Source organism: Nicotiana attenuata, unplaced genomic scaffold (assembly GCF_001879085.1).
Source record: "Nicotiana attenuata strain UT unplaced genomic scaffold, NIATTr2, whole genome shotgun sequence".
NCBI classification, from domain to species: Eukaryota; Viridiplantae; Streptophyta; class Magnoliopsida; order Solanales; family Solanaceae; genus Nicotiana; species Nicotiana attenuata.
Window position 1 is genome coordinate 107,797 of NW_017672278.1, and position 52,438 is coordinate 160,234.

General features: G+C 38.5%; 2 protein-coding genes across 2 annotated transcripts; both read left to right on the top strand.

The window, feature by feature from the left end:
• Window positions 1-20,993: 20,993 nt before the first annotated feature.
• Window positions 20,994-21,533, top strand: LOC109212584. The gene has a single exon (XM_019376235.1). The coding sequence runs from the start codon at window positions 20,994-20,996 to the stop codon at window positions 21,531-21,533; it is 540 nt and encodes a 179-aa protein (XP_019231780.1).
• A 506-nt stretch (window positions 21,534-22,039) lies between these two features.
• Window positions 22,040-25,945, top strand: LOC109212587 (serine/threonine-protein kinase Aurora-3-like). The gene is made up of 6 exons (XM_019376239.1): window positions 22,040-22,291; window positions 22,408-22,650; window positions 23,820-23,915; window positions 25,190-25,404; window positions 25,479-25,551; window positions 25,653-25,945. The coding sequence occupies exons 1-6, from the start codon at window positions 22,142-22,144 to the stop codon at window positions 25,752-25,754; spliced, it is 879 nt and encodes a 292-aa protein (XP_019231784.1). The 5' UTR covers window positions 22,040-22,141; the 3' UTR covers window positions 25,755-25,945.
• Window positions 25,946-52,438: the final 26,493 nt, after the last annotated feature.

The following is a 52,438-nucleotide window of genomic DNA, read 5'->3' on the forward strand; positions in this document are numbered from 1 at the left end:
GTGTCATGCATAGGTATAGGTGTACATAACATCATCAAGCCTCTGAGGGCATTCCATCATATCATCTCGGCCATTGTGGGCAAAATTATCAACATATACCAACTGATCAAGTAGTGGTGCGTAAGTAACGTCGTAGCCTTTACATATATATATATATATATATATATATATATATATATATATATATATATATATATATATTTCGGTATGTCACAAGATCAATATGTCTTCGATTAATATCATGAAATAAACTTTATCAACTTACGTATTTTCTGAGACCCATGAACAGAAGATGAAATAATAAGATACATGGGAATCAAGATCATAGGCACCTCTAATACTTCTATGAATAGAGTTATTTATGGAAGTTGTGCATTTGCTTGTTTCCTTTGTATCGTATGGATCATACCAAATAGAAATAAGGGATAACCTTAACATACCTGATTTAATTCTCTTGAGAATGATTACACCGTACTCCCTTAATATTGCAAAATCTCATGTTAATTTGAATTGTTGAAGGCTTGGGCGTTGCTTATATAATGTATAAATATGCAGATGCATATTAGAGAAATGATTTAACGTTACTTTTTTGTAAGGAAAGCTTGCTGAACTCTTTCTTAAGAGATGTAGGAAATGATTTTGATTTTTGAGATGTTATTCTTAACTTTAGGCGGGCCCCACATTGCAAGCTTAGTGTCACTTTAAGATGTGACACCTTTCCACCTTCATTAAAAGTCATTAGAGAAATTAGGAAGGCTTGCCACATTGGGGTATTTAAGTATTATCCTAAGTTAATTAATTAATTACCCACTAATTTAATTAATTTGTTAATTTCCCCATTAACCAATAATCTACATAATTAAGAATTATCTCAAATTACTTAAAATACTACTCACTTTTAATACATTTTACGTACCCTATCGTGGTCATGGGGTACCTGGTATACACTAGTCCATAAATACCGTGTATTATGGCTCGGATCTTATTATATCCCAAATCGACAACTTTCAACGAAACTTATTTTCTTTAATTCGTATACCCTTTATCTTTTATGGCACTTACTTATCGCTTGTTATAAATAGCATAAATACATTAACCTCAATATAATCTCTTCCCCGAGTCTACGTCGATTAACTGAAGACAAAACTTTAACGTACGAAAACACGAGAAGTAACATACATGCTATAGATACTTGCAGTAGATAATATACACAAAATTGGACATTTTAGCTCATTCCTATTTTGCTTTACATGGCATGTCTTTATATACCCACTTGCTTTCACTTCAAAAATTCACACTAAAATTATTAGAGAAAATTGCTTCTTCTTTTGCTTTGTATTTCCTTCTTCTAGTGCTTGTTGCAAATATTTTCTACTTCCAAACCTCTTTGTGTGGCGACGCTGCTGACCAGGCATTGATAATGGGTATATGTAGACAAGTGGAAGATTCTACATTCCGCTTAAATACTTTCAAACAAAATATACCAACTCATCCATATACTCCTACTGTAGTAACGCAAGTTGCTATTAGCCAATCATTACAACATGCTAGCAACAATCGTAACTTTATAGAGACATCAAAAGCAAGTTCCAAAGACAAAGACATCCAAAACTTGTTTGCTATTTGTGATAGTGGCTATGGATTCTTGATTACTAAGCTCCAAAGCGCTACTCAATCATTACCGAAAAGAGATTTTAATGCCTTAGAAAATTCACTTTCCAAGTGTCCCAAATTTGTGAATGACTGTCGGAGTGCATTTGGTGGCAAGACCACACCTGAATTATTAGATAGGAGTAGGAAACAACTAGATCTTGTACTAATGGCAAATATTGCTGAAGGTCTTATTCAGAAATAAATCCTTTAAGTGATTATTATAAACATATTTAAATGCAGAAACTGATCTTGCATTCCTATTTCTCAAGTGACTACATCATGTCTAAGTTTGTCATTTTTATTTTGGCTTTGGCATTTCGGATTATGATAAGTACGATCCAAACTTGCATATGTTTTTTCACTAAGCTATTGTGTACGTTTTGTAATTCATTTTTAATTTGCTAATGCATTCTAAATGTTTGATTGTAGACTTACAACGAAAGTATGATGAAAAAAATCCTAAGATGAAAACAATGTTTTGGGAGGAAGCTCAAAAGACCCGAATTGGTATTCATTTTCTTCCGGATGTGAAGTGCATCGTGTGTGTGTATATATATATATATATATATATATATATATATATATGTATGTATGTGGTAGGAACTCCATAAGCTACAATTGAGGCCGCACNTGAGTCGAACAGGTTTCTTTATTGTTCTTTTTGGCTTGCTGGTTGCTATTGATTCGAGTTGTTGTTGAGGTTCTTGAGTTGGAATCTCCCCCTCTATTGGCTCTGCTTCCAGAGGAAAATCTTCTGTTCTTTCCTCGTTTTCTCCCTGTGTTGCGATAATTAATTTTCCCTCAAACTCCACTTGCTTTGAAGCACCATCAGTTTGTTTGGCATCTTCAACTGTCAGCTTATCTATTATGGCATATTCATATAAGGTAATATCTCTGCTGAATATAATTTTTCTCGTCTCTGGACACCAAAAGAGGTATCCTTTGACTCCAGAAGTAATCCCCATAAATATAGCTTTCTTTGCTCTCGGATCCAATTTTGACTCTTTCACATTATAGTATGCAATTGAGCCAAATACGTGCAAAAAATTATAATTTTCAGCAGGTTTTCCATACCATTTTTTAAATGGTGTCTTGCCTCTAATTGCAGCAGATGGTAGACGATTAATGAGGTGGCATGCATATGTTGTTGCCTCAGCCCAAAATTCTTTGCCCAAGCCAGCATTGGACAACATACAAAGAACCTTCTCCAGTAAAGTCTGGTTCATGCGTTCTTCCACTTCATTCTGTTGTGGTGTATTTCTGACGGTGAAATGTCTCAAAATGCCATTATCTTCACAAATATTATTGTAAAGATCATTTTTGTATTCTTCACCGTTATCTGTGCGGAGACACTTTATCTTTCTGCCTGTTTGAGTCTCTATCATCGCCTTCCATTTGAGAAAAATTCCCAGTACCTCATCTTTGATTTTCATAGTATACACCCACACTCTCCGGTAAAAGTAATCAAAGGTTACAAAATAGTGTTTCCCACCTAATGAAGGTCTTTTGAAAGCACCTCAAACATCAAAGTGACATAATCCAAAATACCTTTAGTATTATGATAGCTGTTCTAAATTTAACCCTTGTCTGTTTCTCCTTGACACAATGCTACAAAACTACAAATTACAAGTCTTTACTCCTTTTAACAACCCTTGATCTGATAATTTTCAAGGATTTTCCTCCAGCATGTCCCAAGCGCATGTGCTATAGCTTGGTTGTTTCTGCCTCTTTGTCATCACTGTATGTCACTGTTGTTGTCCCAATAACTGTACTACCGAGATAATGGTACATGTTATTATTTCATCGAATTCCCTTCATTACCACTAGTGCACTAGAGCATAGTCTTATTATCCCATTTTCTGCAACGACTTTGAACCCCTTTGACTCTAGGGCTCCTACAGAAATGAGATTCTTCTTCAATTCTGGTACGTATCGAACATCTGTTAATGTTCAGATCAATCCATCTAGGTTCCTTAATGTCGCGCCCCTTTTTCTCGCGAAATCGGGCTTCGACGTGTACAACTTTTTTAAGGAAGGGTTTTAAAAAAGAGAGTTGCCACATAACGATTTTTAAGGTGCGTTAGGGCACCTATTTTGTAGATAACTCTATTTAACCAGTTTGCGTCACCAAAGATCAGGTAAGGGATCGAAATTACCTCGAAGAGAAGGTGTTAGGCACTCTTCGAGGTCCACAACTGTGTGTCCCGACTGAACTCAATTATATGAATCAGTCTATGTGATTAAAGATGAGGAAACAAAGGGATCTGGGGAGTTCATTATTAAAAACAAATAATCGATAAAAGACAAGGTGGGAGTCCTAAATTTTTTAGCCTAAAGGATCACGCAGTGCAACATAAATAATACTTCGTAACTCCCTCATGATGAGGTGTTACTCATATTATTCAGCGGGCATAGACTATCATCTCCGGCTACCCGATTACTATCTTTAGGTTGTTACTGAAAGGCGCTCTAATTCAATTCTAAATCGTATCCTATATGTGCACTACCCATCTCATACTTATAGTCCAGGAGGCGCTTAGACCTCTATTTTTGGGGTGGTTCTAGACTTAACTTAGGTTGCTCAAAATGATAAAACTAGGCGACATACAAAAAAATAAGTTGGACTTTCACGTAAAAGCAAATAAGGGCTCAAGTTAGCCTCCACACTTAGGCAGCAAATGCATGCAACAATTAGGCGTTTGACAGTTTCAACAGTTAAGGTTGTTAGGTCCTATTGTCATGATCTCTAGGTGATTCTGGATTTTAATCATACTGGCAGTTATGCAGAGTAATTCCTAAGTGACTGTATAGTTGTCCACTGATTATAAGTATAAGCGGTTAAACCTATCGGCATGTTATCTAGATGATTTACTCAGTGTCAGGCAGTGACAAGCAACATGAGATATTCAGGATTACTCAGTTGTTCCTATAGGCATGCTTTCTAAGGGCGCTCAATGAGGCAATGTTTTAAAGCCTAATTTTAGTGCGTAATACAGATGGTGATCACCCTATAGACATGATTCCTACCCTTGATGATTAAAATTGATTTTAGTTACTATAGACATGCATACTAAATGGGCAAGTATGACACTAGCATATCAATCGATTAAGAACCCTATAGGCATGATTTCGAAAGAGGCAAATTTGAATATACTGCAATGCAAATTGAAATTTGGTTATTTTATTTCCTATAGGCATGGTGTTTAATCATGTAAAGCAAAGTAGGCAGGATATTCATATTTGAGCAAAAGTAAACCCCTATAGGCATGTTATCTAACATACAATAGCAGAATGTGCTTTAATAAATAAACACCTATAGGCATGTTATCTAACACAATAGCAGAAAGAGCAAAGTAAACACCTATAGGCAGGATTTCTACCCATTTTCATGCAATCATTACAATAAACTCATTTTCCCCATTTCACTATTGCCCCAATTGTTATTACAATTAATTATTACAGACCATAATCAAATGAATGAATTACAAAGTATATAAACTATAGGAAGCCTATAGCAGGCCCAAATACACCTGGACAAACCAGGCCTTCAACTCACAGCATCTCCAAAGCCCATGTACATAGGTACAACATGACCAGTGGTGAGTGATTCACCCATATCTCAGAACTCAAATCTCTAGTGTGTTAGAGTTCCCAAGGGCTTCAAGAACCCAGGATAGTGCTCACACTAGAGAAGAATGATCAGAACAGTTCAAGGAAGACTAAAGACCCAAATCCTAGTGTGTCAGAGTCCACAAGGGTCTCACATGGAGCCCGAGCAGTGATCACACTAGAAAGGTCAAGGACAGATCCTAAATAGTCTTGGCTTTCAGCCGGCTAGAATGAGGATTCAGAATAACATAGGTAACAAGTAAAAGGGAGTGAGCAATGGTTAAGGGACAAAACTTGAAAAGAGGTACTTAGTTTCAGGAAAGCAGACATAGCAAAGCTAAAAAACATAGGACAATTGACCACAGGGTCAACAAGTCCATCACTTAGCCAAACATACATAGACAGGATCACTTTGAAAGAGTTAGGGAGAAACCAATTTGTAGGATTTACACAGTCACACAGGTGCATAATACCAAACAGGTTAAAGCCTAAAGGTCTAATTTATGCTAAGTATACCCCCAGTATCAAAAGAAAGTCATGCTAACCACTCAGGAAACAAAACAGCATTTAGACATGTTATGAAAAACACAAATTTGATAACTACCCTAGAGTCAAATAATTATTGAAGGAATATGGAATCAAATGAGCCAAAGACATGCTGAAAGACAGGTTATCAGGGAAGCAAGTCACAAATTGTTAAAAATGTGCAGCAGCCATTTGCAGGAACACAAAGTGGAGTAGGAAAATAAGCTTAGGTTGATCAGTGAATGTAGACATTCAAGTATTGACCAATAGACTAATATGAACTCAAAAGATTCAAATGCAAGTGAAACTAACAAAGTTGCGTACGAGAGCAATCCAGAAATGCATTAGCTAAACAAACTTAAGAGGGTTTAGATTATTCAAGTAGGTGTGAACAATCTCAGAACTAGCAACATGAGGTGAAACTTAAAATACTAAAGAGACTTTAAAACGAGTGCAAAGTTAACAAAGTCACATATAAGAATAAACCAGAAACATATAAGGCTATGAACTTCAAAAATGAGAACACATGCATATCATAACCACATAAGAACGAAATTGCCAGGGTTCAGTAACTCACCAGTTAAACGATAACAAGTTAGTAGCAAGAACCCAGAATTTCTGGCCTTGGCTTTCAGCCAGCGAAGAACCAGAGTAAAGAACAAGATAATGAAAGAAACACAAAACAAAGCCCTAGATTTTAGTGATTATTGCGATTCAGCTCCCTTCTAAAGGGGAATGGGGAGGGGTTTATATAGCAGTGAACTAGAACACACAAATATGGCAAAGTACTAGAAAGGAAAGCGCGTAACAGTTAATAAGGAAAGAAAAAGTTAAAACCCTAATTTAGGTAAACATCTAAGATCGGCAAAAAATAACAAGTAAGGAGATGCACATAGACATATAAACAGAGATTTTAACAAAGTAACTAAAGAATCGAACAGAATTGGTTTGATTTCGATAAATCCAAATCCCAAATTTAGGGTAAGTAAAAATTAGTCATAAATTAACGAAGAGAGTTATAATAGGATGCACAGGGACATATGGATGGGAACATTAAAGGAAAAATAATTAAAGAATCGAGAACCATATTAGATCTAGAAAGATCTGAACCCTAGTTTTAGGGTAAGTAGAAAATCGCGAAAAATCTAAGAGATTCATACCAAAAAGCAACGGAAATGAACATAGATGGAAAGAGGTCAAAGATTTGAACCAGATTTGGTTCAAAATTAAAGAGATCTGCTTGCCATGTGTTGGCCCAAGAACAGGTGAAGTTTTGAAGACTGACAAAAGAACTCAGACATGGACCAGGTCCATCTTGTGAAACACAATCATGATCGACCCAAACATGTGAGATGCACATGAAGGAGATAAATCTAACTTATCAAAAGTAATATCTCCTGATCTGATCGAAAAGGTTGCATACTGGATAAGGAGAGAAAGACTCCTTACATGAAGAGAACACAGTTTAAGAAGAGGATAGTGTTAGAGTATGAGATCAACTAGAACTCTTCTACGATAGAAGAGTAGAATCTGTATCCTAGTTAATCTCTAACTACTAACGCATTAAATATCAGTGTTGTTCTCTTTTACAGGTAATGCACATAAGCAGAAGTTAAACTTAAATTGAGAGCAAAAGAGCAAGGCGATTTTGCAAGCAATTTATGTGTGATTCAAGCGCGCAATCCTGAAACTACTTGAACAAGATAGAAGAACCAGTTCGAAGTGTCTATCTTTTATTCTAGTTCAATTGTAGTAGGTGATTTTACATTGTACCTTTCAGCTTTTATAGAAGCAATTGTATTAGGTACTTAGAGTGTTCAAGTTAGAGTTAACTTGAAGTTGTCGCAGCAGTTGAGGCTGTGTGCCACAACGGGATTAGAGTTAATCCTTAGGTTTACAAAGAGTTTTGTAAATGCTGTTTTGGCTCAATGATTTTAGTGGAAGTTTGGGAAAATCCTACTGAGTAGTAGGTCGTGGTTTTTTCACCTTTTGAGCCAGGTGTTTTCCACGTAAAAATCTCTGTGTTTTTATTTTCTTTACTTCTTATTCCGCAAACAGTAGTAGTTGGAACACATAGAAGAACCAGGTCCTTCTATAGTTCAGTTAAGCGAAAATTGGGTACCACACAAATCACCCCCCCCCCCTCTTGTATGGTTTATAAGTATAAAATATCATTGGTATCAGAGCAGGTTATCCCTTAAGAGGCTAACACCTTAGGAACAGATCAAGATGAGTGCACCACCTGGAAACTGAGAAGGGCAATCCACTACTAGGCCTCCACTCTTTAATGGTCAGTACTATTCTTGGTGGAAGAACATGATGAGAGANCAAGGTGAGGAACTGGACACTGTCCCAATGTTTTGAAAACTAAGGATTTCACCTCAAATATGGGTAAATGAGATAATTTGACTTTATTATGAAATTACATCCAAAATTGCAGCTAATTGTGGCATATGGGAAAAGAATGTCAAGGACAAGAAATGGCTTATGTGTGGACTAGGTCCAGACGAGTACAGCAGAATTCAAAGGTGCACCACTGCTAAGGAGATACGGGACACTTTAGAAGTGGCTCATGAAGGAACTCCTCAAGTAAAGAGATCAAGAGGAACACTGCTATACTCTCAATATAAAAATTTCACCATGAAGGAAGGAGAAACTATCCAGGAGATGTACACAAGGTTCACAATACAAACAAATGAACTTAAATCTCTTGGGAGAATTATCCGTAAAGAAGACAAGGTTGAGAAAATTTTGACAAGGGTCTTACCAGTAACGTGGGAAAGCAAAATCACTGCTATTCAGGAATCAAAGAACATTGCTACTCTCAAGTTGGATGAACTGATTGGAAATCTCACTGCCTATGAATTGAGAAGGCAAACTATGAAAATGGATGCACCCAAGAAGGAAAGGAGTCTGGCTCTCAGAATAGCCGAAGGTGAAGATTTAGAGGATGATGAAGTGGCCATGATCACAAGGGATTTCAAAAAGTACCTGATGAGAGGAAAGGGTTCTTCAAGAGGTACAACCTTCAACAAACCAAGAGCTCCTGAGAAACAGACCCACGAGGGTTGCTCCAAATGTGGCAAGACTGATCACATGATCAAGAACTGTCCCCAGTGGGAAATTGAATGGAAGAAGGAAAGGGTTGAACGAAGGAACAGAAAGAAGGAACAGGTTCAACCAAGAAGGAACAAAGGATCAACCAAGGCTATGGTTGCCTCTTGGGGGAGACATCAGATGAAGATTCAGAAGATGAAGCTGGAGATGAACAAGCACTTATGGCCATCGGAGAATCAGATGATGAACAAGAGGTAAGTGTGACTTATCTCAAAGACAAGATTAAACTTCTGTCTAAAGAAAGGTTATCTGAACTATTGCTAGACTTCATCGATGAGTTTGAGATAATTAACAATGAGAAGGAACAGCTATCTAGGGAGTGTGTGATCTTAAAAGCCAAGTGCAAAAACCTAGAATCTAGGGCTAATGAGAGTGACATTAAAAATGTTGAGTTGAAGAACCAGGTTCTTGAACTTGACACCAGTGTCTTAGAACTTAGGTCTGAAAATTTAAAACTAAAACTAGGAACATGTAAGAAGAAAGTTGATCACACACATCTCACCTTAGAAGAAAAACTAGGAAAGATGAAGGATGAGGTCTACAAAAAGGATGAACAGATAAGAATCTTAAAGGAAGATCTAGGGAAGGTAAAGCATGAACTAGACAGAACTTGCAAATGGAATAAGGCTTCTGATGCACTATCCTGGCTACATGAACACCACAGTAGCAACAAGAGAGGACTTGGCTATGGGACCCAAGCACCTAAGTGGGACCCTAAAAGCAAGTACATCACTCTCCCTGAAAACAAAATCTGCACACACTGTGGCAAGACTGGTCATTACAAAAATGAATGTAATGCAAAAGAAAAGGCCAGTCAAAAGAACAAAACCTTTGTTCAAGAGAAAAATAGGCTGCCTGGGTGGGCCAAAAGGAATTTAATTTACCACTTTGCCTATAGAAAGGGACCCAAACTAGTTTGGGTTCCTAAGACTAACCCCTGATTTCTTTTTGCAGTCCCAAGTGAAGGGAAGTAGCCAAATATGGTACATGGATAGTGGCTGCTCAAAACATATGACTGGAAGCAAGAACTAGTTCCTTTCACTTGAGGACTTAAAAGGAGGTAATGTCTCCTTTGGAAATGGGAAGAAAGGTAAAATTATTGGGGTTGGAAAGGTAGGTAAGACAGACTCACATTCCATTGAGAATGTCTACTTGATAGATGTCTTGAAATATAGCCTAATAAGTGTATCACAACTATGTGACAGAGGTAACCTTGTAGCATTTACCTCTACCAAATGCTTTGTGATTAATCTTACCACTGACAAGATTATTTTGCAGGGAAAAAGAGTTAACAATATTTACATTGTAGATTTGTCCACTCTTTCTAAAAATGAACTCACTTGCTTGAGTGTGTTGGACAATGATCCCCTCATGTGGCACAAAAAACTTGGTCATGCAAGTCTGAATCAACTCAACAAATTAGTCTCCAAGGACCTGGTGATAGGGTTACCTAACATCAAGTTCAAGGAAGACAAAGTTTGTGAGGCCTGTGCAAGGGGGAAGCAAGTAAGATCATCCTTTAAAAGCAAGAAAATGGTAAGCACAACCAGGACGATAGAACTGGTTCATATGGATCTCTGTGGTCCAATGAGAACATTGAGCAGAGGTGGTAAGAAATATGTGATGGTACTTGTTGATGATTATTCTAGGTTTACCTGGGTACTGTTTTTAACATCTAAGGATGAAGCATTTGACATGTTTACTGCCTTTGTTAGAAAAACTCAGAAACAACTAGGTAATCAACTTGCATCAATCAGGTCTGATTATGGAACTGAATTTGAAAATGCTAAGTTTGCTGAATTTTGTGATGAGCATGGTATAGATCATAATTTTTCTGCCCCTAGGACTCCTCAACAAAATGGAGTAGTTGAAAGAAAGAATAGGACTCTTGAAGATATGACTTGGACTATGCTTCTATCTTGTAAACTGCCCCATTGCTTCTGGGCAGAGGCTGTAAATACTGCATGTTATATCATTAATAGATGCATGACTAGACCTCTTGTAGAGAAGACTCCCTATGAGTTACTTAAAGGGAGAAAACCAACTATATCCCATCTTAGGGCATTTGGATGCAAGTGCTTTGTGCACAATAATGGAAAGGACTCCCTAGGTAAGTTTGATCCCAGAAGTGATGAGGGAGTATTCTTGGGATATTCTTCACATAGCAAGGCTTATAAAGTGTTCAATAAAAGAACTTTGTGTGTAGAAGAAAGTGTGCATGTAGTTTTTGATGAAACTAACATTCTTTCTGAGAGACAGGAACATGAAGATGAAGCTATTGGGCTAGTAAAAGATTTGAGTGAAGTCTCAGCTCAAGCTAAAGTTGCACCAAAAGAAGGAACGGGTTCTTCCATCCAGGGCAACCTGACAGGGGGAACTAAACAAAGAGGAACTGAAACCAATCCCCTAAAGGAACCTGTTCATGATCCTGTTCCTCAGCAACAGAACATGGGAGAAATATTAAGCATAAATCAGTTGGTTGTGAAACCTCACAAGTATCAAAGTTCTCATCCCATTGAGAACATAATCACTGATCCAACCTCTGGAGTTAAAACTAGATCACAATTAAAGAATCTGTGTGCTTTTGATGTTATCCTATCTCTTATTGAACCTAAACATGTTATTGAGGCTTTGCAGGATGCTGATTGGGTAAATGCAATGCAAGATAAACTCAATCAGTTTGAGAGGAGTCAAGTTTGGCACCTAGTTCCAAGACCCAAGGACAGATCAGTAATTGGCACTAAATGGGTCTTCAGAAACAAGCTTGATGAAAATGGAACAGTTACAAGGAACAAGGCAAGACTGGTGGTCCAGGGTTATAGCCAAGAGGAGGGTATAGACTATGATGAGACCTTTGCTCCAGTTGCAAGACTGGAGGCAATAAGACTCCTTATAGCCTTTGTAGCACACATGGAATTCACTCTTCATCAGATGGATGTCAAAAGTGCCTTCCTGAATGGCTATCGAAAAGAAGAAGTGTTTGTTAAACAACCTCCAGAGTTTGAGAGCAAGGAATGTCCTGAACACGTGTACAAATTAGACAAGTCTCTCTATGGTCTCAAGCAGGCTCCTAGAGCATGGTATGAACGATTGTCCAAATTCCTGCTAGAACATGGCTACAAAAGAGGTAAGATTGACAATACTCTATTCCTGAGGGAAAAAGGTAAGGATCTTCTTGTGGTACAAATATATGTTGATGACATAATTTTTGGGGCAACCATTGACAAACTAAGTAAAGATTTTGCCAAATTAATGGGGAGTGAGTTTGAAATGAGTATGATGGGTGAGCTTAACTTTTTCTTAGGCTTACAGATCAAATAAAACCCAAATGAAACCATGATCCATCAGCAGAAATATGCAAAAGAGTTGATCAAAAAGTTTAAATGAATGAATCAAAGGAAATAGACACCCCCATTGCAACTGCCACTAAATTAGACATAGATGAACCTATTTCATCTGTTGATCATAAGTTGTATAGGGGTATGATTGGTTCACTTTTGTATCTTACTGCCAGCAGACCTGATATAGTTTTCAGTGTAGGGCTTTGTGCTCATTTTTAGGCTAATCCAAAGGAATCTCACTTGACTGCTGTCAAAAGGATACTGAGATATTTGAAAGGCACTACTGATCTATGTCTTTGGTACCCTAAAGGTAGTAATTTCAATCTAGTAGGGTATGATGATGCTGCTTATGCAGGTTTCCTTGTGGATAAGAAGAGCACCTCAGGTATGGCTCATTTTCTTGGTTCATGTCTTGTATTATGGGCCACTAAAAAGCAGAATTCAGTGGCCTTATCCACTGCTGAGGCTGAATATGTTGCTGCTGCCTCTTGTTGTGCTCAACTGCTATGGATCAAACAACAGCTGATAGATTTTGGCATTAAAGTTGGATGCATTCCTATATTTTGTGATAACACTAGTTTTATAAGCATGACAAAGAACCATGTTCATCATAAGAGGACTAAGTAGAGAAAACATTGAAAGGAACATGTTGGAATTAGGGATGATTAAAATCACCTAATAGGACCAGCTCAGAATGCACAATGAAAAAAAAAATTGAAAAAAAAAATTGGCTAGGAAATCTGAACTTGTGTAGATATCTAGATTAATTTTTACTCAGTTTCATACTGTAATTAGTATACTCCTGTGACCTGTGTTAATATGACTCACTGATCTCTCACAAAATTTTCTCTATTATGCTAAATTGAGGCATGGTCAAGAGAATTCTAAATGAAGAACCCGGTTCATCAGTGTTGGTTCATCTGAATGGTAAAGTATGTTTTCTATACTCTGCACAATTAGAAATATAAATATTTAAATCATGAGCAGAAGTCCTACAACTGTTCAAACTCCTTAGAAAATTTTGTCCGTTGGTTTTGAACCAGTTCCGTCCGCATTAGAACTCTAAACCACAAAATTTGCCTAAAATCGAGGGAAGCCTAACCATTCATTCAAACCTGAAATTTCAGGTTGATTAGACCTCCAATTGACCACTGTAAAGCTGCCGTTATACATTAAATGTGTATTTCTCTTTAAATACGCATCATTACATCCTGCCATCTTCATAATACTAAACCGTCAAAAACTCTTCTTCACTTTCAATTGCTCTCCTCTCCAAAGTTCTAACTCACAAATTCTCTCAAGAAATCAGCGATAATGACCAACCCACAAGACAACCTGGAACTCCTCCACAGCCCACTCCCTCTGATTCAACTACCCCTCTTCTACCTAGCACAACTCCCAAACCCAGGCTGAGAAAGGTAAAAATGCGTGCTCGAAAAACAGTAGCTTCTGGGGCTCTTTAAATTGAATGAGAAATTAAAGGCAAGCCAGGTCCAAGAATCTGAGTCTAACTCTGATTCTGATTCGTACAAGTCTGCTAGTGAGGGGGAAGGACCTGGGTCATCTAACTCTAAGAAGGCTCAAGAATCCCATTCTAAGGTAAGTTCTTCCTTGATTAAGAATTTAGAACCTAGGTTTATTCTGGTTGGGCCTATCAGGGATGTGGAATTACCTGAGGTAAGAAGGAGTGGAGGTAAAAAGAAATCTGAAAAAGAAAAAGAGAGAGAGGGTGACTGTGGTGAAGAGAGGGGAAAAGGGAAAGGAGTGGTTGATCATTCACCCACTGCTGATTTGTCTGTACCTGCTATTTGTGGGGCGGTACAAGAAAATGTTGAAGAAAGTGGCAAGAAGTCAGGGGGAAGTGGTTCTGGTGAAGCTGCTGAAGGGTTAGTTAATCTAAGTTCACAGGGAGATGAACCTGGTTCATCAGTTGAAGAGACCCTAGCAGACCTGTTGAAAAAAGTTAGGTGCCAGCTACGATCCAAAGAAAAGGAGATCATCCATACCAAAAGCCCCCAGTGCTCCTAAACCTTCCAAGAAAAGAAAGGCTTCCTTCCCAACACCTACTGAAACCCTTTTGCCACAGGGAAGAGCCATAAGAAGCAGGATGAAACAGAGTGAGGTTGATCTACAAAAGGCCTTAGCTGAAAGTAATAAGAAAAGGATGAATAAAGGAAAAGGGAAGGTTGAAGAGTCCTCAGAAGCTGTTGAAGTTGAGGAGATGGAACTGGTCCATCAGGAGGAAATTACACCAGTGGAGGTTCAGACCCCCAAGCCCAAAAAGCCCAAGACTTCTTCCAAGAAGTCTTCCTCAGCATCTGAGGCTGCTGAACCTTCATTAGCCAAGAGGACAAGGTCTACAGTGAAAAGTAAATAAGTTCGAATCTCTGAAGATGAGGAATGGAGTGGTGAAGAAGAAAACGAGTCTGATGGTGAACAAGACAAGCTTGCCAAGTTTGGAAGAAGGAAAATTTTAAAGGGTAGATTGCTGAAAGATTTGGTGGAACCAAGAATGGTTCATTTGGTTGACACCTTAGCTGCTCAGGGCTGGAAGGACATGGTCCTTCAGATGGATGGGAGATTGGCCAGAAATGATATTATTGAATTCATGGCAAATGCTGAAGTCAAAGAGGGCAGGGTTACTAGCAAAGTCAAAGAAGTTCAAGTGACATTTGATGTAGAGAAACTGGGAGAAATTCTAGACATCCCTGCTGAGGGATATGATGATTACACCAGACAGAGATGGCCAAGTCAGGATTCTCTTCCTTTTGCCCTTGAAATCACAAGGAGATTCTGTGATGTTGAAGAAGTGAATGAGGCCAAGTTTGTGCAGAAAAGTGAAATGAAGCCACAGCACAAAGTCATTTTTGAGTTTGTCAACAAGTGCCTACTGCCCAGGCAGGAGAGAAGGCATATTGCAAATTATATGGACTTAGTTCTGATGGAGTGCCTTGAAAGTGGAACGCAAATTAACTGGCTTGCATTCATCATCAAGCTACTAGACAGGGTTATCAATGCTTCTAAAGCTCATGCTACCCCCTATGGCTTTATTCTAACTATAGTTCTGGATAGGTGCAATGTGCCTCTGAAGAAATGGGAAATGGCCTCAAGCAAGGATTACTTTGGCATTAACACTCTGCTTGCTTGTGACTACTTAGTCGATGCCATCCCAAATGAACCTGGTTCATCCAAGAAGACTCCTATCAACAGTAAAGTCAGGGCTCTTGTTCAGGAAAGTGAAGCCAAGGATGCTGAGATAGCTAGGCTAAAGGCTCGTGTGGCAGAGGTGAAATCTGAGAGGGATGCTCTCAAGACTGAGCTTGCTAAGGAAAAGGAGAAGAATGATGGAATTCTTCACAATATGCTGAATCTTCTCCAAGCCCAAAACCAACCCTCTAGCTCCCCCAAGCCTTAGGAATTCTAGCCTTTATCTCCTGAACCTGTCTAGTACCTTCAGTGACCCGGATTAGGGATTTTTCTTTCTTTTTGCTCATGCTTTGAATACTTCTGTTTTCTGGTTGTGGATTGTGGCAGCAACATATCTTCTATCAATGATATCTACTGTCTTTTGCTCTTGATTAATGCTAATCTTTCCTTGGTAGTTTAAATATGTTTGCTTGATTACTGATGATTAATCCATGATTGCACTTGCAGTTGCCCCAGTGGCCATGAGTACTTATTAAAATCTGGGACTCACACTTTGTATGCAACTTTTCGATGATGCCAAAAGGGGGAAGAATTGTGCTTTACATATTCTGAATAAGTGATATTTATAACCTAATTAACCTGGTCCTTGATGATAAGGAATTTTCTAAAAACTTTGTATTGGCGGTTAAGCTGAGTTCTTACAAAATCCAAGTAAGTAAAAAGCACAGAGTTTGTCATCATCAAAAAAGGGGAATTTGTTGGCCCAAGAACAAGTGAAGTTTTGAAGACTGACAAAAGAACTCAGACATGGACCAGGTCCATCTTGTGAAACACAGTCATGATCGACCCAAACATGTGAGATGCACGTAAAGGAGATAAATGTAACTTATCAGAAGTAATATCTCCTGATCTGATCGAAAAGGTTGCATACTGGATAAGGAGAGAAAGACTCCTTACATGAAGAGAACACAGTTTAAGAAGAGGATAGTGTTAGAGTATGAGATCAACTAGAACTCTTCATCGATAGAAGAGTAGAATCTGTATCCTAGTTAATCTCTAACTACTAACCCATTAAATATCAGTGTTGTTCTCTTTTACAGGTAATGCACATAAGCAGAAGTTAAACTTAAATTGAGAGCAAAAGAGCAAGGCGATTTTGCAAGCAATTTATGTGTGATTCAAGCGTGCAATCCTGAAGCTACTTGAACAAGATAGAAGAACCAGTTCCAAGTGTCTATCTTTTATTCTAGTTCAATTGTAGTAGGTGATTTTACATTGTACCTTTCAGCTTTTATAGAAGCAATTTTATTAGGTACTTAGAGTGTTCAAGTTAGAGTTAACTTGAAGTTGTCGCAGCAGTTGAGGCTGTGTGCCACAACGGGATTAGAGTTAATCCTTAGGTTTACAAAGAGTTTTGTAAATGCTGTTTTGGCTCAGTAATTTTAGTGAAAGTTTGGAAAAATCCTACTGAGTAGTAGGTCGTGGTTTTTTCACCTTTTGAGCCAGGTGTTTTCCACGTAAAAATCTCTGTGTTTTTATTTTCTTTACTTCTCATTCCGCAAACAGTAGTAGTTGGAACACATAGAAGAACCAGGTCCTTCTATAGTTTAGTTAAACGAAAAATTGGGTACCACACAAATTACCCCCCCCCCCCTTCTTGTGTGGTATTGAAGTATAAAACATCACTATGTTAAGCAAGCAATTATGTAACACCATAAGCGAGTAACCAGGAGTGAGAGGGGGTCAACAAGGTAAGGGAATCATCAATTGATTCCATTTTAGGTTGGAATCGAAGGGGGTAACAGGTGACGGCGCAAGGGTTATAGAGCATTCAGGGGCGGCGGATAAGAGACAATGTCTCTAGGGTTTAGGGGGTCGGGTTATAAGAGAAGAGGGGTTGGGGTTGTGAGTCGTTGATCATTTTGATCAACGACTGTGATTTAAGGGGTCTGGGTCGGTTTGGACAGGTAGGATTGGGTCTAGGAGTTATTAGGCTGGGGTTTGGGTAGTTTAGGTCCAAAAAAATGGGTAAAATTTGGGCTATTATTTAAATACCCAACATTTAGCAAGAAATAATTTATAAAATAATTAAAAAATGGAAATCATTATTTGTGCACTAAAATGATTAAAATTAATAACTTAACATTAAAAAAATATAAAAAGTCATTTTTTGCATAAATAATGTAATTATACATTAATATGGGCTGTTATTGCAAAGATGTGTAATTTAGCCTTGAAAAATGCAAATGTAATTATAAAAATGTACTGAAAAATATTTAAATATTATGTGGGTATAAATGATAATTTAGATGATTAAATCATCATAAAAATAAATTGAAGGATAATTATTGAATATTTATATAATAAAAATACAAGAATAAATTGGTTTAAAGCCTTTAAAATTATAAAAAATTGTAAGAATATTTATTTATGCTTATAAATCAAATGATGATGCATATACACTATTTTGAAAGTATATGTATATATACTTAAAATATGAGGAACAATTGGGTATCAACACTTAATGGGATTGAACCAATACCATATGCAGTAAGAGGATTGTTATTTGCGGTGTAAATAACTCCACATTCTCCTTCTTGAAAATTGACGAACCAGTCCCGGTTGGGACACATATGATACCTACAAGCGGAATCCAGCAACCATATGTCACATGGTTTGAATGGATCAGTTGTAACTAGTGAGAAATCAGAGTCGTCACGATCATCTACATTTGAATCCATGACAGCCTTCCCATTGTTAGGTTTGGCCTTGTTTTTCAACTTTGGACAGTCTTTCTTCCAGTGCCCCTTTTCTTGGCAAAAGGCGCATTCGTCTTTTTTGGGTCTAAATCTTGACTTGGATCTTCCTTTCTTCGTTCTCATATGATTTTGAGAACGACCTCTCACGACCAATGCTTCTCCTTCTCCACTCTTTTGTTTTTCTCTCTTTCTTTGTTCATAGTTGTACAAGGCAGAACAAACTTCTTTGAGAGATACTTCATCATTCCCATGAAGTAGAGTAGTTTCGAGGTGCTCGTACTCATCGAGAAGTGAACTTTATAACATTAAGGCTATATCTCCATCACTAAATGTCACGTCCATATTCTGCAAATCTGTCGCCAACTTATTGAAGCTAGTGATATGATCATTCATTGTAGTACCAGGAACATATGTGAAGCGTAATAGTCTTTTTTCATGTAAAGTTTAGTTTGACTGTTTTTCTTTAAGAATTTATCCTCCAATGCATTCCACAATTTACTTGCAGAAGTTTCTTTTGTGTATGGATACTTCTGTTCTCTTGCGAGGTAAGATCGAATGGTACCACAAGCAACACGGTTGATAATCTTCCAATCTCCTTCTCCGATATTATCTGGTTTCTTTTCTTCTGTGGCAATATCTAGCCCTTGTTGAAAAAGGACATCAAGAACCTCAGCTTGCCACATCCCGAAATGTACTGACCCGTCAAAAATCTCAACTGCAAATTTAGCATTTGACATAATTCTTGTCATAAGCGAAGATGCCAAAGACGTATTACTGACACCCGATGTGGACACTTCATTTTTATTATCTCCCATTTTTGCTATAGATACTATTTATTTGCTGACACTACAGAACACCAAAGTAATTCTTTTCTGATGTGGAAGTTCAGACCATGCTGCAACCAAAGAGCATACTAAGATAGAACCTTGGCTCTGGTACCAATTATTGCGGAAGCCGAATATATAGAGAGTGATTAAATCACAACTACTATATCTAAAGGTAGTTAATAAATAGTAAATGAGACAATAATAAAAGGAACACCAGAAATTAATGAGGTTCAGCAAAATTTGATTTTTGCCTAGTCCTCGGAGACAATCAACTCAAATTTTATTTCACTCCAAAAATACAAGTGAAATACTACAAGAGAGAAAGAAGATTCAAATGCCTTAGGAGATAAGAAGTCAAGTGAGAGATGTTTTCAAATGGACAAAACCCTTGCTATTTATAGAAGGGAATGCCTTAATAATGTCATGCATGACATCATATTAAGTATGATCATGCAATGTAAATGCATGAAAAATACATCTACCAATTTCTTCCAAAAAAAGGCTTCAAATGTTCATACTAGTTCACATTAATCTTGTCAAATTCAACAAATAGTATATTATATTTTTTTTAGTATTTTAAAGTCCCACTTTAACTATATAGTTACTTTATGTGAGTCAAGTAGATAATTAGTTGACTCAATTTTTATGTATCTGATCTCATTACCTTGCACGATACATCTGAATCATTAAAAATGATATACTGATATATCAAACTGAATACCAATACTGATGCATGTAAAATAAAAAATAAGTATATTAAAAACTTTAAAGCCGAACACTGTTAAAAATTAAAATGGACAGCGCAATTAGGATTCCAATAGGAACTTTTAGATTTGCAGTGCATATATGAATATAATCGAAAATAAAATAAAATATTATAAATTGAAAGAAATAATAAAGGGAAAATTTTGCATAGTGGGGCGGGTGGATGCGGGTGTTGATGCGGGGCGGGTATTGATGCGGGTGAGAATGCTATATGCGGGATGGGGTTTGAAACTTTGTGGGTTAAGGCAAAACTCGTCGCGGCCTGCCCCGCCCCATCCCGCCCCTAGGGCCGACTCTAATGCACAAGCCATTAAAGCAAGTGCCTTAGGCCCCAATTTTTGAGGGCCCCATATTTCAGTAATAGTTATAATTGCAGGAATTTGATGTATGGGGATTGTTATACAAATAGTCAGTCAGATTCAATGTTTACCTTTTCTAGCTAATATACATAGATTATACATTGACAATACACAATTTTATATATATATATATATATATATATATATATATATATATATATATATATATATTATACATCCACCAGCTAATTTTTATTTAAGAGTATAAGTGGGTGGCGATTTGGGTTAATTTTTCTTTCTTTTTCTTTAAAAATATATTGAATTAAGATAGAAATTATAGAAAAAGGCCTCATATTCATATTTGGCTTTAGGCCACAAAATATATCGAGCCGCCCCATCGTCATATCTGTGCATAATGCGCTTTCTTACAATTATATGATAAAGTATATTGGGATTATAGCAAGTACGATTCAAACATGCATATATCTTTTCATGTAAAACTATCTGCATACGTTTTTTCGTAAATATACTGCTAAGTTGATGCATATTGGAGTAAATATTTATCTAATACAATATTTGCACATGAAAATATTACATTAACTGAAGTTCATTTAATTACATTCACATAGTAATTGAAACAGGGTGATAAGAAAATCTAACACATCTTCCATAGCACTAGGTGAAAAATATTAAAGTAACTACTATATATCAACTTAGCATCAACATTATGATCTAATATTGCAGATTGCACCTTTTAGTTAATTTATTTATAACTGTGATGCAAGGAAGGAAAAAAATTAACATCTTTCCATACATGCTGTAGATACTTGCAGTAGATGATTTATATAAAATTGGACATTTTAGCTCATTCCTATTTTACTTTACATGGCATGCCTTTATATGCCCACTTGTTTTCACTTCAAAAATTCACATTGAAATTATTTAGAGAAAATGGCTTCTTCTTTTGCTCTGTATTTTCTTCTTCTAGTGCTTGTTGCAAACATTTTCTACTTCCAAACCTCTCTATGTGAAGACGCTGCTGACCAGGCATTGATAATGGGTATATGTAGACAAGTACAAGATTCTACCTTTTGCTTAAATACTTTGAGACAAAATATACCGACTCATCCATATACTCCTACTCTAGTAACGCAAGTTGCTATTAGCCAATCATTACAACATGCTACCAACAATCGTATCTTTATAGAGACATCAAAAGCCAGTTCCAAAGATAAAGACATCCAAAACTTGTTTGCTATTTGTGATATTGGCTATGGATTCTTAATTACTGAGCTCCAAAGCGCTACTCAATCATTACCGAAAAGAGATTTTAATGCCTTAGAAAATTCACTTTCCAAGTGTCCCAAATTTGTGAATGACTGTCAGAGTGCATTTGGTGGCAAGACCACACCTGAATTATTAGATAGGAGTAGGAAACAACTAGATCTTGTACTAATGGCAAATATTGCTGAAGGTCTTATTCAGAAATAAATCCTTTAAGTGATTATTATAAATTTTTGTATCTTTCATGAAAGTTATAACATATTTAAATGCAGAAACTGATCTTGCAATAAATCATTCTTATTTCTCAAGTGACTACATAATGTCTGAGTTTGTCATTTTCATTTTGGCTTTGGCATTTCGGATTATTCTAAGTGCGATCCGAACTTGCATATGTTTTTTCAATAAGCTAACTGCGTAATTAATTTTTGAATTAGCTAAGGCATTCTAAATGTTTGATTATTGATTTAAGATGCAACTACGATGAAAGCAATGTTTTGGGAGGAAGCTCAAAAGATTCGAATCGGTATTCATTTTCTTCCCGATGTGAAGCGCATATATATATATATATATATATATATATATATATATATATATATAAAGAGTAGCGTAAAAATGGCTATTTGAGAAAATCAGTCAAAAGAAAAATAAATTTGGAAATAATAATAGAAAAGAAAAGAAAAATCGATGAAGTAACATAAATGGGTTGTACCCGATTCGCCTTAGCAGCGCGGCAACAGTTACAAATTTGAAATCCCTATTTCCCTCCACAGATTAAACTGAATTACAGATCCCGTCTTCCCCAAGCACTTGCAAAAATGGCTACCAAAACTCAAATTCACCCTCCGAAACCCACAAAACAACCACCAAAAACTCCCAGTAAGCAATGGTCCCTCCAGGATTTCGAGATCGGAAAACCCCTTGGCAAAGGCAAATTCGGTCGTGTATACCTTGCCCGAGAAATCAAGGTAATTGGAATTTTTATATTTTTTCTCTATATATATACTCGTTTATACATATATGAATTATATGTTTCTTTAGTAAAGAGTAGCGGGTTTTGGTGAACTTGAATTTTGTATAGCAGAGTGGGTTTATAGTGGCATTGAAGGTGATATTCAAGGAGCAAATAGAGAAATACAGGTTGCATCACCAACTGAGAAGGGAGATGGAGATTCAAACAAGTCTTCGCCACCCGAATGTACTGAGGCTATATGGCTGGTTCCATGACGAGGAGCGGATTTACTTGATTTTGGAGTACGCTCACCACGGTGAGCTCTACAGGGAGCTCAGGAAGACTGGTCGCCTGCCTGAGAAACAGGCCGCCATGGTATGTCTTATCCCATTCATAGAATTTTGACAAAAAAACACACATATTGTTTGCTGTTATGATTTATTTCTATACTTTATTTAATTTGGAATAAGCATATATTAATAACCTTTAGTGTTAGAGAACTCCAGATTACTGAATTTTGGAATTAGGCGATACATAGTAGTTGAGAATATGTTTTAGACGTTAGCTCTTCATTATAGGTCCCATCACCCATGCTTTCTAGGAGTAGTTTAGCCTTTCAGAGAATTATACGTTTAGAAAATACTTTCATCTGTGTTTACATAATATTGGTAAGAGATGAGTTTAAAACTTTAACTGGAATAAGGTTGTTGGAATAAGGTTGTTAGTGAGGATTCATATAGTTGACCTCAACTAGTTTGAGACTGAGGCATATTTGTTGTTGCTATTGTTGTGGAATGAGACGGGTCCAAATGGTTGGAAATGGAAAGCGGGGATTCATATTGCTGCCTTAACTAGCTTGGGATCGGAGCGTAGTTTCGTTGTTTAATTGTGAGCTATAAGTTGTTTCAATAAGAACTGATTCACTCTCCTCCTAACCCAAACAAAGAGGATAGAGATTCAGTGCTTTCCTTGTCTATTTTATGCCATGTAATGTATGACCATATGAACTTCTAGTAGTTCCTTGAAAGATGGCACTGTTTTAGGTTGACTTTCGTATCAATTTATGTTTTTTCTTTTCCGTGCCTTGCTTATGTTATTTCCTCTTAGGTTAATGTTGAACAGTGAATTAATACTCCCTCCGTTCCAGTTTATGTGAACCTATTTCTTTTTTGGTCCGTTCCAAAAAGAATGACCCCTTTCTAAATTTGGTAACAATTTAGCTATTCTACCGTTAATGAGAAGCTTTTATAACCACACAAATACACTGGACCCCTTTTTAACTTGTTTAGGACCACAAATTTCAAAAGTCTTTATTTTTTCTTAAACTTCGTGCCCAGTCAAACAGGTTCACATAAATTGGAATGGAGGGAGTATTAATTTTTCACACTCGTCGTTTTGTGACTCCACATCTATTTGAAAATCATTTTTATGATAGTCGAACACATAATTACATTTCTGTAAATGTTATTATTAGTTGTTGACTTCTTTCTTGTTTCTTTAGGTTAGGTCTATGACTTTTGATACTTTGATTGGTTTTCATGTAGTATATTGCAAGTCTCACACAAGCACTGGCGTATTGTCATGAGAAGCATGTCATTCACAGGGACATAAAGCCAGAAAACCTGTTACTTGATCATGAGGTAATATCTTGATAACTAACGGTCTTCCTTTGCCACGGGTGCCAAGTTTTGTTAACACCATTTCCTAGAGCAAGAAAAAGAAAATGTTATACATGGCTAATTTGAAAGTTATATTTGTGTTTTTACTGGAGAAAACAGTTTGAACAGTCACCTTTCATTTGGCAACAGTGAAATACAAATTAACTTTTGAGAAGCAAAGTACAAATCTACTTTAGTTTCCTATGTTTGTTTTGAGACAACAGTGGAATACAAGGAAGTTCTCGGTGTTACCTCTTGTTCCTAAATTCTTTTTTAACAGCTCAGAATGCCTTTAGTTGCCGAATTCTAAAGCTGGAGATTGTGTAGATAACCTACTTTCATTTTGTTGAGTTGTTTCTTGCAACTGTGGATAACAAAATAATTAAACTCCCTGAATTTTTCCAATGGTTAAGACCCTAAACACTTCGCTAGAGATGTACATACAATTACATCTTAGAATACCATTCATAATGCTCTCCAGAGCTGAAGATCGACCAGTAGAAGAAGCATAGCCTTAATCATGTTTTTGCAGCATTAAGCCATCAATTGACATGGAATTTTGGTTTGAATTAATTACCAGGAGAAGTCTTTTTGAAGCATTTAAAGCAATATTTCATTGCCTATCTTCAGAAGCTCTTCTTCTGTTCAGTCTTGTTTCCAATATATCATCGCCTATCTTTTTGTGATTGCATTTTCACTTGATCGACAAGGCAGGAAATGTCGCTTTGTAGGATTTCGTGCCAAAAGCCATAATCTTCTTTTCTATGCTATCTGGCTACCATTATATAGAATTCTTTTGATAGCACCTCATGTACTCCACAACTAGGCTCAAGTAAAATAGTGACCTCTGATTCTTTACCACGTATGATTTTTGGCTATGGTTGTGAATGTGTGACCTTCAGTTCTACATCGATTCGACATTCTGGAGCTTGCAACACCGTTTGAGTTTACTACATCTATCTCATCTTGTTTGATGTATTTTAGCCCATTCAAAAGGGAAAAAAAGAAAAGAAAATGCCTGCTATAATAGCAGATTCAAATGTTCATTTTCCTATGACTAGTTAACTAAGATCATGACAGTCAGGACGAAGAAAGTATTCTCTAGGTGAATGAAGCGCTTAGTATGGTCTAGCTAACATATTGGAAAGTTTTTTTATGGGCGTCCCAACTAAAACTGGATTCGATTGTCCAACAACTGCAGCTAAAATCAATATAGCAAGAGTAAAATATTAATGAGATTATCACATGAAATGTAGGGCCACTTGAAGATTGCAGACTTTGGGTGGTCTGTACAATCTAGAAGCAAGAGACATACAATGTGCGGAACTCTGGATTATCTAGCACCAGAAATGGTGGAGAACAAAGCTCATGATTATGCAGTTGACAATTGGACACTGGGGATCCTTTGTTATGAGTTTTTATATGGTGTGCCTCCATTTGAGGCCGAAAAACAGACTGACACATTCAAAAGGTAAGGATTGCTCTGCCTTGTCATCTTGTAATTGCTAATGAAAAATCAAGATATACTAACATAGAGGAATATAGAATTATGAAGGTAGACCTCAGCTTCCCTTCAACACCTGATGTGTCTGCTGAAGCTAAGAATCTTATTAGCCAGGTAAATTGATTAGTACTTGTCTATGCTTTATTCCTGTAAGAAGAAACAATGGCATGCAATAGCTGCACTCCTTTCTGATGGCTTACCTTTACCCTTTGCAGCTTCTTGTGAAGGAGTCTTCAAAAAGGCTCTCTCTTCAAAAAATCATGGAGCACCCTTGGATAACTATGAATGTCGATCTAGCTGGAACCTGCTCAAAGTGACATTTTCACATACCACTCAAGATGTAATTCACATGTAATAGGAAAAAGAGTTGAAACTCCAGAAGATTAATAACATTGTAGGATTTTTAAAAAGCCCTTTTTCTTTTTTTGTTGCATCTTTCATTTCATGTAACAACTTTCAAACTTTATTACACTAAAATATAAAGAAGAATATGTATTTTTCACCTGAATTCGATATATTTGAAATCAATTACCATATATTTATCTGGATTTACGTCGGATGGACCCATTTATAAGAAAAATATTCAGTTTACAAACTTTTTTTGCTCTTACTCTATTTTCTTTTTTAAAAAAAAGATATTCAAAATTGAATTTGTGGCACTTGTAATATTCGAGTTGCATAAAAAATTGCGATAAAAAGTTCAATGTGACTTTCTTACCATTCTACTCCAAATGAGTAGATATTCTGAAATCTCTGGAATCCACGTGTATCATATGGTGTACCTACTACTAAAAATGGTCCATGCCTAAGGTTATATATATGGTACAACTATACAAGGCTGCTAGTATTTTAGGTGGCGTTTGAATTTGACTTTTGAAAAGTAATGTGTTTAATTGAATTTATTTATAGAAGAATTAATTTTGAAAAACAGTTTTGTTTAGAAAGTATCATCAAGGTCCTCAAATATTATAACCGTTTCATTTGATTAAAAATAGACTAAATAATTACTAAACTTATTTCGGGTAAAGCTGAAATGCTAAAAGAAGTTAAGCATGTGTATAGACTATAGGGAAGCAAACAATATTAGGAAAATGACACCGTATGTTATAAGTGTTTGACCAAAAAGTATTGAGCTTCTTGTTAAACTAATTAAATAAAAGGACTTTAGGTTGTTAAGATTGATTGAGTATATTTATGTACTTGTACTTGTTAGTTAGTTAGTGTTAGAGCAGGTTTGTTAGTTAGCTTAATAAGTTGGTTAGCAAGTTCATTAGTTAGTTAATTGTACTTGTTAGTTAGTTAGTTATAGCGGAGCTTCCACTAACTGATGAGCTGTCAATGTGTGTATATTGTATCCGATACAGTCAATAGAGATTACTTTGCATTTCCCATTTTTCCTTCTCATCAATCTAGAATGTTCTCTTCTTCAGCTTGGAGCATCATCTCCAATGGAGTCGACTCCCTATAGCTTCAGTTCTTAACATGGTATCAGAGCGAGGCTCTGTTCTTCCACCTCAATTCTGATTTTCTGTTCTTCCGCTTCAATTCTGATTTGAGATTGCGCATTAATTTCACGAGTTCAAGCAATTTTTATCAATTCGACCAAATTTAGGTTTATTTCTAAATCTAGAGATCAATTCTTCTAACTTTTGCATCGATTTCTTGTTTCAGCTCAATTTTCTGTTTAGATCAATCTTCGATTGCATCGATCTCTCGCTTCAACTCGTTTTTGGTTGTAGCTCAATCTTCGATTCTCATTGGAGTATAGTTTTCCCCCATCTTCAATTTTCCAATTCTTCAAGACATGGCCGGAGAAGATAACATCGCCGATCCAGTCACTGAGACGCCAAATTTGGTGAGAGAAGTTATGGATTTCAATAATCATCTATACATACATCCATCAGAAAATGCCGGATCAAGTTTGGTACCAATGCCTTTTGATGGAATAGGATATAGATCCTGGAGAAGAGGAGTTCTACGAGCCTTATCTGTGAAGAACAAAATTGGATTCATTAATGGCAAGTGTAAGAAGCCTAATTCTGACTCTGCAAGTTATGGACAGTGGGAAAGGTGCGACGATATGGTCACCTCATGGATTTTGAACTCACTTTCGAAGGATATAGAAGATAGCCTGCAATATGTAAATGATGCAAAGGAACTTTAGCAGGAATTGGAAGATAGATATGACCAGACCAATGAAGCAAAAATGTATCAACTTCAAAAGGAAGTTAATGATTTAACTCAAGCCTCACTAGACATTACTGGTTATTACACAAAGATGAAGAAACTTTGGGAGGAATTGCACACGTTGAATGCCAATACTCAGTGCAATTGCCAATGCATCTGTGGAGCAAAGGCAAATATGCATAAGGCAGAGCAAGACAAGAGGCTAATTCAATTTCTGATGGGTTTGAATGAGGTATACACTGTAGTGGGAGGAAGTATCTTAATGATGAATCCACTGCCCACAATACCCCAAGCATTCTCTATTTTAGTTCAGGAGGAAAAACAACGTGAAGTTAGGCTACACAGTCAGTGAAGCTTAGAATCTGTTTCAATGAATGTTCATGGACAACCAAACAGTGGTTTCAGAACGAATTACAATCAAATGACAAACAACACAGGAAATAATTCCAACAGATCAGGGTACAAAGGTCCACGTCTGTTCTGTGACTACTGTAAAAGGTCAGGCCACACCAAGGACAAGTGTTACAAATTACATGGTTTCCCGCAGAATTTCAAGTTCACAAGAGGTAGAAATGTAGCATCCGCAGCAAATGTTCATCGAGGACTTTAAGAATTTCCTACTGGAGAACATGATGTAGCTGAGAGTAAAGGACAAAATCAACCTCAAACTGCACCAAACCTGACTAAGGACCAATACAATCAGTTGCTCAACCTATTGGAGAAACTTCACATTGGAACTGTAGCTGAGACCTCAAACAACATCATAAGTGGAGTTGTAAACTTTGCAGGTATATTGGCTTGCTGTACTTATGATGAAATCATTGGTGATCTTTCATATAAATGTTCATATTTACCTGCTAATTTTTGGATTTTGGATTCTGGTGCATCAAATCACATGTCCTATAACAAGAATTTATTCACCAACACTAGAGTTTTACCATATCCCTTCTTAGTTACCCTTCCAAATGGTTACAGGGTTAAAGTGACATAAAATAGGTGATGTAGTTCTTACTCCAAGGCTGACTTTATACAGGGTGTTGTTTGTTCCTAGCTTCAGATTCAATCTAGTTTCTATTCATTCCTTGACATTACAACTCAAGTCCATTGTTAATTTTTCTGCCTAAACATGTATATTGCAGGCCCCTTCAGTGAAGAGGCCTCTGAAGATTGGTAGAGCAAGGAATGGTCTGTATTTTCTCTCCTCAGAGTGCCAATCAGCCAACTCAGCCTCTTCTTTCAGTTGTGGTACTTCTAATTCATGTCATGATACTAGAATTGTGTAGACTGGCTCATCATCCACATCTCCAATTGTAAATAGCTGCCAGTCAAACAATAAAACAGTCTGTACTAGTGAGAGTCTAAGTAATCTTTCTGATTCTGTGCAAGCATTTAAGTCGCCTTCTTTTCCCACTGTAAATACCTATCATTCACATAATAAAAGAGCTTGTTCAAATATTTCCAGTTCCTTATCTGTTTCAAATCATGAAAATTGTGTTGATTACTTGTGGCATAATAGATTAGGCCATGTACCTTTTGTGAAAATGAGGGGGATCCATTCCATACCAATCAATTTTGCGCCTAAGCAGCCTTTTCTTTGTTCAATTTGCCCTATGGCTAGACATGGCAGACTTCCCTTTCCACAAAGGACCATATCCTCTACCCAAATTTTTGATCTGCTACATGTAGACCTTTAGGGGCCTTACCACCTTGCTACACATGACAACTACAAGTATTTCTTAACTATAGTGGATGACTGTAGCAGATCCACTTGGACACAGTTATTGAGCTCTAAGAGCAATGCACTTGAGGCAATCAAAGGTTTTGTCTACATGATTGAGAACCAATTACAAGTATCAATCAAAGCCATTAGGTCTGAAAATGGACTAGAATTCACCAGTAATGAAGCCTCAACATTCTTCCAAAATAAAGGAATTATCCATCAAAGAACATGTCCCTATACACCACAGCAAAATGGTGTAGTTGAAAGGAAACATAAATATCTTTTAGATACAGCAAGAGCCTTACTGTACCAGTCAAAATTACCCTTGAGGTATTGGGGAGAGTGCATCCTAACTGCAACATACTTAATAAATAGACTCCCCTCTTCAGTTTTGAACAACAAATGCCCATTTGAAATTCTTTACAAAAGGAAACCTGTATATTCCCATTTATGGAGCTTTGGGTGCCTATGCTATCCTACCATTCTTAAATCTCATAAAGACAAGTATGAACCAAGAGCTAGCCCACACATATTTGTAGGATACCCCTTTGCATCAAAGGGTTACAAGGTACTTGATCTGTCTAGTAAAAGGATACACATTTCCAGGGATGTACAATTTCTTGAACACATTTTTCCATTTTCCATTTCTCCTAATCATTCTACTTTTCCCTCTATCTTAAAATTAATAACTTCTAGTCCAAGTTGTGCACCAAATCAGGTCCCCTTTGTAGAAGATCATAATCAAACTGATGCATTGAATAACTGTCACTTGCAGGATAGGAACCATATTCACCATTCTGTCACTAATTCTCCTGTATCTGTTGACCCTATTGCAGATTCCTCTCTACAAGACATATCCACTGTGCACACACATGAGCCACAAACAACAACCAATCTAGACACTGCCACCAATGATATCCCTAATCCTCCTTCTAATTCTCCTACCACATTACCAGAACCTAGGAAATCCTCAAGGTTGCATAATCCACCCTCTTACTTAAATGACTATGTTTGCTCCCTTCCAACACTGAAAAACCAATCACAACATCAACACACACATACACTCAATTCTTTCTTTTCCAAGAACCAACAGATTTCACTCCACACATTGTGTCATAATAGTCAACAGGTTATGAGGAACATTTCTGATGACAGTGAACCATGTTCATATGAGGAGGCAGTCATAAACCCTGCTTCGCAAGCAGCTATGACACAAGAATTTGAGGCCTTATATGCTAATCATACCTGGGATCTAGTAGTTTTTCCTGCAGGAAAGAAGACCATAGGGTGCAAATGGTTGTACAAGATCAAGCACAAAGCAGATGGTAGCATAGAAAGGTTCAAAGCAAAGCTTATAGTTAAAGGTTATACACAACAAGCAGGGATAGATTACACAGAGACCTTCTCCCCTGTTGTCAAAATGACAATTGTTAGAACATTGATAAGTGTAGCTGTGAAGAAAGGATAGGATCTTTTCCAATTAAATGTAAATAATGCCTTCCTACATGGAGATTTGCATGAAGAAGTATATATAGATGTACCACAAGGCTTACAAGTTGACACACCAGGTATTGTGTGCAAATTGAAGAAGTCCTTGTATGGACTGAAACAGGCAAGCAGACAATGGTATGACAAACTTATAGAATCTCTATGTTCATGAGGTTTTGTGCATTCAACAAATGACTACTCTCTTTTCTACAAAAAGAATGGCTCCTCCAGCATATTTGTGGTTGTATATGTGGATGATTTAATCTTCACAGGGACAGATTTAAGTGAGATCACAGCATTGAAGAACTTCCTACATGATAAATTCAAAATCAAGGATTTGGGCAAGTTGCACTATTTCTTGGGTCTGGAGATATTCTATAGGGCTGATGGAGTGCTCATTTCAGAGAAAGTTTGCCACAGATTTATTGAAGGAGTATGACTACCTGGGATATAGTACAGTGACTTCTCCTCTCGACTGTACTGTCAAACTAAAGGCAACTGAAGGTCCATTATTTCCAGACCCCACATTTTATAGGAAGCTTGTGGGAAAGCTCAATTTCCTCACAAATACAAAGTTGGACATCACCTATAGTGTACAACACCTAAGTCAATTCATGCAATCTCTAAGAGAGCCACATCTTAAAGCTGCATTGCACGGCTTAGATACCTAAAAACTGATCCAACACTTGGTATTTTCTTGTCCAACATCCCTGACTATACCTTGAGAGCATATTGTGACTCGGATTGGGCTGCCTGCCCTGATTCAAGAAGGTCAGTGAGGGGGTATGTGGTTCTATTTGGAGAAAATGCTATCAGTTGAAAATCAAAGAAGCAAGACACAGTCTCCCTATCGTCTACAGAAGCTGAATACATATCCATTCGCAAAGTAGTTGGTGAGTTGATATGGTTAGGGAGACTGTTGGAAGAATTGACTGATACATGCCAAAAACCTATTCTTGTTTTCTGTGACAGTCAAGCTGATGTACATATGGCAAGAAATCCAGTGTTTCATGAGCGTACAAAGCACATAGAGGTTGATTGTCATTTCGTAAGGGATAAACTACACGATGGACTAATCACTCTACACCATATCTCAACATATGATCAACTGGCTGACATTCTAACCAAAGCCTTGACTGGCATCAAACATACCAACATCCTTGGCAAGTTGGTAGTGAATTTTTCCCCACCAACTTGGGGGGGGGGGGTGTTAAAATTGATTGAGTATATTTATGTACTTGTACTTGTTAGTTAGTTAGTGTTAGAGCTGGTTTGTTAGTTAGCTTAATAAGTCGGTTAGCAGGTTCATTAGTTAGTTAATTGTACTTGTTAGTTAGTTAGTTATCGTAGAGCTTTCACTAACTGATAAAGCTGTCAATGTGTGTATATTGTATCCAATACAGTCAATAGAGATTACTTTACATTTCCCATTTTTCCTTCTCATCAATCTAGAATGTTCTCTTCTTCAACTTGGAGCATCATCTCCATTGGAGTCTGCTCCCCATAGCTTCATCTTAACATAGGTAAATCTCGACCAACGATAATTTACTCTAGATCTAAGATAGAAGAGGAGAGTAAGCAAGCATAGCTCGCATAAGATTCAACTGTAATATTGATTAAATCACATTAGACAAGAAGAGGATGATGATTTCCATAATGTTTAACAACAATGAGGAATACATGGAAGGAAAAAGGTCATCGATCTTTGATAAGGTAGAACCCCATACATTTGGTGTGATGAGACTAACGATATATGTTGAAGATCTGATCTTCCTTGCTTCTTTCTCCTTCGTGGAGAGAGAGAGATGAAGATCTCTCCTCCCTTTAGGGAATATCTCTGTGTTTGGATTTGTTCCGCCTCCCTTGCTTCTTCTTCTCACTTAGTTTATTTACTAGCTCTTCTCCCTTACCCAACGGTCATTAACCATAGTACTTAAGTCATTTGACTATATTACGGGCTGACCCCTTGAAATACCGTGATATTCAATTTGCCTCTCAGATATCCTAAATATATGACCTCGGCCGTGGTCGAGGTACGTGTCGTTATAGCGAAGGCCAATGGATACGACAGTTTCAAGTAACTTTTTGTCGTCCCTTCCCACGCCGATTCCTGTCTGGTCAGATTTAGACCCATACAATTAGTCCCTCCACCCGTTGGGGTCGCCTCTTGGCGAGCTTGATGGGCGGACTCTGTTGATTCGAAAATTGGGAGAAATCTGAATGCTTTATGCGAGAGGCGAGCACCTCATGGTGAGGTAGCGACGTGACATTTCGCGAGCTGCGTCAGACCATTACGTTAGTTCAGAATCTCATTAATACTTTTCATGCGTCAGTATGGCGCATGTTTTCTATGCATTGCATTGTTTCCCGGACCCTTTCCATTTTCTGAATGTCGACGTTTGGGTTACCCGCTCAGGGCATTCATATCCCTATAAATAGGGGAGAATCTTTCATTTGAATGTTACGCTTCTCAATCGCTCAAGAGATTCTTGCAACTCTTCTTCTTCTTCTTCTCGTGTTTCTCATATTTCTGCTTCTGCGAGGATTTGCTGTGACTGCTACCTTTTTCCCCCCATCACACTTGTTTCTTTTAATCAAAGAAAATATGGCTAGTGCTTCTTCCAACTCTGATAGAGCTGCTGGTGCTCCGGTGCCGGAAAATGATGTACCCCTAGTTGGAGAGGGAGGGGAGATTGTGGAGGATGAGGGTTTCCCGACGGTAGATGAGGTGGTTCCTCGCCCAGGGATAGCGAGGACTGACTTCAATAGCCCTGCTGGAGATGAGCCGGATCCCGTTCTTTCTATGATGGGTACTGTGGCGCTCACGGAGATCAAAGCCAAATGGGGGATCCCTGATCACATTGAACTGGTTCCGGCGGATCAGGACATAGTCATTTACACCATCCAGGCTACTACGCGTATCCCTTTGTCATCGGGTACACACTTCCCCTTCCTTCTTTGGTAGTGGATTTTTGCCGCTTCTATGAGGTACGTCCGGCTCAACTTTCTCCGTACGCATACAAGTTTTTCCTTATGCTCATCAAGTATGCGGAGCTGGCCGGCCGAGGAATTTCACTACGACACATGCTTTACCTCTTCGTCCCACATTTTTTTTGGGGTAAGATGATTCATATGCGTCACCGAGGAACCAAGAGTTTGGTGGTGAAAATGGACGACAAGGCAAATCGCCGCTTTTGGGAGAGCTTCTTCTACATCCGAACAGAGCACGTCGTGTCGAACCCGGCGGTGTTCCCTGAGACGTGGAATTTCGCCCTTAGGTCTTCTTTTCTTTTTACTTTATGCATTTTTCTTGTGGTTGTTGGTCGTCTCCCTTTAATGACCTCGTTGAGGGATTGTTTTTGTTTTTGTAGCCGAGAGAGTACCCGCTCCGCTAGTTGCTGATATTCGCGAGTAGGTGAGCGTGATTCTGCTCCATACGGTGGAGATTTGCGAATGGGAACCTTTCCATGAGAAGTTTGGGCGCAAGCCTCTTGTTGGTGAGTCATCTCGTTGTGGTCCGTTATTTTATTCTTTGCTACGTATTTTCTTTTACCTCATATTTGTTTGATCGAATCTCCTCTCATTAGCAGGTCGGAGAGGAGTGAGAAGGGCGAGGGCTCCTGTACTTGCTTTCCGCCAGCTGGCTTTCTTCTGCTCAGCCCATTCCAAGGGCAACCACTGGTGAGGGCACCCAAAGTTCGGTTGCTCGGCAGATCATGTCCATGGCTGGACCTATTCATTTGGAGGTTGCTCCCCGGTCAGACACTCCGGTTTTCACAGACCGTTCAACGGACGAACCTTCTCGCAACAGTGGCGAAGAAGCACCGTCAAAGAGGCGGAGGTTGTCAGAGGGGGCGTCTTATGTTGAGATGTCCTCGAGGGCGACCCAACTTTGGCAGTATCTGAAGCTGGTGGTGACATCGTCCTGGGTGCGGAGGCGACGCCTATTTTGATCGTGGAAGAGACGACCGTGGCAGAGGGATAGAGTTCGAGGGTCTCCGCGATTGTTTCCAGTGGTCCATCGCCATCTCGGCAGGGCCGCGCCCCCTCTTCAGCTAATGAGAGGTTGAAGGGCGTGGTGGTGGATGACTACGAATCTGATTCCGACATCGATCCTGAGGACATGAGGATGTTCGAGGAAGGCTTTACCAGGGTCGATGTGAGGGCGAAGGTCCTTCTCGTGTGCTCGAGATTCCATCGGATCTTAACCTGTTGGAGGACACGGTGGAGTTGGTGCCTCGATTTGACCTTTTTGTTAGATCATATTTTAATGATGCAATTAATATGCATGTGCAGGAGTTCAAAGAAGTATAAAGGAACTATTGGAACGGCTATGTCGAACAAGGAAGGAAATTATTCAGAAGGGAAGCTGCCTGAAATACTTACGATGTACAAGGAAAGAAACAGTACTACATCAGCAAATCAGGATTAGCTCCATGATTCTGAGAAATCAAATCTGCCATAATGGAATAAAGATTCAACGCAATCTATGATTGACGAGTCAGATCAAATCAGTGAAGAACAATTAAAGCTAGAAGATCCAGACAGCGGTCAAGATTGGAAGGTTCAACAATCAAGGAAGAATCCTGTCAAACCCGTTATCTGCCGAAGGAAAAGATCTGAAGAGAAGCAATGGATAGTTCTTTATTCTTGGAAAGAATCAACTCTTTCCAAGGATCAAAACCCTTGGGTTGACAAGCCTTCACGATTTATCCTTGTATAAATTCGCAGTGTAACTCCATCCTTAGTATACTTTGATCAAACCAAAATAACTCTCTTCATTCTACTGCAAACAAGCATAGTAGCCTATATAGATCTGCTGTGTAACAAGTCAGGGATAGAAAGAGGGCATACAACTGGTGAGGCATTGTATCAAACAAGTGCTAGAGAAACTGAGCAACATACATCAAATCTGTACTCGAAAGAAAACTTATTCACTTGAAGAGAAATCCCTTGCAACCCAAGGGGACTGGATTAGGATTCACATTGAATCCGAACCAGTATAAAAATTCCTGGTGTCTTTAATTTCTGCATTTACTTTCTGCTTATTACCTCGAATTACTATATCTGCAAGATTGCCATATTTAGTCGACTACTTAAGTTTTAAGTCAACTTATTAACGATTAACTTTAATTATCTACAATTCACCCCCCCCCTCTTGTACTTTCAATTGGTATCAGAGCAAGGCTCACACTTTTGTTTTCTGCTTAACAGCTTGTGAGAAAAAGATCATGGCAAATCAAGTTATCATAGGAGCTCTCTTTCAGGAAGGAACTTCACAAGTAAGGCCACCTTACTTCAATGGACAACATTTCTCCCACTGGAAAATTCGAATGGAAATCTTCACCAAGGCATACGACGTCAAGGTGTGGAGAGTTATCAAGAAGGGAAACTACCCACTACCTGCCAGCACTCCACCACTCGCTGACCCTAATGACATAGACTCATACACAAAAGAACAACTGGAAGCTATCCAAATAAATCACAAGGCAAGAAATCTACTTCACAATGCGATAAGTGGTGAAGAATATGAGAAAATATCTAGCTGTGATATAGCCAAAGAGATGTGGGACAAACTTGAGGTTACCTATGAAGGTACCAGCAAAGTAAAGGAAACTCACATCAATATGCTAGTTCACGACTATGAACTGTTCTCAATGAAGGAAGGAGAATCCATCGAAGAAATGTTTGCCAGGTTCAGTAAGATAATCAGCGACTTGAAAGCTTTTGGCAAACCTTACACCAGTGGCGATCAGGTTAGGAAAATTCTCAGAAGTCTACCAACCACTTGGCAGACCAAAGTGGTCACCCTAGAATCTCAAGATCTTAACATGTTATCATATGATGAACTTCGAGGAGAGCTCATTGCTTTTGAAAGAACACACCTGAAAAAGACAAATCAAGAGGAGAAAAAGAAAATTGTTGCATTCAAAACTACTACTGAAGCGGCTGAAAGTGAAATTGATGATCCTGAAGCCCTACAAGAAGAAATTGCTATGATGTCTAGAAACATGGATGGACTGATGAGAAAATATAGAAATACAAAGAAAGGAAGATTTCCACCAAGAAGATCTAGACAATACAACGAACAAGATAAGAATGATGGAAAATGCTACGAATGTGGAAAATTTGGACACATCCAAGCGGAGTGTCCATAACTGAAAAGGAAGATCTCTAGAGGATTCAACAAAAACAAATCATTTGGAAGTTGGAGCGATGAGGATGACTCAGACCGTGAAGAAATAGCAAATCTCTGCTTCATGACAATCCTAGAAAATGAGATCAACAAAACTTCAGGATGCTGGACAGATGAAGATGATTCAGACGATGAAAACTGTTTTATGGCAAGAGGAGAAACTAGCGAGGTAAGATCTTATGACTGTGATTGATGTAATGAATTGCAGGACATTCTTGATTCCACCTTAAAAGAGTCTCAAAAAATGATGAATGAGCTTAAGAGACTCACTATGGAAATCAAAGACTGGAAACTCAAACATGAAGTATGTGAAATTGAAAAGGACGTACTTCAAGAAGAGTTTGAGGAATTGCAAATGCAGCTTAACAGCTTGCGCAAATCTACCAGTCACAGTTCTGTTAGGTCAAACCAGACGACTTACAAGTCAACTAGAAAGAAACCAATCAAAACTAAATCGACCAGTCGGTCGGACCAGTCGACTTACAAGTCAACTGGAACGGAATCAGCTAATCTCATGATAGCTAGTTTCAATGCTTATGAAAGACCTGAAAATAGGTCTGCGGCTAAATGTCACTATTGTAACAAAAGTGGGCATATATATTATGGTTGTCAATTTCGTAAACATCATATGTATGGATTGGTTTGGAAACCTAAAAATTCTGAACCCAGTAACACTAACTCACCAGGACCCAAGAAAGCTTGGGTACCTAAAATAAAGTAATTATTATGTATTGCAGGAACACCACAGAATAAGTCGCAAAGGAAAATAGTACCTAGATAGTGCGTGTTCCAGTCACATGACAGGTGACAAAAATCTTTTTAAGGAGGTTACGAAGATTGATGGAGGAAGCGTCAAATAGTTGGAACTGGAACTATTCCTTTCAACAACAACTGTGACATTACTGAGGTATATCTTGTTGATGGACTAAACTACAACCTCCTCAGTATAAGTCAACTCTGTGACTCAGGATATGAGGTAAAGTTTAAGAGAACAGGCTGTGCCATAGAAGACGAATCAGGTAAAATAATTCTTCCTAGAAAAAGGTACGGAAATGTTTACATACTTGATGGATTTGAAAATATAGATGGTCACATTTGCCTAACTTCTATATCTGATGATCCCTGGCTGTGGCACAGAAGACTAGGACATGCCAGCATGCATTTGATTGAAAAATTATCCAAGCATGATTTAGTTATTTGCTTACCTAAACTGAATTTCTCTAGAACTCATATTTGTGATGCATGTCAGATGGGTAAGCAAACTAGAAACTCTTTCAAAAACAAAGACATGGTGTCTAATTCAAAACTGTTGCAATTACTTCATATGGACTTATCGGGACCTACTAGAACTGCTAGCATAGGAGGCAAGAAATATGCTTTTGTTATTGTTGATGACTTTTCACATTTTACTTGGGTGATTTTCTTATCTCATAAAGATGAAGCCTTAAGAAAGTTTGAAGTTTTCTGCAAAAGGATTGAAAGAGAAAAGGGCTATCTGATCTCAAAAATCCAAAGCGATCATGGAGGCGAGTTTGAAAGTAAAGCATTTGAAGATTTCTGTAACGATCAAGGTTACACTCACAATTTCTCCGCACCCGTTCACCATAGCAAAATGGAGTTGTGGAAAGAAAGAACAGAACACTTCAAGACATGGCAAGAACCATGTTATTAGAACATTCACTCCCAAATCAGTTCTGGGCTGAAGGTGTGAGTACTGCATGTCACATTCTCAACCGTTGTCTTATAAGGCCTATTCTGAAAAAGACTCCCTATGAACTCTGGAAAGGTAAACGTCCAAATATCAGTTATTTTCATCCATTTGGAAGCAAGTGCTTCATTCATAACAATGGTAAGGATAATCTTGGAAAATTTGATCCAAGAAGTGATGAAGGTATTTTTCTCAGTTATTCATTAAATAACAGATCATTCAGAGTCTTTAATAAACGTACTTTATGCGTAGAAGAATCTGTTCATGTTATATTAGATGAAAATAATCCCTTGGTCGAGAAAGGCATTAATGCAGGTGACGAAGATCAAACTCAAGAAGTTCAGGACAAAGGAAAATCACATGAGTCAACTAATCCTGCAGATGTGGTTGAGTCGACTGAACAAGTTAGCAATAACACTCCAGAACAACGTACGGAGTCGACTACAAGCACTGTTCGACTAAATGAATGGAGAAATGAAACTGAATATCCACAGAAATATATCATAGGAGATCCAAAAGAAGGAATAAAAATCAAGGCTGCCCTTAAAAAGAAAGCAAATATTGCTTTGATCTCTTAAATAGAGCCAAAAAGGGTAGAGGAAGCTTTGAAGGATTCAAGCTGGGTGAAAGCCATGCAAGAAGAACTAGATCAATTCAGCAAGAATCAAGTATGGAAGCTGATACCCCGACCTGAAAATGTATCCGTCATTGGAACAAAATGGGTGTTCAGGAACAAACTGAACGAAGAAGGACAAGTCATAAGGAACAAAGCCAGATTAGTTGCTCAAGGCTATTCACAACAAGAAGGAGTCGACTACGATGAAACCTTTGCCCCAGTAGCTCGATTAGAGTCTATACGAATCCTGTTAGCTTATGCATCATTTAAGGGATTCAGATTGTTTCAAATGGATGTCAAAAGCGCTTTTCCGAATGGATTCATCGAAGAGGAAGTTTTTGTGAAACAACCTCCAGGCTTTGAAGACTCAAAATTCCCTTATCATGTGTACAAGCTTACTAAGGCCCTATACGGACTGAAACAGGCTCCACGTGCTTGGTATGACAGGTTAAGTACCTTCCTTGTTGATCATGGGTTCACCAGAGGTAAAATTGATACTACTCTATTCATTAAACGATCAACAGAAGGTAATCTTATCATTCAAATTTATGTTGATGACATTATCTTTGGTAGTGCTAACTCTCTTATGTGCAAGGAATTTGCAAACCTCATGCAAAGCGAATTCGAAATGAGCATGATGGGTGAACTCACATTTTTCCTTGGGCTTCAAATTCATCAATCTGGAGAAGGAACCTTCATCTGTCAAACTAAATATACAAAAAAGCTGATCCAAAAATTTGGCATGAGCAATGCAAAATCAATTGGCACTCCTATGAGTCCGGCTACAAATTTGGATAAGGACGAACAGGGTACTCCAGTTGATGAAACAAAATATAGAGGAATGATTGGATCACTACTGTATCTGACCGCAAGTCGACCAGATATTATGTTCAGCATTTGTAAATGAGCCAGATGCAGATTTAGCAGGTGATAAAGAAGACCAGAAAAGCACGAGAGGCACTTGTCAATTACTAGGAAAGGCTTTAATATCCTGGAACAGTAAAAAGCAAGCATCAGTCGCCTTGTCCACTACTGAAGCTGAGTACATTGCCATTGGTTAATGCTGTGCACAACTCTTGTGGATGTCACATCAATTGGGTGACTATGAACTTTCCTTCAAACCTATACAAATCTTTTGTGATAATTCTAGTGCAATTTGTCTCTCTAAAAATCCCGTGCATCATTCTAGAGCAAAGCATATAGACATTAAACATCATTTTATTAGAGATCATGTTCTTAAAGGTGACATAGAATTAGCTTTTGTTGGCACTTCTGCCCAATTAGCTGATATTTTTACTAAACCATTGTTGGAGGAAAGATTTTGTTCTTTGAGAAAATTACTTGGCATCATTTGTTTTTCAAAAAACTCTTAGGACCAAAGTGTTATTTTTCAAAAACTTGTCATAATTACTCCTTTTCAGTGCATTAATTACGCAGTCGGTTTTTCCCTCTCTTTTTATTCTGTATCCCATCAGTCTGCAGTCGAAGTTTGAAAGCCAATCATCACGTCGTTTCGATTGACACTCTTTCCTTTTCTGTACTCAATCGTCAAATCTCTTCTCTTTAATTTAAGCCTTTTTCAAATCTCTGCCTTTTTCGGTCCCTTTCATCTCCACCTTCTTTCTTCAATCTGTACAAAACCTCTCCTCTTCCATGGCAAAATCTTCCAAAAACCCCTCTGCTTCCACCAGAAAAAGTACCCGCTCAAAGGCAAAACCCTCTTCCGCGCCTCCTGAGCAAGTATATTTAGGGTCTGATCGTTCTGAGGGTTGTGCCTCTTCTAAAGGAGCATACTCTGAACACTCTCAACTGTTAGGAGAATCAAGGGTACCTGGGTTAAGAAGGGTGAAAGTGATGCAAAGCAAACTCCTGTGGAAACCAAGACTTCGTCTGCTGTTCTACCCTCTCCCATTCCTGCCAACCTAAGTGAAAAGCTCAGCTCCATTGACTCCCAACTCTTAGACATCAAGTCTCTTCTGTCCTCCACTCAGTCGACTGTGGATGCTATTCATGCTATTTCAAAGGAAACAGGGTCAGATGTGTCTAAAATCAGGGTAGCTGTGCAAAGGGTGAGGAAGAATGCGGTTAAAGCCTTCAAGGAGGTGCACGACAGGCTGGATGGAATGAGTATTGCTGCCAACACCAGCTTTGAACAGCTGAAGGAGGCGATTTGCAACACTCTTACTTACTTTCTGCGTCGCTGAGATGAATGTGTTTTTTCAGACAATATTTTTTGTTTAAACCTTGTTTTGGCTGTGGTTGGGTTGTGCCCGTGGATGTTTTTTTTCTTCCTTTGCTTATGTGGATAATATTTTTGCAAAAACTTGCTGATTCCTCTTTGCTGATGTCAAAAAGGGGGAGAATATATATAATGGATTGTTAACGGTTTATGTGCAGGTTCACGTCGACTATGCATACATAGGGTCTCCATATGTATTCTTTATTTGTTATACAGGTTAAGTCGACTATGCTACATGCATAGATAGTACTTCTTATTCTTTGAACAGGTTAAGTAAACTATGCTGCCCATGCATAGACAAGACCATATAGGTACAAGTCGACTGCACACATTGAGGGGGAGATCAAGTTCAGTTGACTACACACATTGAGGGGGAGCCAAGTCGGCTAGTACTAAACAGGGAAGTCAACTGTTGTTTACATCCTTACATTTATGTATATTATTTTGCCATCATCAAAAAAGGGGAGATTGTTAGATCATATTTTAATGATGCAATTAATATGCATGTGCAGGAGTTCAAAGAAGTAAAAAGGAACTATTGGAACGGCTATGTCGAACAAGGAAGGAAATTATTCAGAAGGGAAGCTGCCTGAAATACTTACGATGTACAAGGAAAGAAACAGTACTACATCAGCAAATCAGGATTAGCTCCATGATTCTGGGAAATCAAATCTGCCATAATGGAATAAAGATTCAACGCAATCTGTGATTGACGAGTCAGATCAAATCACTGAAGAACAATTAAAGCTAGAAGATCCGGACAGCGGTCAAGATTGGAAGGTCCAACAATCAAGGAACAATCCTGTCAAACCCGTTATCTGCCGAAGGAAAAGATCTGAAGAGAAGCAACGGATAGTTCTTTATTCTTGGAAAGAATCAACTCTTTCCAAGGATCAAAACCCTTGGGTTGACAAGCCTTCACCATTTATCCTTGTATAAATTCGCAGTGTAACTCCATCCTTAGTATACTTTAATCAAACAAAAATAACTCTCTTCATTCTACTGCAAACAAGCATAGTAGTCTATATAGATCTGCTGTGTAACAAGTCAGGGATAGAAAGAGGGCATACAACTGGTGAGGCATTGTATCAAACCAGTGCTAGAGAAACTGAGCAACATACATCAAATTTATACTCGAAAGAAAACTTATTCACTTGAAGAGAAATCCCTTGCAACCCAAGGGGACTGGATTAGGATTCACATTGAATTCGAACCAGTATAAAAATTCCTGGTGTCTTTAATTTCTGCATTTAATTTCTGCTTATTACCTCGAATTACTATATCTGCAAGATTGCCATATTTAGTCGACTACTTAAGTTTTAAGTCAACTTATTAACGATTAACTTTAATTATCTACAATTCACCCCCCCTCTTGTACTTTCACTTTTGTGTTCCGCATCAAAAGTGAGTCTCTTCAAGAGATCAATGATTCTGCTTTATCACATGGTGTGGCCAGGATGGCCTTGAGGTTGAGTTTTCTTTCGCCTTTTTCTTTATTTTGTGCTATTTTATTTTTGCTGATTCCTCCCCTCTTTTTTTTTTATTTAGACTTACATGCTGGAGATCGAGAGTGCTCGTAGGGCTGAGACCAGGGCCGAAGTCTTTCTAAAAATGGCCGTGAAGTATCGTCAGTATCGCACCAATTGCCGTGAGATGCATGCACAGCTTAGGGCGGGCGGTAGCACTCAATCCGTTAGGGAGGAGTTGTAGAAAAGGGATGAGGAATTGATTTGGTCTATCCGCAGATGCAGTGAGCTCGAGGAGTTACTCCATGCCAGAGACGAGGAGCTCGAATTGGGCAAGGGGGTTGTGGCGGAGTGCGAAGACCTTCAGGCAAAGGTGCAGTTTTTGCGAGCCGAGCTTGAACAAAACTCCACCTGAGTTGCCGACCTAAGTGCATAATGGACGGAGAAAACGACTGAGCTAGAAAAGAAAGTGGCCAAGCTGTAGAAAGCCGAGGGGGCTCGAGTGTTGGCTTTGGCGAGGACAACGACACTGGAAGACACTATCCGCGTCCTTAGGTCTGAGTAGGAAGTCGAGAGGGCGACGAACACACTAAGGGAGGCACAAATGGAGGAGCGGATCGGTGAACTTGATCGGGATGTTCGAGTCTGGGAGATCGAGTTACGGCTCTCGAGGCTGAGAAGGCGCAGCTGTTGGCTCAGGCCCGCCCTCAAGAATATGCACCTGCTGTTGTCCCCCGCCGCTTGTATGAGCTATGGGTTCATACCGAGGCCCACCGAGATATATATATATATATATATATATATATATATATATATATATATAAGGGTTTGTGCGAGGCGGGGAGCGTTCCTGAGGCTGCTTTTGAAGATGCTCGGGCGAAGGTACTCGAGGCTTGTCTTGCCTGCAGTTATGACCCTGCAACACTAGAGGCCGGTGAGGGTGCTGAGATTGAAGATGGGCTTCCTTCTGATGATGACGATGTTGGGGAGAACGGCGGTGGAGATGATGCCGAGTGAAGATTTTTGCAGCCTTTGTACTTAGTTTTTTTTGTTCTTTTGCTGTTTGTTTTCATCTTTTTATTGGGGGCCCGTTTTTTTTGTTCTTTTGTTGTTTGTTTTCATCTTTTTATTGGGGGCCCGTTTTTGGCCTTTTGTAAGGCGCAACTGTTGCGCATGTACATTTGAATAAAATAGTCGCTTTGTCTTTGGTTATATATCTTTTGACTTTCTTTCTCCCCCCCCCCCCCTTTTGAGAAGGAACTTTGGATTTCTCCGTGATGAGTCCATGATTTTTTAATTGGGAATTCGAATGAGGTCGAATCTAGTTTGCTTGATCCGAGAGAGGTCAAATCTCATTTTGTGAGTTCGAATGAAGTCACTTTTGATCTGCAAGTTTGAGCGAGGTTGACTTCTGATTCGCTAATTTGCGCGAAATCAGTTTTGACTTGTATATTCGAGCGAGGTCGAATTCAGACTGGCCAACTTGGGCGAAGTCAGTTTTGACTTGTATATTCGAGCGAGGTTGAACTTAGACTTCCGTTTGGCGATGGTGGGGGCCGTAAGGGTGTAAATTATAGCGAGGTCAAAATTATAATCCGTGGTGAGTTCGAGCGAAGTCAAACTTTCCTTTCGCTTGGCGAAGGCCAATGGCCATAAGGGTGTAAATTCGAGCGAGGTCGAAATCGTAACCCGTTGTGAGTTCGAGCAAAGTCGAAATTTCCTTTCGCTTGGCGAAGGCCAATGGACGTAAGGGTGTAAATTCGAGCGAGGTCGAAATCATATCCCGTTGTGAGTTCGAGCGAAGTCAAACTTTCCTTTCGCTTGGCGAAGGCCAATGGCCGTAAGGGTGTAAATTTGAGCGAGGTTGAAATCATAACCCGTTGTGAGTTCGAGCGAAGTCGAATTTTCCTTTTGCTTGGCGAAGTGCGGGCTTGGTGGGATGGTGAGATTTTCCTGTTGCATTACTTTTATTGAAGAACATTACACGGTGCTGCATTGTTCATGCGTGCGTCGGGGTGAGTCCCGATTTGTTTAATTTTGCTTTCATTAGAGAGTACTGTACGTCGGGGTGAGTCCCGGTTTGTTTAATTTTTCTTTCATTAGAGAGTACTGTACGTTGGGGTGAGTCCCGATTTGTTTAATTTTGCTTTCATTGGAGAGTAATGTTCGTCGGGGTGAGTCCCGGTTTATCTAGTCCCTTCTTTGGCGGGATGGGTGATGAATTTTGTCACTTGTGCTTTTGGACACCTTGGGATTTGATTAATTTCGATCGCAGTTCGGGTGTGATTCGTAACATCTAGTCGGCTGAACCGGCATAGGATTGCCATGGCGAGCAGACGTGCAAGTTTTTTGTGCTTACGTTCTGCCTGTGTTGGAGAGACTGTTCCATGGACTCACTGCCCAATCCCAGGTCATGGAAATTTTCCTAATAATGCCGGCTCGTTCTGAGCCGTTTGTCCGTTATTTGTAATATGGCAGGGTGTGTAGGGTCTTGCTCGTTCAGTGCCTGCGGGATGGTATGGTGCGGAACGTTGTCCTGATGTGTTCGGTGGCGTTTGCTCCTTGTTCACGCACCTGTGAGAATGCTCGTGTTCCTATCCCGATCCAAAAAAAGAAAAACGACAAGTTAAGCCCAAACGAAATTGCCTATTACCTTGACCTGATAAGTCGGCGAAGGGAGAAGGGCGCTATAGGATGAGTGTTTGGCTTCGCCGTTAGTCGCGTCTGGGCTTCTTATGGGCTGAACATACTTTGCCTGTTGGAACCTCGCGCTCAGGTCCCGGTCTGACCCCATCCGATGTGCGCAAAAATAAAGGGAATGTGAGTTATACTCCGTACATAAATTACACGTCGTGCATACGGGTACAAAAATAAGGCAAGATAAGCTGGTTATTTCAAAGAATCACAGTAGGCTACCGCCCTTCCCTAAGAGGAGGAGGTATACAACGATATATAACGTTAATATAGCGAATAGGATTGCGGACGTGCTAAGTGCGTAGTGACCGTAATTCCGTTTTGAGTACTCGTACGACGTACCAAACCCATCGCTACAGCAAGACGCGGATTTTGTATAGATATCAGACAAAATTTTGATTTCATACAAATATCTGACCCTGATTGGTTTGGTTATTTCAAAAACTTGTCTACCACTTTTTCAAGTTGGTGTTTATACGGAGATGGTAAGGCTATGACAACTGGGAAGTGATACTCTAGCTGGCTTTAGATCTAGAGAAAACTAAAACTTTTGGCTAAGAAATCCCCACAGACGGCGGCAAATTGTTTGACCAAAAAGTGTTGAGCTTCTTGTTAAACTAATTAAATAAGAGGACTTTAGGTAAATCTCGACCAACAATAATTTACTCTAGATCTAAGATAGAAGAGGAGAGTAAGCAAGCATAGCTCACATAAGATTCAACTGTAATATTGATTAAATCACATTAGACAAGAAGAGGATGATGATTTCCGTAATGTATAAGGAATAGATGGAAGGAAAAAGGTCACCGAACTTTAATAAGGTAGAACCCCATACATTTGGTGTGATGAGACTAACGATATATGTTAAAGATCTGAGCTTCCTTGCTTCTTTCTCCTTCGTGGAGAGAGAGAGAGATGAAGATCTCTCCTCCCTTTAGGGAATATCTCTGTGTTTGGATTTGTTCCGCCTCCCCTTGCTTCTTCTTCTCACTTAGTTTATATACTAGATCTTCTCCCTTACCCAACGGTCATTAACCATAGTACTTAAGTCATTTGACTATATTACGGGCTGACCCCTAGAAATGCCGCGATATCCAATTTGCCTCTCAGATATCCTAAATACATGACCTCGGCCACTGCGTGTCGTTATAGCGAAGTCCAATGGAAATGACATTTCCAAGTAACTTTCCGCCGTCTCTTCCCACGCCGATTCTTGTCTGGTCAGATTTTGACCCATACAATAAGTATTCGTATTAGCAAAAAGGAAAAAATTATTTGTCCACTGAAATACCCAAAACATTGACTAATTATTTGGAGTAGGGTTTAATATATACGTACGTTGGGGCACAGTCTATGTTGATATATAGTTAGTGAAACTTTTAACTGAAAAATATTTACTCCTTAGCTTCGCTTTGTGGATAAGAAAGAGGGCTAAGCACAAAAAGTTAAGTTAATCAAAAAATCATGAATTAACATTTCATGCCAGATACATCATTCACTATCCTCCGAATGGATTTTACATAGTTAATTTAGAATTACCCAACGAATAAAATATTTAGAATTATATAACCTCAACTATGTTACCTCATCTTTGATGACTAGCTAATCCAATTTAAGAAAAATGAAAGAACATATTTGTGTTGTATTTGGGGGGGGGGGGTAGGGGGGGGGTAAGGTGGACCCGAGGATTTGGTGGTCGCAGAGGTACCATGACATTCAATGTAAATTTATCACTGCTCATGCAGATTGGTACGGGGGTTTATGCTAATATCTAACTATTTTTTTATAGACATTTACAAGAATATATGGAGTTTTTTCCGAAATGTTCGGGTGCCGGTGACCTCTCAACGCATTATGTTTGACCACCTCTAAGGGTTGGTGGTTGGGGTTAGGAGCGGTGGCAGAGCTATTTTCCCTTGGCTGAAAATTTATATTATGTAGATAGGTATAAAAAAAAAACTGGAGTATATATATCGAACCAATTTGTGTTTTTCGTGAATTTACTTTTTTATAATTTGACAACTCTTAAATAGTGAAATTTCTGGCTCCACCACCAATGAGGATGCTAAACAATTTCGAGGATCAAAGCATTATTACAAAAGGAATTGGAAAGAAGGAGTCGATGTTAGGTTAAGGGACAGTTCTAGGGTTTTGGGCATCCTAAGAGATGATGTTGATTGGGTGATGTCACGACCCGGAATTTCCATCCTCGGGAGTCGTGATGGCGCCTACTAGTGAAAGCTAGGAAAGCCAACCATTTGTATTATTTACCTTTTTCCCATTTTAATCCTTTAACAATAAGAACCAACATCATATAAACAACGAAATTTAATAAGCGGAAGACTAAAATGTAATATTTTAATAATGACCAGTACCAATCCATAACATAAACTACCCAGAACTGGTGTCACAATTTCACAAACTGTCTAAGAATACTATTTAAATAGGGGTCTGAAAAATAAATACAGCGCTGTTTCTGAAGTACATAAAAGAAAAAGAATGAAAGGCTAGAAGGAGACACCAAGACCTGCGGACGCCTGCAGGACTACCTCGGGTCTCCAAATGGACTGAAGGCAGCAACCCAAAGCCAAGGTCCGTATGCTCCAGTACCAGGATCTGCACAAAAGAGTGCAGAGTGTAGTATCAGCACAACATACCCCATGTGCTGGTAAGTGCCTAGCCTAACCTCGGCGAAGTAGTGACGAGGCTAGGACCAAACTACCAAATAAACCTGTGCAGTTAAATCATATACAGCGGAAAATAAAGGCAGATATTTACAGTTAAAGATGGGAGGGGAAAAGCATGCTGCGGGGAGTATCAGATATCAACAGAATACCAGAGAGGAATGTAAAGAAACCAAAATACAATTGCTAACAAGAATAAGAGAAACAAACACAATATTCACTTTCATCTCTTTCTTGTTGCAGGCGTGCAACCCGATCCCATCTCAAATCGGCGTGCCACTCGATCCCATTTCATATATCTTGTTGCAGGCGTGCAACCCGACCTCATTTCATATATCTTGTTGCAGGCGTGCAACCCGATCCCATTTCGAATCAACATCAATCACAAAAGAATCCCAGCAAGGGAACAAGACTATAACAACAATCATATCCTGGCAAGGGAGACAATATCAAAAGCAATAACATCCCGCCAAGGGAGACAATATCAAAAGCAATAACATCCCGGCAAGGGAGATAACATTAAAAGCAACAACATCCCGGCAAGGGAGATAACATTAAAAGCAACAACATCCCGGCAAGGGAGACAATATCATAATCCTCTTCTCCTTTTCACATTTACTTCACAACTTAATTCACAACTTGAGCCAATGCTCTATAATGCTTAATTGCTAATAATACTTCCACAAATCACTTTACAACTTGAGCCAACTCATCAAGGTTCAATTACCAATATTACTACCGCAAGCCTCGTTCAACAATAGAAATCCTCACATAAGGCATGAACAATATAAAACGGAGTCACATTAATCATAGTATAAGACTCACGGGCATGCTTGACACCAACGTATAGATACTCGTCACCATGCCTATACGTCGTACTCAACATCTAACACATAGCAAATAAGACACGACTCCTAATCCCTCAAGCTAAAGTTAGACCAAACACTCGATGCCACGGACACAATTCAAACCTCAACTACCGCTTTACCTCTTGATTCCACCACCAATTCACTTGTATCTAGCCACAAGTTACTTAACTATATCAATAAATGATAATTAAATCAATTCTAATGCATGAAAATAGGTTTTCTAAAGTATTTTCTAAAAAGTCAAAAATCAACCCCGAGCCCACATGGTCAAAACCCGAGGTTCGAACCAAAACTCGATTACCCATTCACCCAAGAACCCAAATATATAATTTATTTTGAAATCGGACCTCAAATCGAGGTCCAAATCTCTAAAATTTAGAAAACCTAAGTTCTACCCAAAACACCCAATTTCCCCCATGAAAACCCTTGATTTTGAGTTGAAATCATGTAAAAAGATGGATTAGATTGAAAGAAATGAGTTAGAAATGGCTTACAATTGATTTGGAAGAGTAGTTGTCTTTGAAAAATCGCTCAAAGGTGTTTAGGTTTTGAAAAGGTTGTAAAAATGGTTGAAATCCCGTCTGAAATTCATTTTAGCAGGTCTCTGATGTCGCATTTGCGAACCTTGAGGATTCCTGTTCACTTCGCATTTGTGAAGTTGCTGTCGCATTTGCGACATTGCAATTGCGATAAATACGTCGCATTTGCGACCAAGGCAGCCCAGGACATCTTCGCATTTGCGGTACAAATTTCGCATTTGCGAGCCAGGCTTGCAAACCTGCAACACAACAGCAATTTCCTAAGTCCAAATTTCACTCCATGGCCTATCCAAAACTCACCCGAGCCCTCGGGGCTCCAAACCAAACATGCACGCAAGTCCAAAAACATCATACGGACTTGCTCGTGCGATCAAATCATCAAAATAACACCAATAACTATGAATTTAGCATCAAAATCAAAGAAAGATCTCATGAACTCTTAAGTTCAAATTTTAACAACCGATGGTCCCATTCACGTCATTTCAAGTCCGTTTCTTACCAAATTTTATAGGCTCAACTTAAATCTCATATAAGACTGTACCAGGCTCCGGAACCAAAATATAGGTCTGATACCATCATATTCAATTACATTCAAATTTCTAAAAACTCTAAGAATTTCAATTAAATAATTTTCTTCAAAAATTTATTTCTCGGGCTTGGGACCTCGGAATTCGATTCCAGGCATACGCCCAAGTCCTATATTTTCCTACGGACCCTTTGGGACCGTCAAATCACGGGTCCATATCCGTTTACCCAAAATATTGACCGAAGACAACCTAAATTCATTTTAAAAGCAAAATTCATCATTTTTCACAGATTTTCACATAATGGCTTTCCGGATTCTTGTCCGGGCTGCACACGCAGATCGAGGTTAGACGAAAAAGAGGTTTTAAGGCCTCGGAACACAGTATTTATTTCTAAAATAAGTGATGACCTTTTGGGTCATCACAGGTGAACATTCAGAGCCTCGAGATATAGTAATATAAATCACATGTTTGACATTAAATTGGGACCATATAATCAAAACCAAAGGTGTTTAACCAAAAATAGGGATTTCAGTCAAAGCTTTATTTTAGAAGAACTCGGATTACTGATAATCAAATATATAATGAATAAAAGAAATTGACTTCAATAAGCAGAAGAAAGCAAAATAAATCAGTATATTGCAATAGTATTTCGCGTCCTTACAAATGTTCAATCTTTCTCTTTTATAGCTATCTCGAAGTAATACGTTTTTCCTTTATCATAATAGAGTCTTTATGATAATTAATGGCATTAATGTAACGTTATAATTGGTAATCATAACCGATTCATTACAAATTCCATAACGCTTTCCGTAATTAATGCATATTAATTACCAATAATACGTATCTATACCTCTTTTGCTATTTAAGTTCATTCTTCTGATATAACTGCTGAATATCAATAGGTACGAGCTTTTATCTTTCCTCTGCCCGTGCCTGTTGAAGCTCGTGCCTTTTTACTTTGCCAATCAGTCACTTTTCTACAAGTCCACGTGTCATGATATATCACCTCATATTAATTCTATATACGAACTCAATTTTTCCTAATACAGATAGTCCCTCCATTTGCCATTTATTCTTCAATAGAATATTTGGGAAGTGGATCTCATTAAAGTGGGAATATTTTCCACCATCATTTCTTCTCTGGAACTGACGCTTCATATGTCACTTCCATTTAATGTTCACTTCACGTGGCATCTCCCGGTTGGTTCTGCAACTTTTCAGCGCTTTTTAGGGCTTTTTTACGGCTTCATTAATTACGAAACGACAACTTTCATCATGACGTTTCTATCATTGCGTCATCTTTACTCTCCCAAACTTTTCCGTCATGGAATTTTTACTTTAGTAGCGAGAAGCAAGAGAGTTCTGGTCAGCCTAGAGGACGATAAAGACCGTGGCTGGTATGCCAGGTTGTTGCTGCCCCCACTGTTGGTTTAGTGGGTGAAGTGAATGTTCCATTTCCTGAGAAGTGGAATTTTGCACGTAAGTTTTCTTTTCATAACTTTTCTATGCCTTTTTTTTTTAAATTTTGATGGTTGTCATTTTTACTTCTTCTTCTTTTTCAGCAACCATGGGAACTGTTGATGAGATTCCCAATTTTCGTGGTTGGGTAGGAAAGTTGTTAAGTGTTGCTCCGATGGAAGGTAGATCTTGGAAAAACTTTTCTCATCGGTTTGGTTGGAAAGTGAAAACTCACGGTAAGTGCTTTTTCCTTTATATCCTTCGTATTTCCATTCACTTCTTTCCTTAAAACTTACTTTGATCCTTCTTTTTATCAGGATTTCCTATTCGAGGCATAAGTGCTGAGGCCGTCGTAGCTTCCAGAGTTTCTTTGGAAAGAGCCCAAGAGATAATTTTGGGTTCTTCATCGAAAAGGAAGGCTTCTGCTGATCAAGATTCTGAAGAAGAGGAAGAACAAGATGGGGGTTCTTTGATAAAAAGGCCACGAGCTAGAAGATGAATTATTTCAGATGATGAAGCATCTCCTCCTCGTTCTATTCCTTTAACCGAGCCTGTTGAAGCCACCTTGGTTATTTCCGATGATGACACTCCCGCGGCTGCTCGTGATTCT

Coding starts and splice junctions, on each gene's coding strand:
- LOC109212584 (XM_019376235.1), top strand. CDS start 20,994: ATGGCTTCTTCTTTTGCTCTGTATTTTCTTCTTCTAGTGCTTGTTGCA.
- LOC109212587 (XM_019376239.1), top strand. CDS start 22,142: ATGGCTACCAAAACTCAAATTCACCCTCCGAAACCCACAAAACAACCA. Junction 22,651..23,819: donor CTGAGAAACAGGCCGCCATG/GTATGTCTTATC, acceptor GTTTTCATGTAG/TATATTGCAAGTCTCACACA. Junction 23,916..25,189: donor ACCTGTTACTTGATCATGAG/GTAATATCTTGA, acceptor CATGAAATGTAG/GGCCACTTGAAGATTGCAGA.